At 46.1% G+C, this 72,089-nt stretch overlaps 1 protein-coding gene across 1 annotated transcript; it reads right to left on the bottom strand.

Annotated features, from left to right (window-relative positions):
• Positions 1-49,222: 49,222 nt before the first annotated feature.
• On the bottom strand, positions 49,223-50,347 carry LOC308493182 (poly(A) RNA polymerase GLD2-like). Its single transcript, XM_081039049.1, has one exon. The coding sequence runs from the start codon at positions 50,211-50,213 to the stop codon at positions 49,272-49,274; it is 942 nt and encodes a 313-aa protein (XP_080895175.1). The 5' UTR covers positions 50,214-50,347; the 3' UTR covers positions 49,223-49,271.
• Positions 50,348-72,089: the final 21,742 nt, after the last annotated feature.

Genomic DNA, 72,089 nt, shown 5'->3' with positions numbered 1-72,089 from the left:
CCTCCAAACGACCTCGGGGGGGGCTTTCTCCAGCCAAGGCAGTGCCGGTCCTTGGCACCTCGGGGTCCTTGTCACAGGGGTGACAATCTTACTGCCTGCACTAGGGCCCGGAGACAGAGGCCCCAGTTGTCCCCGGACCGCGGGCCAAGGGGACGCCCAGCCGCCCTACCCCAGCGGAGGCCTCCTTCTCTGCCGGCAGGCACCGCGGCCCCTCCCCCAGCGCCCTTCCTTCTTTCTCGAGAGCCCTGTGCTCTTGGTTTTCCCTGGCCGGCGGCGGCGGCCCCAGGCGCACAGCCAAAAAAGAGCCTGGACAAACCAGTGGAATGAGGGAGCGCTACTCTTGCGTGTGCGCGTGGCCCGCGCCCCGGGGCTCCAGGACAGAGCACCACAAGGGAAAAGCAGGCAGGCCGGCAGGCAGGTACACAACCCACAGGAGGAGGGTGCCTGGGCCTGAGCCTCTCCTCCCGCGTGCGGGACCCCGGGCGTGGCTCGGACCCCACCGGCACTCCGCAGACCCTGAAGGCCTGCCCGGGGGTCCCACGGTGACGGCCCACTCCCCGGGCACTGCCTGCTTAACGGAGTCCAGTCCTGGGCGCGACAGCACTCTGGTGGGGGAGCTGCCACTTCAACACAGCCTCAGTGCGTCTGTCCCAGTCCCTGATTCAGCCTGTGCGTCCCTCCTTCCTCCCCCCCCACTCCCAACCCCTGTCATTCTGGCTTCTGTCACTGCCAGGTAGTGGAAGAGGATGAGTAGACCAATGGGTAGCGCAAAGGGGCCTCGCTGTGGGTAAGGAGTCACCCGCTGCCCACGCCCACTACGTCCTGTGGAGGCGGAGAGCAGGCGGGAGGCGCGGTGCTGCTGGAGCTGGCAGGCGGGGAGAGGCGAGAGGCTCGCCGCAGGTGCTGCCCAACAACATGGCGCGCGCACACCACGCAGGCTGGGCGGCTGCTCTTGGGGCGCCAAGAGCCCGGTCCCAGCGTCTACGGCCATACCACCCTGCACGCGCCCGATCTCGCAGTCAAGCAGGGTCGAGCCTGGTTAGTACTTGGATGGGAGACCGCCTGGGAATACCGGGTGCTGTAAGCTTTTACCCGCCACTCCTTTTGTGGCCGCCACGCTCCTGGACCCTCTGCAGCCGCCAAACCTGCCGCAGGACCCCTGGCCAGCGGGGCTGGGCGTGGTGGGGGGGTGGGTAGTGGGAGTTTGGGTCCGGGCCGCCGCCTGGACCTACAGCCTCGCAGTCCCGGCCTCACGCCAGGCGCCTCGGCCCGGTCTGCGCCCCACAGCCCCTTCTAAATCCTCATTTTTCCCCCCCGCAAGCACAAGCGGTCAACCAGCCGCCCTTCACCGCGCCCACTTCGCCGCCCCCAAAGCACAAGCCCAAGGCTGCCTGCCGGCCCTGGCCTCCAAACGGCCTCGGGGGGGGCTTTCTCCAGCCAAGGCAGTGCCGGTCCTTGGCACCTCGGGGTCCTTGTCACAGGGGTGACAATCTCACTGCCTGCACTAGGGCCCGGAGACAGAGGCCCCAGTTGTCCCCGGACCATGGGCCAAGGGGACGCCCAGCCGCCCCCCACACCAGAGGCCTCCTTCTCTGCCAGCAGGCACCGCGGCCCCTCCCCCAGTGCCCTTCCTTCTTTCTCGAGAGCCCGGCGCTCTTGGTTCCCCCTGGCCAGCCGCGGGGGCCCCCGGCGCACAGCCAAGAAATAGCCCGGACAAACCAGTGGAATGAGGGAGCGCTACTCTTGCGTGTACGCGTGGCCCGCGCCCCGGGGCTCCAGGACAGAGCACCACAGGGGAAAAGCAGGCAGGCCGGCAGGCAGGTACACAACCCACAGGAGGAGGGTGCCTGGGCCTGAGCCTCTCCTCCCGCGTGCGGGACCCCGGGCGTGGCTCAAACCCCACCGGCAATCCGCAGACCCTGGAGGCCTGCCCGGGGGTCCCACGGTGACTGCCCACTCCCCGGGCACTGCCTGCTTAACGGAGTCCAGTCCTGGGCGCGACAGCACTCCGGTGGGGGAGCTGCCACTTCAACACAGCCTCAGTGCGTCTGTCCCAGTCCGTGATTCAGCCTGTGCGTCCCTCCTTCCTCCCCCCCAACTCCCAACCCCTGTCATTCTGGCTTCTGTCACCACCAGGGTAGTGGAAGAGGCTGAGTAGACCAATGGGTAGCGCAAAGGGGCCTCGCTGTGGGTAAGGAGTCACCCGCTGCCCACGCCCACTACGTCCTGTGGAGGCGGAGAGCAGGCGGGAGGCGCGGCGCTGCTGCAGCCGGCCAGCGGAAAGAGGGGAGAGGCTCGCCGCCGGTGCTGCCCATCAACCTGGCACGCGCTCACCAGGCAGGCTGGGCGGCTGCTCTTGGGGCGCCAGGAGCCCGGTCCCAGCGTCTAGGGCCATACCACCCTGCACGCGCCCGATCTCTCAGTCAAGCAGGGTCGAGCCTGGTTAGTACTTGGATGGGAGACCGCCTGGGAATACCGGGTGCTCTAAGCTTTTACCCGCCACTCCTTTTGTGGCCGCCACGCTCCTGGACCCTCTGCAGCCGCCAAACCTGCCGCAGGACCCCTGGCCAGCGGGGCTAAGCGTGGTGGCGGGGGTGGGTAGTGGGAGGATGGGGTCGGGGCCGCCGCCTGGACCTACAGCCTCGCAGTCCCGGCCTCACGCCAGGCGCCTCGGCCCGGTCTGCGCCCCATAGCCCCTTCTAAATCCTCATTTTCCCCCCCGCAAGCACAAGCGGTCAACCGGCAGCCCTTCACCGCGCCCACTTCGCCGCCCCCAAAGCCCAAGCCCAAGGCTTCCTGCCGGCGCCGGCCTCCAAACGACCTCGGGGGGGCTTTCTCCAGCCAAGGCAGTGCTGGTCCTTGGCACCTCGGGGTTTTTGTCACAGGGGTGACAATCTTACTGCCTGCACTAGGGCCCGGAGACAGAGGCCCCAGTTGTCCCCGGACCGCGGGCCAAGGGGACGCCCAGCCGCCCCACCCCACCTGAGGCCTCCGTCTCTGCCGGCAGGCACCGCAGCCCCTCCCCCAGCGCCCTTCCTTCTTTCTGGAGAGCCCTGAGCTCTTGGTTCCCCCTGGCCGGCCGCGGCGACCCCTGGCGCACAGCCAAAAAAGAGCCCGGAAAAACCAGTGGAATGAGGGAGCGCTACACTTGCGTGTGCGCGTGGCCCGCGCCCCGGGGCTCCAGGACAGAGCACCACAGGGGAAAAGCAGGCAGGCCGGCAGGCAGGTACACAACCCACAGGAGGAGGGTGCCTGGGCCTCAGGCTCTGCTCCTGCGTGCGAGACCCCGGGCGTGGCTCGGACCCCACCGGCACTCCGCAGACCCTGGAGACCTGCCCGGGGGTCCCACGGTGACTGCCCACTCCTCGGGCACTGCCTGCTTAACGGAGTCCAGTCCTGGGCGCGACAGCACTCCGGTGGGGGAGCTGCCACTTCAACACAGCCTCCGTGCGTCTGTCCCAGTCCGTGATTCAGCCTGTGCGTCCCTCCTTCCTCCCCCCCAACTCCCAACCCCTGTCATCTGGCTTCTGTCACTGCCAGGGTAGTGGAAGAGGCTGAGTAGACCAATGGGTAGCGCAAAGGGGCCTCGCTGTGGGTAAGGAGTCACCCGCTGCCCACGCCCACTACGTCCTGTGGAGGCGGAGAGCAGGCGGGAGGCGCGGCGCTGCTGGAGCCGGCCAGCGGAAAGAGGGGAGAGGCTCGCCGCCGGCGCTGCCCAACAACCTGGCACGCGCTCACCAGGCAGGCTGGGCGGCTGCTCTTGGGGCGCCAGGAGCCCGGTCCCAGCGTCTAGGGCCATACCACCCTGCACGCGCCCGATCTCTCAGTCAAGCAGGGTCGAGCCTGGTTAGTACTTGGATGGGAGACCGCCTGGGAATACCGGGTGCTCTAGGCTTTTGCCCGCCACTCCTTTTGTGGCCGCCACGCTCCTGGACCCTCTGCAGCCGCCAAACCTGCCGCAGGACCCCTGGCCAGCGTGGCTGGGCGTGGTGGGCGGGCGGGTAGTGGGAGTTTGGGTCCGGGCCGCTGCCTGGACCTACAGCCTCGCAGTCCCGGCCTCACGCCAGGCGCCTCGGCCCGGTCTGCGCCCCACAGCCCCTTCTAAATCCTCATTTTCCCCCCGGCAAGCACAAGCGGTCAACCGGCAGCCCTTCACCGCGCCCACTTCGCCGCCCCCAAAGCACAAGCCCAAGGCTGCCTGCAGGCGCCGGCCTCCAAACGGCCTCGGGGGTGCTTTCTCCAGCCAAGGCAGTGCCGGTCCTTGGCACGTCGGGGTCCTTGTCACAGGGGTGACAATCTTACTGCCTGCACTAGGGCCCGGAGACAGAGGTCCCAGTTGTCCCAGGACCGCGGGCCAAGGGGACGCCCAGCCGCCCCACCCCACCGGAGGCCTCCTTCTCTGCCTGCAGGCACCGCGGCCCCTCCCCCAGCGCCCTTCCTTCTTTCTCGAGAGCCCTGCGCTCTTGGTTTCCCTGGCCAGCGGCGGCGGCCCCAGGCGCACAGCCAAAAAAGAGCCCGGACAAACCAGTGGAATGAGGGAGCGCTACTCTTGCGTGTGCGCGTGGCCCGCGCCCCGGGGCTCCAGGACAGAGCACCACAGGGAAAAAGCAGGCAGGCCGGCAGGCAGGTACACAACCCACAGGAGGAGGGTGCCTGGGCCTGAGCCTCTCCTGCTGCGTGCGGGACCCCGGGCGTGGCTCGGACCCCACCTGCACTCCGCAGACCCTGGAGGCCTGCTCGGGGGTCCCACGGTGACTGCCCACTCCCCGGGCACTGCCTGCTTAACGGAGTCCAGTCCTGGGCGCGACAGCACTCCGGTGGGGGAGCTGCCACTTCAACACAGCCTCCGTGCGTCTGTCCCAGTCCGTGATTCAGCCTGTGCGTCCCTCCTTCCTCCCCCCCAACTCCCAACCCCTGTCATTCTGGCTTCTGTCACTGCCAGGTAGTGGAAGAGGCTGAGGAGACCAATGGGTAGCGCAAAGGGGCCTCGCTGTGGGTAAGGAGTCACCCGCTGCCCACGCCCACTACGTCCTGTGGAGGCGGAGAGCAGGCGGGAGGCGCGGTGCTGCTGGAGCCGGCAGGCGGGGAGAGGGGAGAGGCTCGCCGCCGGTGCTGCCCAACAACCTGGCGCGCGCACACCACGCAGGCTGGGCGGCTGCTCTTGGGGCGCCAGGAGCCCGGTCCCAGCGTCTATGGCCATACCACCCTGCACGCGCCCGATCTCGCAGTCAAGCAGGGTCGAGCCTGGTTAGCACTTGGATGGGAGTCCGCCTGGGAATACCGGGTGCTCTAAGCTTTTACCCGCCACTCCTTTTGTGGCCGCCACGCTCCTGGACCCTCTGCAGCCGCCAAACCTGCCGCAGGACCCCTGGCCAGCGGGGCTGGGCGTGGTGGGGCAGGGTGGGTAGTGGGTGGATGGGGTCGGGGCCGCCGCCTGGACCTACAGCCTCGCAGTCCCGGCCTCTCGCCAGGCGCCTCGGCCCGGTCTGCGCCCCACAGACCCTTCTAAATCCTCATTTTTCCCCCCCCGCAAGCACAAGCGGTCAACCAGCCGCCCTTCACCGCGCCCACTTCGCCGCCCCCAAAGCACAAGCCCAAGGCTGCCTGCCGGCCCTGGCCTCCAAACGGCCTCGGGGGGGGCTTTCTCCATCCAAGGCAGTGCCGGTCCTTGGCACCTCGGGGTCCTTGTCACAGGGGTGACAATCTTACTGCCTGCACTAGGGCCCGGAGACAGAGGCCCCAGTTGTCCCAGGACCGCGGGCCAAGGGGACGCCCAGCCGCCCCACCCCACCGGAGGCCTCCATCTCTGCCAGCAGGCACCGCGGCCCCTCCCCCAGCGCCCTTCCTTCTTTCTCGAGAGCCCTGCGCTCTTGGTTCCCCCTGGCCGGCCGCGGCGGCCCCCGGCGCACAGCCAAGAAATAGCCCGGACAAACCAGTGGAATGAGGGAGCGCTACTCTTGCGTGTGCGCGTGGCCCGCGCCCCGGGGCTCCAGGACAGAGCACCACAGGGGAAAAGCAGGCAGGCCGGCAGGCAGGTACACAACCCACAGGAGGAGGGTGCCTGGGCCTGAGCCTCTCCTCCTGCATGCGGGTCCCCGGGCGTGGCTCGGACCCTACCGGCACTCCGCAGACCCTGGAGACTTGCCCGGGGGTCCCACGGTAACTGCCCACTCCCCGGGCACTGCCTGCTTAACGGAGTCCAGTCCTGGGCGCGACAGCACTCCGTTGGGGGAGCTGCCACTTCAACACAGCCTCAGTGCGTCTGTCCCAGTCCGTGATTCAGCCTGTGCGTCCCTCCTTCCTCCCCCCCAACTCCCAACACCTGTCATTCTGGCTTCTGTCACCGCCAGGGTAGTGGAAGAGGCTGAGTAGACCAATGGGTAGCGCAAAGGGGCCTCGCTGTGGGTAAGGAGTCACCCGCTGCCCACGCCCACTACGTCCTGTGGAGGCGGAGAGCAGGCGGGAGGCGCGGCGCTGCTGGAGCCGGCCAGCGGAAAGAGGGGAGAGGCTCGCCGCCGGCGCTGCCCAACAACCTGGCGCGCGCTCACCAGGCAGGCTGGGCGGCTGCTTTGGGGCGCCAGGAGCCCGGTCCCAGCGTCAACGGCCATACCACCCTGCACGCGCCCGATCTCTCAGTCAAGCAGGGTCGAGCCTGGTTAGTACTTGGATGGGAGACCGCCTGGGAATACCGGGTGCTCTAGGCTTTTGCCCGCCACTCCTTTTGTGGCCGCCACGCTCCTGGACCCTCTGCAGCCGCCAAACCTGCCGCAGGACCCCTGGCCAGCGGGTCTGGGCGTGGTGGGGGGGGTGGGTAGTGGGAAGATGGGGTCGGGGCCGCCGCCTGGACCTACAGCCTCGCAGTCCTGGCCTCACGCCAGGCGCCTCGGCCCGGTCTGCGCCCCACAGCCCCTTCTAAATCCTCATTTTCCCCCCCGCAAGCACAAGCGGTCAACCGGCAGCCCTTCACCGCGCCCACTTCGCCGCCCCCAAAGCCCAAGCCCAAGGCTTCCTGCAGGCGCCGGCCTCCAAAGGACCTCGGGGGGCTTTCTCCAGCCAAGGCAGTGCTGGTCCTTGGCACCTCGGGGTTTTTGTCACAGGGGTGACAATCTTACTGCCTGCACTAGGGCCCGGAGACAGAGGCCCCAGTTGTCCCCGGACCGCGGGCCAAGGGGACGCCCAGCCGCCCCACCCCACCGGAGGCCTCCGTCTCTGCCAGCAGGCACCGCGGCCCCTCCCCCAGCGCCCTTCCTTCTTTCTCGAGAGCCCTGAGCTCTTGGTTCCCCCTGGCCAGCCGCGGTGACCCCCGGCGCACAGCCAAAAAAGAGCCCGGAAAAACCAGTGGAATGAGGGAGCGCTACTCTTGCGTGTGCGCGTGGCCCGCGCCCAGGGCTCCAGGACAGAGCACCACAGGGGAAAAGCAGGCAGGCCGGCAGGCAGGTACACAACCCACAGGAGGAGGGTGCCTGGGCCTGAGCCTCTCCTCCCGCGTGCGGGACCCCGGGCGTGGCTCGGACCCCACCGGCACTCCGCAGACCCTGGAGGCCTGCCCGGGGGTCACACGGTGACTGCCCACTCCCCGGGCACTGTCTGCTTAACGGAGTCCAGTCCTGGGCGCGACAGCACTCCGGTGGGGGAGCTGCCACTTCAACACAGCCTCCGTGCGTCTGTCCCAGTCCGTGATTCAGCCTGTTCGTCCCTCCTTCCTCCCCCACAACTCCCAACCCCTGTCATTCTGGCTTCTGTCACTGCCAGGGTAGTGGAAGAGGCTGAGTAGACCAATGGGTAGCGCAAAGAGGCCTCGCTGTGGGTAAGGAGTCACCCGCTGCCCACGCCCACTACGTCCTGTGGAGGCGGAGAGCAGGCGGGAGGCGCGGCGCTGCTGGAGCCGGCCAGCGGAAAGAGGGGAGAGGCTCGCCGCTGGCGCTGCCCAACAACCTGGCGCGCGCTCACCACGCAGGCTGGGCAGCTGCTCTTGGGGCGCCAGGAGCCCGGTCCCAGCGTCTACGGCCATACCACCCTGCACGCGCCCGATCTCTCAGTCAAGCAGGGTCAAGCCTGGTTAGTACTTGGATGGGAGACCGCCTGGGAATACCGGGTGCTCTAGGCTTTTGCCCGCCACTCCTTTTGTGGCCGCCACGCTCCTGGACCCTCTGCAGCCGCCAAACCTGCCGCAGGACCCCTGGCCAGCGGGGCTGGGCGTGGTGGGGGGGTGGGTAGTGGGAGTTTGGGTCCGGGCCGCCGCCTGGACCTACAGCCTCGCAGTCCCGGCCTCACGCCAGGCGCCTCGGCCCGGTCTGCGCCCCACAGCCCCTTCTAAATCCTCATTTTCCCCCCCGCAAGCACAAGCGGTCAACCGGCAGCCCTTCACCGCGCCCACTTCGCCGCCCCCAAAGCACAAGCCCAAGGCTGCCTGCAGGCGCCGGCCTCCAAACGGCCTCGGGGGTGCTTTCTCCAGCCAAGGCAGTGCCGGTCCTTGGCACGTCGGGGTCCTTGTCACAGGGGTGACAATCTTACTGCCTGCACTAGGGCCCGGAGACAGAGGCCCCAGTTGTCCCAGGACCGCGGGCCAAGGGGACGCCCAGCCGCCCCACCCCACCGGAGGCCTCCTTCTCTGCCTGCAGGCACCGCGGCCCCTCCCCCAGCGCCCTTCCTTCTTTCTCGAGAGCCCTGCGCTCTTGGTTTCCCTGGCCAGCGGCGGCGGCCCCAGGCGCACAGCCAAAAAAGAGCCCGGACAAACCAGTGGAATGAGGGAGCGCTACTCTTGCGTGTGCGCGTGGCCCGCGCCCCGGGGCTCCAGGACAGAGCACCACAGGGAAAAAGCAGGCAGGCCGGCAGGCAGGTACACAACCCACAGGAGGAGGGTGCCTGGGCCTGAGCCTCTCCTGCTGCGTGCGGGAACCCGGGCGTGGCTCGGACCCCACCTGCACTCCGCAGACCCTGGAGGCCTGCTCGGGGGTCCCACGGTGACTGCCCACTCCCCGGGCACTGCCTGCTTAACGGAGTCCAGTCCTGGGCGCGACAGCACTCCGGTGGGGGAGCTGCCACTTCAACACAGCCTCCGTGCGTCTGTCCCAGTCCGTGATTCAGCCTGTGCGTCCCTCCTTCCTCCCCCCCAACTCCCAACCCCTGTCATTCTGGCTTCTGTCACTGCCAGGTAGTGGAAGAGGCTGAGGAGACCAATGGGTAGCGCAAAGGGGCCTCGCTGTGGGTAAGGAGTCACCCGCTGCCCACGCCCACTACGTCCTGTGGAGGCGGAGAGCAGGCGGGAGGCGCGGTGCTGCTGGAGCCGGCAGGCGGGGAGAGGGGAGAGGCTCGCCGCCGGTGCTGCCCAACAACCTGGCGCGCGCACACCACGCAGGCTGGGCGGCTGCTCTTGGGGCGCCAGGAGCCCGGTCCCAGCGTCTATGGCCATACCACCCTGCACGCGCCCGATCTCGCAGTCAAGCAGGGTCGAGCCTGGTTAGCACTTGGATGGGAGTCCGCCTGGGAATACCGGGTGCTCTAAGCTTTTACCCGCCACTCCTTTTGTGGCCGCCACGCTCCTGGACCCTCTGCAGCCGCCAAACCTGCCGCAGGACCCCTGGCCAGCGGGGCTGGGCGTGGTGGGGCAGGGTGGGTAGTGGGTGGATGGGGTCGGGGCCGCCGCCTGGACCTACAGCCTCGCAGTCCCGGCCTCTCGCCAGGCGCCTCGGCCCGGTCTGCGCCCCACAGACCCTTCTAAATCCTCATTTTTCCCCCCCCGCAAGCACAAGCGGTCAACCAGCCGCCCTTCACCGCGCCCACTTCGCCGCCCCCAAAGCACAAGCCCAAGGCTGCCTGCCGGCCCTGGCCTCCAAACGGCCTCGGGGGGGGCTTTCTCCATCCAAGGCAGTGCCGGTCCTTGGCACCTCGGGGTCCTTGTCACAGGGGTGACAATCTTACTGCCTGCACTAGGGCCCGGAGACAGAGGCCCCAGTTGTCCCAGGACCGCGGGCCAAGGGGACGCCCAGCCGCCCCACCCCACCGGAGGCCTCCATCTCTGCCAGCAGGCACCGCGGCCCCTCCCCCAGCGCCCTTCCTTCTTTCTCGAGAGCCCTGCGCTCTTGGTTCCCCCTGGCCGGCCGCGGCGGCCCCCGGCGCACAGCCAAGAAATAGCCCGGACAAACCAGTGGAATGAGGGAGCGCTACTCTTGCGTGTGCGCGTGGCCCGCGCCCCGGGGCTCCAGGACAGAGCACCACAGGGGAAAAGCAGGCAGGCCGGCAGGCAGGTACACAACCCACAGGAGGAGGGTGCCTGGGCCTGAGCCTCTCCTCCTGCATGCGGGTCCCCGGGCGTGGCTCGGACCCTACCGGCACTCCGCAGACCCTGGAGACTTGCCCGGGGGTCCCACGGTAACTGCCCACTCCCCGGGCACTGCCTGCTTAACGGAGTCCAGTCCTGGGCGCGACAGCACTCCGTTGGGGGAGCTGCCACTTCAACACAGCCTCAGTGCGTCTGTCCCAGTCCGTGATTCAGCCTGTGCGTCCCTCCTTCCTCCCCCCCAACTCCCAACACCTGTCATTCTGGCTTCTGTCACCGCCAGGGTAGTGGAAGAGGCTGAGTAGACCAATGGGTAGCGCAAAGGGGCCTCGCTGTGGGTAAGGAGTCACCCGCTGCCCACGCCCACTACGTCCTGTGGAGGCGGAGAGCAGGCGGGAGGCGCGGCGCTGCTGGAGCCGGCCAGCGGAAAGAGGGGAGAGGCTCGCCGCCGGCGCTGCCCAACAACCTGGCGCGCGCTCACCAGGCAGGCTGGGCGGCTGCTTTGGGGCGCCAGGAGCCCGGTCCCAGCGTCAACGGCCATACCACCCTGCACGCGCCCGATCTCTCAGTCAAGCAGGGTCGAGCCTGGTTAGTACTTGGATGGGAGACCGCCTGGGAATACCGGGTGCTCTAGGCTTTTGCCCGCCACTCCTTTTGTGGCCGCCACGCTCCTGGACCCTCTGCAGCCGCCAAACCTGCCGCAGGACCCCTGGCCAGCGGGTCTGGGCGTGGTGGGGGGGGTGGGTAGTGGGAAGATGGGGTCGGGGCCGCCGCCTGGACCTACAGCCTCGCAGTCCTGGCCTCACGCCAGGCGCCTCGGCCCGGTCTGCGCCCCACAGCCCCTTCTAAATCCTCATTTTCCCCCCCGCAAGCACAAGCGGTCAACCGGCAGCCCTTCACCGCGCCCACTTCGCCGCCCCCAAAGCCCAAGCCCAAGGCTTCCTGCAGGCGCCGGCCTCCAAAGGACCTCGGGGGGCTTTCTCCAGCCAAGGCAGTGCTGGTCCTTGGCACCTCGGGGTTTTTGTCACAGGGGTGACAATCTTACTGCCTGCACTAGGGCCCGGAGACAGAGGCCCCAGTTGTCCCCGGACCGCGGGCCAAGGGGACGCCCAGCCGCCCCACCCCACCGGAGGCCTCCGTCTCTGCCAGCAGGCACCGCGGCCCCTCCCCCAGCGCCCTTCCTTCTTTCTCGAGAGCCCTGAGCTCTTGGTTCCCCCTGGCCAGCCGCGGTGACCCCCGGCGCACAGCCAAAAAAGAGCCCGGAAAAACCAGTGGAATGAGGGAGCGCTACTCTTGCGTGTGCGCGTGGCCCGCGCCCAGGGCTCCAGGACAGAGCACCACAGGGGAAAAGCAGGCAGGCCGGCAGGCAGGTACACAACCCACAGGAGGAGGGTGCCTGGGCCTGAGCCTCTCCTCCCGCGTGCGGGACCCCGGGCGTGGCTCGGACCCCACCGGCACTCCGCAGACCCTGGAGGCCTGCCCGGGGGTCACACGGTGACTGCCCACTCCCCGGGCACTGTCTGCTTAACGGAGTCCAGTCCTGGGCGCGACAGCACTCCGGTGGGGGAGCTGCCACTTCAACACAGCCTCCGTGCGTCTGTCCCAGTCCGTGATTCAGCCTGTTCGTCCCTCCTTCCTCCCCCACAACTCCCAACCCCTGTCATTCTGGCTTCTGTCACTGCCAGGGTAGTGGAAGAGGCTGAGTAGACCAATGGGTAGCGCAAAGAGGCCTCGCTGTGGGTAAGGAGTCACCCGCTGCCCACGCCCACTACGTCCTGTGGAGGCGGAGAGCAGGCGGGAGGCGCGGCGCTGCTGGAGCCGGCCAGCGGAAAGAGGGGAGAGGCTCGCCGCTGGCGCTGCCCAACAACCTGGCGCGCGCTCACCACGCAGGCTGGGCAGCTGCTCTTGGGGCGCCAGGAGCCCGGTCCCAGCGTCTACGGCCATACCACCCTGCACGCGCCCGATCTCTCAGTCAAGCAGGGTCAAGCCTGGTTAGTACTTGGATGGGAGACCGCCTGGGAATACCGGGTGCTCTAGGCTTTTGCCCGCCACTCCTTTTGTGGCCGCCACGCTCCTGGACCCTCTGCAGCCGCCAAACCTGCCGCAGGACCCCTGGCCAGCGGGGCTGGGCGTGGTGGGGGGGTGGGTAGTGGGAGTTTGGGTCCGGGCCGCCGCCTGGACCTACAGCCTCGCAGTCCCGGCCTCACGCCAGGCGCCTCGGCCCGGTCTGCGCCCCACAGCCCCTTCTAAATCCTCATTTTCCCCCCCGCAAGCACAAGCGGTCAACCGGCAGCCCTTCACCGCGCCCACTTCGCCGCCCCCAAAGCACAAGCCCAAGGCTGCCTGCAGGCGCCGGCCTCCAAACGGCCTCGGGGGTGCTTTCTCCAGCCAAGGCAGTGCCGGTCCTTGGCACGTCGGGGTCCTTGTCACAGGGGTGACAATCTTACTGCCTGCACTAGGGCCCGGAGACAGAGGCCCCAGTTGTCCCAGGACCGCGGGCCAAGGGGACGCCCAGCCGCCCCACCCCACCGGAGGCCTCCTTCTCTGCCTGCAGGCACCGCGGCCCCTCCCCCAGCGCCCTTCCTTCTTTCTCGAGAGCCCTGCGCTCTTGGTTTCCCTGGCCAGCGGCGGCGGCCCCAGGCGCACAGCCAAAAAAGAGCCCGGACAAACCAGTGGAATGAGGGAGCGCTACTCTTGCGTGTGCGCGTGGCCCGCGCCCCGGGGCTCCAGGACAGAGCACCACAGGGAAAAAGCAGGCAGGCCTGCAGGCAGGTACACAACCCACAGGAGGAGGGTGCCTGGGCCTGAGCCTCTCCTGCTGCGTGCGGGAACCCGGGCGTGGCTCGGACCCCACCTGCACTCCGCAGACCCTGGAGGCCTGCTCGGGGGTCCCACGGTGACTGCCCACTCCCCGGGCACTGCCTGCTTAACGGAGTCCAGTCCTGGGCGCGACAGCACTCCGGTGGGGGAGCTGCCACTTCAACACAGCCTCCGTGCGTCTGTCCCAGTCCGTGATTCAGCCTGTGCGTCCCTCCTTCCTCCCCCCCAACTCCCAACCCCTGTCATTCTGGCTTCTGTCACTGCCAGGTAGTGGAAGAGGCTGAGGAGACCAATGGGTAGCGCAAAGGGGCCTCGCTGTGGGTAAGGAGTCACCCGCTGCCCACGCCCACTACGTCCTGTGGAGGCGGAGAGCAGGCGGGAGGCGCGGTGCTGCTGGAGCCGGCAGGCGGGGAGAGGGGAGAGGCTCGCCGCCGGTGCTGCCCAACAACCTGGCGCGCGCACACCACGCAGGCTGGGCGGCTGCTCTTGGGGCGCCAGGAGCCCGGTCCCAGCGTCTATGGCCATACCACCCTGCACGCGCCCGATCTCGCAGTCAAGCAGGGTCGAGCCTGGTTAGTACTTGGATGGGAGACCGCCTGGGAATACCGGGTGCTCTAGGCTTTTGCCCGCCACTCCTTTTGTGGCCGCCACGCTCCTGGACCCTCTGCAGCCGCCAAACCTGCCGCAGGACCCCTGGCCAGCGGGGCTGGGCGTGGTGGGGGGGGTGGGTAGTGGGAAGATGGGGTCGGGGCCGCCGCCTGGACCTACAGCCTCGCAGTCCTGGCCTCACGCCAGGCGCCTCGGCCCGGTCTGCGCCCCACAGCCCCTTCTAAATCCTCATTTTCCCCCCCGCAAGCACAAGCGGTCAACCGGCAGCCCTTCACCGTGCCCACTTCGCCGCCCCCAAAGCCCAAGCCCAAGGCTTCCTGCAGGCGCCGGCCTCCAAACGACCTCGGGGGGGCTTTCTCCAGCCAAGGCAGTGCTGGTCCTTGGCACCTCGGGGTTTTTGTCACAGGGGTGACAATCTTACTGCCTGCACTAGGGCCTGGAGACAGAGGCCCCAGTTGTCCCAGGACCGCGGGCCAAGGGGACGCCCAGCCGCCCCACCCCACCGGAGGCCTCCGTCTCTGCCGGCAGGCACCGCGGCCCCTCCCCCAGCGCCCTTCCTTCTTTCTCGAGAGCCCTGAGCTCTTGGTTCCCCCTGGCCGGCCGCGGCGACCCCCGGCGCACAGCCAAAAAAGAGCCCGGAAAAACCAGTGGAATGAGGGAGCGCTACTCTTGCGTGTGCGCGTGGCCCGCGCCCCGGGGCTCCAGGACAGAGCACCACAGGGGAAAAGCAGGCAGGCCGGCAGGCAGGTACACAACCCACAGGAGGAGGGTGCCTGGGCCTGAGCCTCTCCTCCTGCGTGCGGGACCCCGGGCGTGGCTCGGATCCCACCGGCACTCCGCAGACCCTGGAGGCCTGCCCGGGGGTCCCACGGTGACTGCCCACTCCCCGGGCACTGCCTGCTTAACGGAGTCCAGTCCTGGGCGCGACAGCACTCTGGTGGGGGAGCTGCCACTTCAACACAGCCTCAGTGCGTCTGTCCCAGTCCGTGATTCAGCCTGTGCGTCCCTCCTTCCTCCCCCCCAACTCCCAACCCCTGTCATTCTGGCTTCTGTCACTGCCAGGGTAGTGGAAGAGGCTGAGTAGACCAATGGGTAGCGCAAAGGGGCCTCGCTGTGGGTAAGGAGTCACCCGCTGCCCACGCCCACTACGTCCTGTGGAAGCGGAGAGCAGGCGAGAGGCTCGGCGCTGCTGGAGCCGGCCAGCGGAAAGAGGGGAGAGGCTCGCCGCCGGAGCTGCCCAATAACCTGGCGCGCGCTCACCAGGCAGGCTGGGCGGCTGCTCTTGGGGCGCCAGGAGCCCGGTCCAAGCGTCTATGGCCATACCACCCTGCACGCGCCCGATCTCGCAGTCAAGCAGGGTCGAGCCTGGTTAGTACTTGGATGGGAGACCGCCTGGGAATACCGGGTGCTCTAGGCTTTTGCCCGCCACTCGTTTTGTGGCCGCCACGCTCCTGGACCCTCTGCAGCCGCCAAACCTGCCGCAGGACCCCTGGCCAGCGGGGCTGGGCGTGGTGGGGGGGGTGGGTAGTGGGAAGATGGGGTCGGGGCCGCCGCCTGGACCTACAGCCTCGCAGTCCTGGCCTCACGCCAGGCGCCTCGGCCCGGTCTGCGCCCCACAGCCCCTTCTAAATCCTCATTTTCCCCCCCGCAAGCACAAGCGGTCAACCGGCAGCCCTTCACCGCGCCCACTTCGCCGCCCCCAAAGCCCAAGCCCAAGGCTTCCTGCAGGCGCCGGCCTCCAAACGACCTCGGGGGGGCTTTCTCCAGCCAAGGCAGTGCTGGTCCTTGGCACCTCGGGGTTTTTGTCACAGGGGTGACAATCTTACTGCCTGCACTAGGGCCCGGAGACAGAGGCCCCAGTTGTCCCAGGACCGCGGGCCAAGGGGACGCCCAGCCGCCCCACCCCACCGGAGGCCTCCGTCTCTGCCGGCAGGCACCGCGGCCCCTCCCCCAGCGCCCTTCCTTCTTTCTCAAGAGCCCTGAGCTCTTGGTTCCCCCTGGCCGGCCGCGGCGACCCCCGGCGCACAGCCAAAAAAGAGCCCGGAAAAACCAGTGGAATGAGGGAGCGCTACTCTTGCGTGTGCGCGTGGCCCGCGCCCCGGGGCTCCAGGACAGAGCACCACAGGGGAAAAGCAGGCAGGCCGGCAGGCAGGTACACAACCCACAGGAGGAGGGTGCCTGGGCCTGAGCCTCTCCTCCCGCGTGCGGGACCCCGGGCGTGGCTCGGATCCCACCGGCACTCCGCAGACCCTGGAGGCCTGCCCGGGGGTCCCACGGTGACTGCCCACTCCCCGGGCACTGCCTGCTTAACGGAGTCCAGTCCTGGGCGCGACAGCACTCTGGTGGGGGAGCTGCCACTTCAACACAGCCTCAGTGCGTCTGTCCCAGTCCGTGATTCAGCCTGTGCGTCCCTCCTTCCTCCCCCCCAACTCCCAACCCCTGTCATTCTGGCTTCTGTCACTGCCAGGGTAGTGGACGAGGCTGAGTAGACCAATGGGTAGCGCAAAGGGGCCTCGCTGTGGGTAAGGAGTCACCCGCTGCCCACGCCCACTACGTCCTGTGGAGGCGGAGAGCAGGCGGGAGGCTCGGCGCTGCTGGAGCCGCCCAGCGGAAAGAGGGGAGAGGCTCGCCGCCTGAGCTGCCTAACAACCTGGCGCGCGCTCACCAGGCAGGCTGGGCGGCTGCTCTTGGGGCGCCAGGAGCCTGGTCCAAGCGTCTATGGCCATACCACCCTGCATGCGCCCGATCTCGCAGTCAAGCAGGGTCGAGCCTGGTTAGTACTTGGATGGGAGACCGCCTGGGAATACCGGGTGCTCTAGGCTTTTGCCCGCCACTCCTTTTGTGGCCGCCACGCTCCTGGACCCTCTGCAGCCGCCAAACCTGCTGCAGGACCCCTGGCCAGCGGGGCTGGGCGTGGTGGGGGGGGTGGGTAGTGGGAAGATGGGGTCGGGGCCGCCGCCTGGACCTACAGCCTCGCAGTCCTGGCCTCACGCCAGGCGCCTCGGCCCGGTCTGCGCCCCACAGACCCTTCTAAATCCTCATTTTCCCCCCTGCAAGCACAAGCGGTCAACCGGCAGCCCTTCACCGCGCCCACTTCGCCGCCCCCAAAGCACAAGCCCAAGGCTGCCTGCAGGCGCCGGCCTCCAAACGGTCTCTGGGGGGCTTTCTCCAGCCAAGGCAGTGCTGGTCCTTGGCACCTCGGGGTCCTTGTCACAGGGGTGACAATCTTACTGCCTGCACTAGGGCCCGGAGACAGAGGCCCCAGTTGTCCCCGGACCGCGGGCCAAGGGGACGCCCAGCCGCCCCACCCCACCGGAGGCCTCCGTCTCTGCCGGCAGGCACCGCAGCCCCTCCCCCAGCGCCCTTCCTTCTTTCTGGAGAGCCCTGCCCTCTTGGTTCCCCCTGGCCGGCCGCGGGGGACCCAGGCGCACAGCCAAAAACGAACCCTGACAAACCAGTGGAATGAGAGAGCGCTACTCTTGCGTGTGCGCGTGGCCCGCGCCCCGGGGCTCCAGGACAGAGCAACACAGGGGCAAAGCAGGCAGGCCGGCAGGCAGGTACACAACCCACAGGAGGAGGGTGCCTGGGCCTGAGCCTCTCCTCCCGCTTGCGGACCCCGGGCGTGGCTCGGACCCCACCGGCACTCCGCAGACCCTGGAGGCCTGCCCGGGGGTCCCACGGTGACTGCCCACTCCCCGGGCACTGTCTGCTTAACGGAGTCCAGTCCTGGGCGCGACAGCACTCCGGTGGGGGAGCTGCCACTTCAACACAGCCTCCGTGCGTCTGTCCCAGTCCGTGATTCAGCCTGTTCGTCCCTCCTTCCTCCCCCCCCAACTCCCAACCCCTGTCATTCTGGCTTCTGTCACTGCCAGGGTAGTGGAAGAGGCTGAGTAGACCAATGGGTAGCGCAAAGGGGCCTCGCTGTGGGTAAGGAGTCACCCGCTGCCCACGCCCACTACGTCCTGTGGAGGCGGAGAGCAGGCGGGAGGCGCGGCGCTGCTGGAGCCGGCCAGCGGAAAGAGGGGAGAGGCTCGCCGCTGGCGCTGCCCAACAACCTGGCGCGCGCTCACCACGCAGGCTGGGCAGCTGCTCTTGGGGCGCCAGGAGCCCGGTCCCAGCGTCTACGGCCATACCACCCTGCACGCGCCCGATCTCTCAGTCAAGCAGGGTCGAGCCTGGTTAGTACTTGGATGGGATACCGCCTGGGAATACCGGGTGCTCTAGGCTTTTGCCTGCCACTCCTTTTGTGGCCGCCACGCTCCTGGACCCTCTGCAGCTGCCAAACCTGCCGCAGGACCCCTGGCCAGCGGGGCTGGGCGTGGTGGGGGGGGTGGGTAGTGGGAGGATGGGGTCGGGGCCGCCGCCTGGACCTACAGCCTCGCAGTCCCGGCCTCACGCCAGGCACCTCGGCCCGGTCTGCCCCCCACAGCCTCTTCTAAATCCTCATTTCCCCCCCCCCCCCCCCGCAAGCACAAGCGGTCAACCGGCAGCCCTTCACCACGCCCACTTCGCCGCCCCCAAAGCACAAGCCCAAGGCTGCCTGCTGGCGCCGGCCTCCAAATGGCCTCGGGGGGGCTTTCTCCAGCCAAGGCAGTGCCGGTCCTTGGCACCTCGGTTTCCTTACTCTTGAACCAACCCGTACCCCTGATTTTAATTCTACCCCTACCCCGGACCCTACCCCTACCCCTACCCCTGACCCTGCCCCTACCACTGCACCTATTCCTACCCCTCCCCCTGATCCTAACCCTACCCCTCCCCTTACCCCTGACCCTACGCCTACCTTACAACTGACCCAAACCCTACCCCTGAACCTACCCTATTCCTACCCCTTACCCAACACTTACCCTGGCCAGACCCTACCCCTGACCCTACTTCTAACCCTGACCCTACTACTACCCGTATCCCTACTCTACCCCTACCTATACTCTGACCCTACCCCTAACCGTACCCCTGACCCTATCCCTACCTCTACCCTGACCCTACCCCTACCCCTGACCCAACCCCTACCCCTGACCCAACCGCTACACCTGACCCTAACTCTAGCCCTAAACCTGATCCACACCCTACCCCTGACCCTACCCCTACCCCTACCTGACCCTACCCCTATCCCTACACCTGAGCCAACACTTACCCCTGAACCTAACCCTACCCCTACACCTGACCCTACCCCTACCCCTACCCCTGACTGAACCCCTACCCCTACCCCTGACCCAAACACTAACCCACACCTGACGCAACCCCTAACCCGGATTCTAACCCTACCCGTCCCCTTGACCCTACCCCTACCCCTATCCCTGACCAAACCCCTACCCTTGACCATACCCTTACCCCTAATCCCTGACCCTTCCCCTACCCCTGAACCAATCCCTATTCCTACCCCTGATTTTACCCCTACACCTACCCCTCACCATTACCCTACCCATAGCCTTGACCCTACCCCTACTCCTGACCCAAACCTACCCCTGACCCTACCCTTACCCATATCCACCCATCCCCTACCCCAGACCCTATCCATACCCTCGAGCCTACTCCTACACCTGAACCTACCCCTAACACTACAACTAACCCTACCCCTACCTCTGACTCTAACCCTACCCCTACCTCTAACCCTACCACTAGCCCTTACCCTACCCCTACCACAAACCCTACCCCTACCCCTGACCCTACCCCTACACCTGACCCTGCCCATTCCCCTGACCCTATCCCTTCTCCTACCCCTGAACCTACCCCTACCCTGACGATACACTTCACACTACTCCTGACCCAACCCCTACCCCAGACTTACCCCTACCCCTACTTCTGACCCTACCCCTATACCTACCCCTGATCATTCCCCTACCCCTACCCCTACCCCTGACCCTACCCCTACCCCTGACGAAAACCCTAACCCTGACCCTACCCTTACCCGTACACTTGACCCATCCCCTACCCCTGACCCTATCCGTACCCTTGATCCTACCCCTACACCTGACCCTACCCCTACCCCTACCTCTGACCCTACCCCTGCACCTGACCCTAACCCTACACCTATCCCTGACCCTACCCCTACCACAGACTCTAACTCTACCCCTACCCCTGACCCTATCTCTACGCCTGACCAAACCCCTGTCCTTGACCCTACCCCTTCCGCTTACCCTGACCCTACACTTATACCTGACCCAACCCCTCCCACTACCCCTGACCATACCCCTAACCCTGACGCAACCACTACCCTTAACCCTTCCCCTACCCCTGACCCTACCCCTACCCCTACCCCTGACCCAACCCCTAACCCTGAATCTACACCTACCGCTACCTCTGGCCCAACACCTAGCCCTGACCCTACCCTTACCCCGACCCCTGAACCTACCCCACTCCTGACCCTATCGCTACCCCTGACCTTACCACTACCACTGACCCTACACCTAGCCATACCCCTGACCCTACCCCTAACCCTGACCCAACCACTACACCTACCCCTTCTCTTATCCCTGAAACTACCCCTACACCTACCCCTGACTGTAACCCGACTCTTAACCCTGACCTTACCTGACACTATCCCTACACCTGACTCTAACTTTAACCCTACCCCTGAACCTACACCTACCCCTACCCCTGACCCAAACCCTACTCCTGACCCTACCTGTACCCCTAACCCTGACCTTACCCCTACCCCTACCACTGAATTTACCCCTACCCCTACCCCTGACCCAAACCCTACCCCTACCCCTGACCCAACCTCTACCCTGACCCTAACCCTACCCCTACCCCTGACCCAAACACTTCATCTTACCCTACCCCTTTCCCTACCCCTACCCCTGACCCTAGCCATACCACTAACCCTGACCCTAACCCTATCCCTACTCCTGATCCAACCCCTACCCCTTACCTTACCCCTACCACTACTCCTGACTCTACCTTTACCCCTACCTCTGACCCTACCCCTACCCCTACCCCTGACCCTACCCCTACCCCTGACCTAACCCCTAAGTCTGACCCTACCCGTACACCTGACCTAACCCCTACCCCTAACCCTATCCCTAACCCTGAACCTACCCGTACCCCTGACGCTTCCGCTACCTCTGACCCTACCCCTACCCCTGACCCAACCCCTACCCCTACCCCTGACCCTAACCCTATCCCTGACCCTACCCCTACCCCTGATTCTACCCCTACCCCTGACCCTACCACTAGTCCTACACCTGACCCTACCCCTACCCCTGACCCAACCCCTACCCCTGACCCTACCCCTACCCCTGACCCAACCCCTACCCCTGACCCTACCCCTACCCCTGACCCTGACCCTAACCCTACCCCTACCCTGACCCTACCCCTCTCCCTGACCCTACCCCTACCCCTGATTCTACCCCTACCCCTGACCCTACATATACATATATACATATATGATAATAATAGACATTATATGTTAGGATATGTTCTCATGGAAATATATGTATACATACCATATAACATATATAGGAAATATAAACATGCATATACATTGTAATATACTATGTGTACTATAGATAATATAAAAATATATCTTATGTTTGCATAATAATGTATAATCTATAACATACAATACTCAAATAGATGCAGTATATAAAAACATATTTAGAATATTCAAAAAGCAACAGTGAATATACTTTGGCCAGAAACATATAAGAAGCCATTAATATTGTTAATCGTTAGATAAACATAAAACTAAAGCAAAAGTTTCAATTTTTGTATTTACCAGAATGGCAGATATTGAGAGTCTGGGAAAACCAAGTTTTATTGAAAATGTGGAGCCATGATAACTCCTAGTCAGTGCTGGTGGTAATGTGGATTGGTACAACCACTTTGGAAAACAATTTGCATTATTTTAAAAGTCTTTACATTTATAAATAAGAACACAGTGCATCCACTCATCACTGTACATATTCTGGGGTAACTTGATCATAGGTTTACCTGGGGACATTTACAAAACCAGGTCCCTGCCATATTGTTCTTTAAAATAAACACGAAACAACTCAAATGATCATCAATAGGATAACGGATTTTAAAAGTCGCAGTCAGAGTGAAATCAAATATGGTAATTAAAAATAATGCCATTTCATAAAAAGCTAGTAATATAAAAAAGGCATTGAGTATGTCACCATATTGATAATGTCCCCGTACTATATACATAATACATGTAATAACTATTGGTTATATATGAAGAAAACAATGATATGCCTAAACAAATTCAGGTAGTATTTAACTTTAAATGACGGGAAACAAGAGGATTAAAAATGAGGAATAACACACAGAATATATCCTATATGATATATTTTTTAAATTTATATTAAGTTAATAAATAGATCTCAGATATTCCTGTACTGAATAGTTGGATCAGGATCCTTGTCTTATTATATTGCTAACTTATTTACTTATTTCTAATGTATATGTTGCTACTTTTTTTTTAATTTTTTTTATGTTGCTACTTTTAAAAAATAATATATGTGACATAAAATATACAATTTTAATAGACATAACATGTTAGGATATGTGCTTATATAAGTAGATGTATACATACCATATAAAATATATAGAAAATGTGAACATGCATATACATTGTAATATACTATGTGTACTATAGAAAATATAAAATACATGTTATGTATGCATAATAATGTATAATATATGACATGCAATACTCACATAGATGCAGTATAGAAAAATACGTACCTTATTACTCCATATACAAGAATAAACTAAAAATAAATTAGATTTAAATGTATGAGAATGAAACCATCAATTCGTAGAACAAAATATAAGCAGTAAAGATTTTGACATTGCTCTGAATAACATATATCTCCTGGGCTAAGGAAATAAACACAAACACACACACACACACACACACACACACACACATACACACACACACACACAAACCGGAGACCATCAAATTAAAAACTTTTGCATGGCAAAGGAAACCATCCACAAAATGTAAAGACAACAACTGAATTTCAGAAGATAGTCACCATAATATCCAATAAGAGATTATCATTCAAATAGATAAAGAGCTCATATAACTCAACACCCAAACAACAAAGAATCCAATTAAGAAATGGGCCAAAGAACTTAACAGCTATACAAAGAACTTAACAGACATACAGGTGGATAATAGACATATGAAAGATGCTCCAAGTCACGAATCATGAGAAAAACTGCAAATCAAAATCACAATGTAAAATCAACTCACACCTGTCAGAATGGCTGCAGCACAGAATGATTCAACAACCAGGAAATGTTGGCCAGGATGTGAAGAAAAGGGAATCCTGCTGTGCTGTAGCTGAGGTGGGAAACTGGTGTAGGCGCTATGGAAAACAATTCTGAGGTTCCTCAAAACATTAAAAATAGAACTGGCTTATTACCCAGCAATTCCCCTTCTGGGTATTTATCGGAAGAAATCCAAAACATGAATATCAAAGACATATGCACCCATATGTCTACTGCAGCTCTATTTACAACAGGCCCGATATGGTAGCAACGTAGTTCCCATTCAATAGACAACTGGATCAAAACAAGAAAAACATCGTCAACAACAACAACAAACAACCACAGGTGGCACATATATAAAATGGAACACAACTCAGCCAGAAAAAAAATGTTACCATTTGTGACAACATGGATGGACTTAGAGGGTATTATTCTAAGGAATATAGGTCAAACAGAGAAAGACAAATACCATGTGATCTCACTTGTATGTGGACTCTCAAGAAACAATAATAAAATGGAAACAGATGGATAGGTACAGAGAACAAAATGATGGTTGCCAGAAGGGAGGGGGCTGGGGCCTGGGTGAATCAGGTAAAGTTTTAAGATGTACAAAATGCTGATTACAAAACAGTCACGAGGATGTGAAGTACAGCATAGGGAATCTACTCAATAATGCTCTAACAACTACGTATAGTGCCAGGCAGGTACTAGTGAAAACAGGGTGATCACATCATAAATTATATAAAGGTTTCACACTATGTAGTTCACCTGAAACTAATATAAAATAATGCTGAATGTCAGCTGTAAATGAAACATGACAAAAAACCATGCTCTGAGATTTGGCTGGTTCTGCGGGAAAGATAATTTTTACATAGCAAAGCAGAAAATGTTGATGTCAGCCGCAGCACACTCAGAGCCCACGGACACAATTCCTTTTTCTAAGACATCATTCATATAGCAAAGGAACAAATCAGACTTCCACACATTTCCTTTTCGTCTCTGATTCCATATGTGCCTTCGTCAGTCTTCAAGCATCAAGTACCACCTAACCACTCGCAGGGACCCTCTCCCATTAGATCCAACCCGAGTCTTTGTAGTAATGCGTAGAGTCTTCTTCCTCACTGCTAGAGTCCGAGAAGTTCTCCACCGGCCAGTCTTTGCAAACAGAAAGATGAGCAATACATTTATTAGAAAGAGTGTCTGTCTCCCCCATTCGGCCTCCTCCAATTGAGGATATGAGAAGACACAGAGCATCACCCTCATCTTCCCTGCAGGTTCTCAGACCATCCCGGGACTCTGTGAGGTCAGAGCCCTTCAACGAGGCATTGGTCAGAGATGCCAACCTTCCAATCAGTGATACGTGGAAGGAATCACCTTCTTGTTCCCACTGGCCCACAATTGCTCTCCCCTCCAAACTCATCAACCTGCAATTGCAGCTGTTATATACAAACTTGAGTGTGGCTCCTGTGACTGCACAACTCGATATTTATCTTCTTTTAATTCATTAAGTTAATAAATGATCAAGTGAAATAAATTGAAAGTGGCACCGCTGGCCACTGGCTCCCCAAACAGATTGGCCAAAGCAAGAACTGAAAGATGTGGAAGGTGTCTTCTCCCCTCCCCAGATTGTTCCTGCAGAGTTGTTCACAGATCTGAACTGATCATTCACTCATAAGAATTCAAGGACTCATGTGAATGTGCCAGGTGCTTCTGCAGACTCTGGAAACACTCAAACAGTAAGGTGACCACCAGCTATTAAAGGATTCGCAGCAGGGGGCCCGACTGCAAGCTGAGAAGACCAGCAGGGCTGGTACCCCTCTGCTAGGTGGAATCAGAGTAATGGTCTGAGTAGGGGCCACTTTGCTGTCCTCAGGAATCCCCTCTTCATCGACCTGAACACTGGATTAGAGCTGCAGGAAGTTAGTGGCAAAGACCCCTAAGAGGGTGAATGACTTGTACTGTGAAAACTACACAGAATTGCTGCAACAGTTAAAAAGGACACAAAATTTGAATGATGCGCTGTGTTCCTGGCTTGGAAGGCTTAGCATCGTTACCATTCCCATACAACTCAAAGGGATCTGCGAGTCAGTGCAACTCCTATGAAAAGCTCAATGCCATTTCTACAGAGACAGAAAAAACAAATCAAAAAATGGTTATGGAACTACAAAGAACCCCTGTAGCCAAAAGCATCTTGAGAAGGAAGAACAAAGATAGAAGCTCCATACTTTCTGGCTTCAAAACACATGGCAATGCTACAGGAATCTACAGAAAACAGTATGCTGCTGGTATAAAGGCAGACACATTGTTCTGTGGAACAGAAGACAAAATTCTCAAACACACATATATGACCAAATGATTTTCAAGAACGGTGCCAATATCACTCCATGGAAGAAGGGAAATCTCTTCAGGAATCAAGACAATGGAAAAGCACCCACAGAATAGGAGAAAACGCTTGGAAACCTCATCTATGAAAAGAAGCTAATATCCAAATATGTATGACACGCCAAAACTTCATTATAAAGAAAAAAAAGAAAGGACCCGATTGAAGAAGGGGAAAACACTGAAAAAAAAGAAATTTATACACAGAAGACATATAAGTGACCAACAGACCTTTGAAAACATGCTCGACAGCACAAAGCACCAATGAAATAAGAATCAAAAGGACAGTGGACTACTGCCCACCCGCGTTACACTGTATTAGTCAGAAGAAAACACTTCAGTACCTAGAGGCCAGTTTCTATCATCGTATCCCCAGCTCTCATGGCCACCAAAGAGCTGACATTACAGTGTCTCAGCATATTAAAGCCAGCAAGAAAGCCCCTATTTTGTCATGTTCTCCACTTTTTGTCACCAAATGAGGAATTCTAGAATACGTACCACAGGCTGTGTCCACTGGACTGTCCTGAAATGATAGAAAATATGACAAGGATCAGATCATGTGGGTTGTGTTTGCACAGGTCTTTGGTTTTCTTAATGACAATAGAAAACCAATGGGAACACCGGTGGCTCAAGGAAACCTAAAACAAGAAATCAAGCAAAAGTACTCATGTCAAAAGCCACGAACTTTTGCTGCAGGAAGTATCTCACACAGGCATATTTGGTTGCCAATTACACAGTTGTATTCCAAAAGAAACAAACAAACAAACAAAAAATGCTGCATAGGGAAAAGATCATTCCCATATATTCTGTTACTAATGCTGCCATCGTTGAGTGCATATTCAAAACAAGTATCAGTTGGTAACAAATTCACACTCAACATTCTCCTCAGCCAGAAGATTTGTCTGTATTATTGGGAATGGACTTGCTAACATTTTCAATCTTCATTTGACTGAGTGTATTAAAGGGGATTTATGTCTCAGAGGATGGAAAACAAGCTTACGGTGATAGGTTTGATGTCCTCATTGCAATTATCCGTGAAAATGTCTTCCTCTGGGATGACGGGTAGAGCTACAAGAGTGAACAAAGAGTGAATGTGTCATGGGTGATACTACTCAAACCTACTCAGGGAGATTAGCTTGATGTGGACGTGAGAGAGACTGTGTGGCTATGGGTTTTTCATATCTATGAGCTGAACATGTGCCGTGCTGAACTCCTTGGTGGAGGAAGCAAGGCCAAGGAGAGGCGAGGAAAGAAGTGAGACATGGGGCCTTTGGTGTCTAGCTAAATAGAATGTAATTAATTTGAAATACTCTTAAAACAGGTAGACAAATAAATGCATGTTGTGTTTCAGTGAGAGATTTTCATGAATTTCTCTGCCCATTTTAAAACACAACACAGTCATCCTTTTTCCTGAAATGTTACAAGACCATTTCAGTTTTCCATGAATTCATATACGCTGTCCTCTCTTCATCATCTCTATTATTGGATTTTCTTAACTTTTTGACAGTGATGAGAAAGAAATGCTATTTACGCTGCTTTTCATAATTTGTGACTATATAGGTCTGGAGCATGGATGTTATCTACAACGCTACAGACTCGTCACTACTATCTAGATCCAATCTTTTTCATCATATCCACCTCAGTTCCCTTTAACAAATCACTCTACGTTCTCCCTCCTTCCAACCATTGTTATCTCTACTTGTCTCTCAACTGTGAATCTGCCTGTAGCAGGGACCTCATGTAAGTGGAATCACACATTATTTGTCTCTCTGTGTCTGCCTGGTGTTACTAAGCACGATATTTTTTCAATGTCCTTTCATGTTGCAGCATATTTCAAAGTTCAATTCCCGTTCACGACTGAACGACAGTCCACTCTGGGTATATATCAGACTGTATTTATCCACTCATCACTTGATGGACTTTGGAAAAGTTTGCAACTGTTGGCTGTTGTGAAGCATTTCGCTATGACATCCGTGTGCTGATATCCTGGGATCCTCCCACAGTGACACCTTCTCTTATGATCTTCGCCCAACTTATAGAATGTCACCGCAGCAGACGTGAACCTTAACCTGAACTGTGCACATTTTAATCAATAAAACATTGGTGTCATTGCAATGACTGTAACAAACGTATCACAGGAAGGTAAGGTATTATGAATCGGGGGCACTGGCTTGGTGGGCTGTGGGAACGTTGTGTATCGTCTTGTCAACTCCTTTGTGAATCCCAACCTGTTCTCAACAAGGTGTATCCATGTTTACAAATCCGGAGACATTGTATTCCAGAGGGATCATTCAGCAAAAGGTAAACACTCAGCTAATGTGAGCATTAGCTCAGGACATTGTTTACTATTCAACGTGAACGATATTTTGAGTTGTCAATGCATCTTGACTTCATAGTTACAGCAGTACTAATTTCGTGAAGATACTTAAATTTGCAGGCATAAAAGAAGAACGTGGCTTAGCATTTTTATAGTTTTCTGTTAAAACTGGGACACAAAATTCTTAATTCTGAATTAACCTAATGAGCATAGATCCGCAATACCTTCTGCAGGGTCCCTGTGAGGGTAGAACTTGAGGCGTGGCCGCTCACGCACTCTTCTTTCCCATCTCTGGCTGGAAACTGATGAGTGGGTTCTGTTTATGGGAAGACATCTTCCCTCATCATCGCTGCTACTTCCTGAGAAAGACACAACAATAGATAGACCCTGTGACATCTTAGTGGCAGGAGACCATAGGTACATTAGGAATAATTTATTCACACTTCCAACTATTGTTCCCTTAATTCACCAGCTAGCTGAGCAGATGACCCAGTAGACTTAAAGATGGACCTAGATATATCTTGTAGTTTGCTGAGCAACCAAATCCCCAACACACAGCTTTTGTAGGAAAAATCTTGAATGAGCTGAGGCATTATAGAAACGTAACAAAACACAGAGACTATGCCTAGTACACTGAGTTCCAATCGTTTACAAAGTTGCAGGTATCTGAAAGATATGGAGACCGCACTTGGACTCAGTGCCCCATTTTGAAGTGAGAAAATGTGAAGAGGACCTCCTTGTTAGTATTATGTGATGAGTCTAAACAAAATTAAATACCGGTGAAGCCTCCAGGCAAATAAAAGACTGGTGTTGTGTAATTGCTCTGACTTTCCAATCATTGAATGGCTGCAAGAATGAGCTAGACACTTGTAGAGGTTAAGTTCAGATAGGATACTTGGATGGCTCCACTAAAAGGGCACATGGGAGGTGACTTTTCACCCTCTATCTGGGTGTGATGCTTACAGCTCATGGAGAGTATCTGTTGTCATCTCTTGCGATGCCCACACCAGCGCCACCTCAAGGGAGGCAAGTTAGGGTCGTGACCCATATTTTACACTGGAGGGCGTAGAAACCTAGCGTGAAGTATGCAACTGTCCCTGACTCACAACACTGCTATGGGATAGATCGGGTACCACTATTTGGTTGATGTCCTGGGCATAGAGATCAGAGACCCTGAGACAACTGAGATCATGCCTGGGACCCCTGAACAACATCAACCTTCAAGTCTCCATGCCCCAAGGTTTCTGCAAGGGAGAGATGATGCCCGGGAGCAGGTGGTGCAGCCATGAGGAGTCCAAATCCACAACACAGCCCCGCCTTCCACGTTTCAGTGCATGACCCAAATACAACAATTTTCTCCACACCAAGACCCTCTGAAAGTCAAGGGGAGAACACAATGGTGGCTCTCTGCCCCTAATGACGTCACACACTCAGCTATTTTTCACCATGTGTCCCCTCACCAGAAAACCACCCTGAGTGACGAGCAGTCTGAGGGCCACCCACGCCAATAAAGAACATTCTGCCATATGAGAACCAACTCCCATATGACGGCTTTGCCAAAAATAGCTTCCGTTTAATTCACCTACTCTGATGAGCAATTCATGTACCTGACCCGGGAAAGCGGCCTTCTGCCCTGGTGCATTGGTAATTCATAATTCAATGTATTAAGGCCAAACCTCCACTGTCTGCTGACGACTGATGTGAGCACCCTTCTGCACGTGCAGTGACTGCATGGGTTCTGAGTGTCCACATCCCTGCCGAAGACTTCCCTCACCTCAACACAGGATCCAACTGCCCCTTCATCCCTCCAGAGCTAAGAGGCAAGAAACAATTCCCCATGTCCTCTGAGAGAGACACTTCATTAGTCACAGCTTGTGACCTGACCCCAGACCCTCCTAATCTTTCATCCATGTTCATCCCACCCACTCATCGACGGGGTCGCGGCTACCACTCTCCAGGCCAGAAGGCACCCGGAGACACAGGGACCCTGTGTACCTCAACCCATGCCTTCCCACTATGAAAGTCAAATGGGAATATTAAATGTGAACCCACTGTGGAAACAGTATTGAAGTTCCTCAAAATATTGCAAATAGATGCACTAATCGCACTTCTGTTTATCGATCCCAAGCAATTGAAATCAGGATCTCCAGGAGGTAACTACATGGACCTGATCACTGCTGCTTTGCTCATAAAAACCCATATCAAGAACCAGCCCTACTGTCAATGGACAGAGGAAAGCATAATGAAAATACATTTAATGCAATATTATTCACCTTGAGAAAGAAGGGAATCCTGCCATTTGAAGCATCTTGAGTCAACCTATTCTATGTGAGACAAGCCATTCTCAGAAATAAACAAAGTGAAATACTTTATGATTCCATTGAAATGAGTATGTGAACTAGTCCAACTCATAGAAACAGAAAGTACAATGTCCTTGCCGTGAGTGGGGTGGGTATATGGAGTTACTGTGAAATGGTGTACAGTTTCGGCAATGAGAGATGAAGAACATGTAGAGATGGCCTGTGCAACTATGTACATATAGGGAACTCTACTGTACTATATACTTAGAAACGTTCAGAGGTTGGACTTCATGTTGAGTATGTAAAGCACATTAAAAAAAATAAGTGAAAACGGATAAAAAGGAAACAAACTAAAGAAAGAATAAAAAGAGTGAGAGTGAGAGAGTGGGGTAGGGAAAGTGAGGTAGAAGGAATCACATAGAATGAAAGAAGCAATCAAAACAGAAAGTCATGAAAGAAGGAGTCAGTAAAGTACAAAGGGTCTGGTTGTGCCACAGGCAGATAATGAAGACCACAGAACAGGAGGGAGCTCCACTCTCCGGGTTGTAAAGAAGATGTTGATAAAGTGTTTGCTCCAGCAACATGATAGTGTCCTATCGAATCCCCATCCAAGAAACAGCAAAACAACATCTCAAGTGTGGGCAAGGCTGGACACAGGGATACATGTCATACTCCTTCTCCTGACCTTGAAACCTCCACCTGAGCACCACGTGACCTGGGTGCCTTGCTGTGTCCTCCTCTGCTACTCTGAATTGTTGTCATAGTTATGTCCTGGAAAAGCTCTCAGAGCTTACTAACACATCTATCCCACTCGGTGGCACTTGATTAACTCTTGAAGCCCAGCTGTTGGTGATAATCGTTTTAACATGTCATCCTACACATCAGGGATCCCTGCAGCACAAGGGGTAAGCTATCATGGAGATTGAAGGACTGCTAGGATAAACTTTTCCCTAGTAGAAAGTTCCAGGGGTAAACAAGTGACATTTTATATTCAAGCTGTCTCATTCTTTTCGGCTTGTAGGCAAAAGACTGAAACCTAAATGATAATCAAATTTTCCTAAAATACATCTTAATCAGAGTAGTCCTGCTACAAACAACATTCAAACTTAGTTTGTCTCAACATATATGTATATTTATATATATATATATATATATGTACGTATCCTTAAAATTCATCTGTCGACTTGATTTTTCCCAAAGCACTTCCAAAGAAACCATGACCAATTTTCTCCCTGAGTGTTCTAGAGGGATACGAGTGGCCGTGCCCCGTCACTTCAATGATTTTCTCTTTTCCTGCCTTACAATGCACATCCTCTCTTGTCCTCACAGGAAGGGGATTCGGTGCCACCCAGGTGCTTCGTCCTAATGATGACCTCTTGGTTCTTTTTCAATGTACAATGTTTCTTGCCTACATGTGATAATCATAGATGGCATGAGTAATGGGAGGTAGATTTTCGACATGAAAATGGCATTGTGTATTCTTAGCAAGAGTCTGGCAAGTGAAATGTTAGATATCTATCAGAAAGTCACAGTGAATTGTCCCCAACACTAACTGGAGGCAACACTTAACTCACATTCCTCCAGAAGTGGTTGTGGTGTGGAGCTACACTAGGGGCCACCTGCAATAGGACGGAGTCCTGCCCAGTAAATCAAATTTTGAGTTGTCAATGCATCTATACTTTTAGAGTTACAAACGTACCGATTAAATCACAGCATCTCAATTTGCACACAGAAAAAATAATGCGAATTAACATCTGTATAGTTTCCTCATAAAAAATGGGACACTGAATAATTCCTCTTGAATTCACTTAATAAGCATATTTTTACAGTACCTTCCTCTGGGTCCTCTAAGGCATGGGCCCTTCGGGCTGGACGGATGTGACGTCTCCCAGACCTCATCCTCCTGAAGGCACCTGATATTTTCCTCTTCAGGGGACGCCTGTCCTCATCCTGGCCGCAACATCCTGGGAAATGCATGACAAGAGAGAGAATCACTGACTTCTTTCTGGCCACAGACGATAGGGACATTAGAAATAATTTACTCACACTTCCAACTATTGGTGTCTTATTCACCAGCTTCCCAGATGACCCTCCTGAAGCAAAGTTGGACCTAGGAACATTGTGCAGTTTGGGGTACGCCTCATATCACCAACAGGTAGATTATGTTGGCAAACACCTTTGTTTAGATGAGACATTCTAGACACACAGCAAAGCCCAGTGAACAGTCTTGTAGCTTGGGCTCCAATCCCATTTAGAAGCCGCATCATTCAAGGAAAGTTACGGAGACCCCTCTGGCCATCAGGGTCTGTTCTGAGATGCAGGAATGTGAGGACGACCTCCTTATTGGTATTCTGTAATGATGCTAAACACAATACTGGCAAATCCTCCAGAAAAACAAATAGCTGGTGGAATGTAAGTACTCAGAGTGTGTACTCATTGAATGCCAGCAAGTCTGAGCTAGATAGACCCATGGTGTGGTTAAATGGAGAGAGGGGATACGGATGGCTCCACAGCAAGGGAGGGAGGGAGGTGACTTCTCTTCCTTTACAAGGGCGTGATGCTTCATAGCTCACAGACAGTATCCATTATCATCTCCTGTGATGACCACAGCTGCCCTACGTCAGGAGAGGCAGGCAGGGCTTTGACCCATATTTTACGGCAAACGGCACAAGCATTTAGAGATTCAGTGGGTCACCCAGACTCGCAACACTGCTGTGTGTGGGATCTGGAAGTAGTGGTTGGTGTCCAGAGCACAGAAATCACACCCCCTGAGTCACCTGGGATCCTGGACCCCTGAACCACACCAACCCTCCCTTCCTCCTGCCTAAAGTTTCAGTGGGAGGCAGCTGATGTCCTGGACGAGGTGACAGAACTACGCACAGTCCACATTCATCACACAGCCCTGCCTTCCCCATTTGAGCCCTGACACAGATACAGCAGTTTCCCTGAAACAAAGCCCCTCTGAAGGACCAGGGAAAGTCCGCACGTTGGGCCATCCTTCCTCAGTGTCTTCACACTATCAGTGTTCCACACTAAGCTTTCCCCATGATCAGTGACCACGCTGAGGGGCCAGAGGTCTGTGAGCCTCCCAAGCCAGCTCAGAACATTCTGGGTCGACGGCCATGTGACCACTTGGCCAAAAACTAGCTTCCCTTTAAGTGACCTACTCTGGATGAGCAGTTCATGCACATGACCCAGGAAAGTAGCCGTCTGTGCTGGTGCTTTGGTAGATAGTTCAATGAATTACGGCTCAGACCTCCACTGTGTGCGGACTACTGATGTGAGCACTCGTCTGCGCAGCCTGAACTCGGGCCTGACTTAGAGCGAGAAGAGGCAGCACCAGCTCTGAGTGTCCCCTTCCCGCCCAGGGACCCCCTCACTACATCACAGCCTCTACAACCACCTCATCCCACCCGACCCGGAAGAAGCAGGGGGCAGAGTCCCGTTCCTCTGAGAGGGACTCTTACTTCGTCATAGCCAGTGACCCTCCCTGAGAACTACCCAGACCCTCGTAATCCTAGTTCTTTGCACCCACTAGAGGCAAGGGCATGTCGCACTGACCTCCCAGGAAGAACCCACACAGACACGTCCCCTGTGCACTTCAACCCATGGATTCCCACCATGTTGTGTCCTTCTATTCTTAAAACCTCTGGACTAAGACTGCTGATGTCAGGTGTTGGATTTTACAACTACAGTCAGAGGAGTTGCCCTGACCCCGACCCAGTGAAAGGGGCATGTCTGTGCCTGCGCTTGATCTATTCCCTTGAAGAACGAGTGCAAAACTGGCACTAGGAAATGCTCCACTTTTCTAAGTTTAGGAAAATAAATGTCAGCCCTCTGGTTGGAAGAATCAGAAATGCAAATTAAGTGATACAAGTAAACTACAGATGAATTTATCACTCCACACAAATTGGGAATGGTGGAAAGGACTTAAAAAAATGAGGAAAATATTTGCAGTCAAAGGTGAGCAGCCTGCTGAAGGAGCAGCATTCAGGCGATCAGTGGGAACGTACCTCCACAGCAGTTGAGATTTCCCATCGCTAGGATCTGAGGTGTGAGAGCCTAAGAAGGTCTCACCTCTTTCCTCTCAGTACACAGAGTGACAGTTGGAAGGGAAGGCAGTTGGGCATCATCATGTTACCATGGTGACCCGTCCTCATAGAACTTTCAGGGAGACCACTGTCTACACGACCACAGGGGCCCAACTTCTGCTTTCTAGACTAGTGTGTGTTGACATGGGCACATGTGGCATTTAAGAGTGCATGTTTGGTTTCAAACACTGAATCCCCTCATTATTATACATGTCATGGAAATAGGTTACACGAGAAAAATGACCTGCCCACCTAAAATATTTGATAGTGGAAATTACAGGGTGAACACGAACAAGGCCAACATGTTGATAATCACAATTAATTCCATTCATGTTTGATATATGACTCTCAACCATTTTCACTATTCCTGAGACTCCAGACTTTCTAGAAAGAACAGCTTGAAATCAGTTCCACATAAAAAGCAGAAGTGATAGAAACTCAGTTTTAAAGTCATCTTTCTGTCTAAGCATATAATTATCAAATTATATAAATCCTTGCCTCATTCTTTATGCATATTCCTTATTTTTCTCTGCATGCAACTAAATCTATATACTTATTCATGTCTCCATCTCTGCCAATTCTCTGAACAGTTTCCTGACATTCTGCGTTTTCAAGAGTGGCTATTCACAGAGTAATTCAGAAAAACGAATCACTATATTTTACCAGTGGGTTGGGTGAATATATATAATTGATGCCTTTCCAAATGAATTTTACCTAACTCAAAACTCTAGAGGTCAAGTTGTGTTTTGTCTCTTAATGCAACACCTAATCACAATCTTACAATGTGGCCATGCACACTTGCTACAGCAAGGTATGTATCAGACCCCCAAATTTGGAACAAGTGACAATTTCAGGATAAGGATGAAAGTATTGCATATTTCAAACAAAGTGGATACCCTTCACGGTGTGAAAGGCTGTAGTCCAAATCATTGCTGATTCAGGGCTAATTTCTAGAAATAAAAAATAAAATGGGTGGCAACGGGTCACTAATGAGGTATAAAACCTGCATTAACATACACGGTGCCATAGTTTCTCTAGGGATTACCCAACTGAGCAGAGGGTGGAAAAAAGTAATATGGTGTTGTTCTAAAGAAAGAATTTTAATAGTCTCTGCTTGAAAACAACGAGTGCCTGTATGTATGCGCACCCACAGACAGAAACCGGAGGAGGAAACGAAGACTTGGACTTGCTGATGACGGGGCATATGCCCCTGCAATTATTGGGCTTTCAAGACAGAAATGCTTGTTGGTCATGTAGCGGGGAAAAAGCCAGTGACCTGTAAGGGAAATAAAATTAGAATCTCATCCACCATCTTGTACTAATTGGTACAAGAAGACAATGGAACGTTATAGCTAGTGAAGAACAGTGAGCCGCGATCTTGTACTCAGTTAGAGGAGCTCATGGGTATGGAAGGCACTGACGACCACGCCTGCATGAACGACCCCAGATAATATTATTGTTCGCAGGAACCCCCTTCCAGGAGAATGAAAAACGTCAGAAAATAAAATTCCTAGAAAGATAATGGCATAAGGACATGTGGTAAGTATTAAATTTGAGGTTACTTTTTTGAAGGAACACTAAGTGAGGCTGATGGGAGAGATGGCGTGACTTGCTTAGGGTCACTGAAGTGACCGGGTATATTGATTCATTAAGTTCTAACAGGTTTGGTATGCTTTTCTATGGATGTGTTTTATTTATATAAAATATTTGAAAGGAAATCGTAGTAAATAAATACATTCATGTAAAAGTCTCTAGATGTAAACATAAAACATAGACCTAAATCTATACATTCAGGGATGAATTAACCACCACTATATGTGCTGGGCTGGGAGAAGAGAATCAGGAAGGAGTCTCCTGTTCCTTGGCCTCATGGAATCCCCTGACGTTGTGCCAACTCCACCCCTCTGAGACTCAGGCCGAGGCCCCAGGTCTCGGCCTGCACAGGTATTGATGCCAGCTATGCAAGGAGAACACGGCTACTGGACTGCTGGGGAGTCACAGAGACGGAGGAGGGAACCTGGTGAGGGTGTGTGGGACCCAGGAGGATCCACACACCCTGGAGAAGTGCCCATGGGCCCTGATTTCCCCAGGGGTCAGGTTCACGGGGCACTGAGGCCTGTGTGCTGCTCTCGGCTGAGGGTGAGGTCTCTGGCCTGGACTGTCTATAAATGTCTGACAGGAGTGAACTGAACCTGGATATTTAGCCAGGCCGGCTTCAGGTGACTGGTCCCCTGCTCAGTCAGACTGATGAAGAAGAAAGAGGGGGACTCCAGGTCTCCGGGAAGGAAAGACCAAGTACAGCCCCTCCCATGCTCTGTGAAGAGCAGGAGGCCCAATGACAGGTGGGAGTGGTGACCCTGCCCCTCCACCCACACTCAAAGCCACCCATCATGAGAGCAGCACAGTAAATGTGGACAGGCTCCTGGAATACTTCCCTTTTCCTTTTTTAAATATGAGTCTTTTTAGACTGGCTATCATCAGCAAGACAAATAATAACAAGTGGAGAAAAAGGAACCCTCCTACACTGTTGGTGGGAATGGGAATCTTTTTTTGTGTCTTTTAACATCCTGAAGCTTTCTCTGTGCCTTGCAATATAAATACAATGATGCTGTGGTAATAATAATATTAATAATTATTTTATTAGAAAAGAAATTTTGGCTTAGTGTCGTCTGGAGTGAAAAGATCACAGATGACACAGCTGTTTTAAATGTGATGAAACCAATTGTACTCGTTATACAGACTTAAAAATTGGAAAAGAAAAAAAGAACATAGGTAGATTGTAATCAAACCCTTACCACATCCTAACAGAGCACTGCCTGAGTTTTCAATGTTTTTGTCTTTTGATTGATTTGTTACATATATGTAAAAATCCGATAGACACTCAACCTGAAAAATGGTCCCGTGAGGCGACCCTGGCTCTCCACAGGCCTTTACAGAGGCTGAGAGGTCCCCACTGGTTGGCCTCATGTATATTTGCACATACAGTTACAATGAACCTACCCCACAATGAACAACCAGTTTAGATTTTCACATGCAGAGTCTCCCTCCTCCTACCGGAAGTGGTCTTTGATGACTTGCTGTTTCAATATACCAAGTCCGGCATCAGCAGGATCAAAACATATAAAGGAATTAATCTTTGGCCAATTATCTAACTGCACCTCCCACTCTCATACTTGATTTTCCCAGAGCCGTCACCTTACCTGCTTGACAACCCGATTGCTCCTTCTCCTTCACCTGCACTGTGCATTCCTGTGACTCAGATCCTTCGTGTTGACATTTGGTCAGGGCTAACTCCATCCCTGCTCCCAGTTCCGTTTCCTAGGGCCCCATGCTTGCGCTTTAATGCTCTGCCCTTGGCATCTTGAAATTTGAATTTGTGTTTGTTAAGTGAAGTCAGGAGGGAGCCAGATGGGACAATGGAACATGAACTGGAAATGTGGACACTTGGCTGACATGCCGTCTCTCTGCCATGACTCCAGAGTACCTTCGCCGCAGCCCGACTCCCATTCCCTGGTGCCCGCACCCTGCTTGGCCTTCTCTCTCGTTCTTTACACACACAATGATAGCTGCTGCTCTCCACCCCTGACAGAGTCCTGGATACGAGTGTGGGGAGGGCTGAGTTAGGTACCAGCATTACACAGCATCTCACTGCAAGGACTGGTGTTCCCTCCACATAGGCTGGAAGCACCACCCTGCATCTGGTGGGCAACCATCCAGAGGTAGCTTCTTGAATGCCATGAGCCTCTCACCCACCCCCACTCAAATAACTAGTGTGCCCCGGTGCAGAGGTTCAAATCCTTAGGAGCCATCCATCCACCATGGGTAGAGACAATGGGCTCGTGAGAAAACTCCTGGCTCACATTCCTCACACCCCTCCCCTAGCTGGGGTGAGGAACGTCATTTTGGTGGCTGGAAGGACTAATGCGTTTGTGAGGGTTCGCACTGGCCTTGAAATTACCTTTCTACCTGGATCTTTCAGTCAACTTCTTGCCTGGAGGGATCCTTTGTTCTCCTTCCAACGCTCTTGATTCTGACCTGTGATTTTTCTCTTCTGTCCTGCCGGGTGCACCCTTCAAGATCAGACACAAGATATAAATTGTTTAATTTTGCTGGTTCTGCATAAAAGTTAAATGCTCTGATATTTGCATTTAAAACCGGCATGATTTTAGATGAACCAGGAGCAATAAAAATTCATCCTAGTAGTTTAAAATGTGAATCTTTATTCACTCAGAACAACATTAAATAGCAAACATAAAACACTATACGTCAAGATAGCGAGGCCATAGAAGAAAGACAAAGATTCATGCATACTTTTAATGACACTATTTTTTATGGGTTTTAGAGAAGTAACTCCACAATTTATATTTGTTCTCGACCCTGTAAATTACATAGTTGGTCCTTATGGTGTTCAATCCTGAAGTTACATTTTTAATGTTATGTGCTGCTTTGATATCTAGTAAAACTGGGAGGGACTCAATTGTTTTAACTTAAACGAGTTCTCTTCCCTATTCTGCTCCAATGGATAAGGTCCCAAACAACCCCGTCAATGCACGGGGCCCGACACCGTTCCTGCTTATCCCTGAGTAGATTTCCCTGCCAGTCTGTGGACTTATTCACACAAGCCAATCACATCTTCCTGCAGGAACCAGGGAGCGTTCTTCCTCTAGTACTGCAAAGCCTGCCCTCCACAGCCCCTGTTCATTCCGTTCCCAAGTACATGGGAACCTGCATGGCACGCAATATCTTCTACCCAGCTGTGCATGCGACTCTTAAACTGTTGTTATCTCATGTTTCTAGTGTCCACTGTCATGCGCTCATTCATGCTTATAACGTTAGTCTGGAAATCTCTCCCTCACGAATGGAGCGAAGAAGTGCCAAGCACAACTGCCTGCTTTTGGTGTACAACAGAAATCATCTTTCAGCTTAGCTTCTAGTCACTGACCGTGTTAGTTTTCTATTGCAGTCTAACAAATTAGCTCCAAATCTAGTGGTTTGAAACAACAAAAGTTTTTTAACTCCCAGGGCCTGTGCTCAAGAACCTGGGTGTGGATTAGTTGTGTAACTCTGGTTGAAGATTTTTCAAAAGTTTGTAGTCAAACTACTGTCCAGTACTGAGGATTCATCTGGGGTTCCGCATGGGTGGATCCACTTCCAAATCCTCTCACACGGCTAGGGACTGGCTTTATCCCCCGCAGCACGTCTCTCAGTGCCTCTCCCTCCCCAGGGCTGCCTCAGGTAAGGGCAGCCTGATTCTCCTAGGGCAAGAAATCTGAGAGAACAAGAGAGAGGGGGAAAAATCCGAGATTGAAGGTGAAGTCCTTTAAAATCGAACCTCAGAAGTGACATCCTATCATCTGTACAGTATTTTTGTTAGAAGCAAGTTGCTAAATCCAGCTCACACTCACATGGTGGGAACTGTGTATATTAGGAGGTTAGGATCACTGCGGGCCATGTTAGTGGCTACTTACCACAGTCACCTCCCCGGTTCCCAATGATTCACGTCTCTCCTACAGGCAAAATATACTCTCTCCCTTCTAAGGTTTCTGGGCTAGTTTCCTACGGCTGCTGTAACAAAATGCTACAAAATGGATGCCTTAAAACAACAGAAATGCATTATTTTGTAGTTAGGGAGGCTAGAAGTCTGAATCAATGTGTTGGCAGGACCATGTTCCCTCTAATGCTTCTAGAGGAATATCCCTCCTTTCCTCTCCTACTTTCCGGTAGCCTGAGATGTTCCTTGGTTATGACAGCATAACTCTTACTGCCCCCATGGCTGTCTTCTCTTTGTGTGTCTCCTTGTTTTCACATGCATTTTCCTCTCAGTGTTTCTTTTCTTCTTATAAAGACGCCACTCAGACCGGACCAAGGGCCCACCCTGTCCCAGCCTAACCTCATCTTAACTAATTACGTTTATAATAAGATCACATTCTGAGGTACTAGGGGTACAACATACCTCTAGGAAATACATTCAACCAATAAGATATCCAAATATACTTTAATATTATGAAAAAAGTTTTCTTATTTTAAAAGCTTTTTTTAATTTGTCTTATATAAATTAACACATTTTACTAAATCCAACAGATAAAAATAAGGAAATATATAATAAATGTATAACTTACGAACAAACTAATAATGTAACGCCAATCAATGACAAATACATTCCAGAAGAGTTCTTGAAACTTACATGTAGATGTATCCTATATCAATATCTGGCAATCCATAATAGAAGGGAGGAATACTAACATAAACATATTCATAGTTGATTGAGAGAGAGTGGATGTTGATTCTAAACACAAATTCACACTTGACTTTTATTGAGAAGCTTTTAAAAGATAGAAATAAACATTTACATATGCAGATCTAATAAGCGAATTTATTTAGGCTTTGGTTCAGCTAACAATGTGTTCCGATTTAAGTAACAGAAAATCTAACTTGCAATAGCTTAAAAAAACAAGTATTCTTTTTCCTCACATAACACAAAATCTAGGAGTTAACGTAATTTGCATAAATTCAGCCTATCAAAGATGCCAGACTGGGTCTCGCAGGGCATTGTCCCATACAAAGCTTTTAGGAATACACGGCTTTATTCTGCACGCTTGTTACTTTTGTTCACAAGACAACTTTTCTGCTGCAAAATATACATTCATTTTCAAGACAGAATGACAGAGAAAAGAGAGCAGTGCCATCTATGTCTGCCTTGTTTTTGGAGGACAAGCAAAAGAAAGACACACTTTCTAAAAAGCTCTCACTGAAAAATAGGTATGTCTCAGGGGCCAGAGTGAGTCACATGGTCACTAGACTCACGGAACTGAAGTGGCAAATGGCCACCGTCTTCACGGTAGAGATCAGTATTCAGTGAAAGTGTTGATTTCACTAACTCTATTCTCCAATATTTAAAACAAATTTATTTCAGTACAAATGAAATGAAGAATAAAAAAACAAACCAAAAAATCTCTAATTCAAAAAAGTGACTTTTTGACATATTAAGCAATTCGTACTAATGCAAATGTCACCAGTGGTTAACCTTGCATGATAGAAAGAAGTCACTGTTTCCTGCCTCAATGTCTTGTACAACACTTTCCTGTAAGGAATATGTAGGTACTATTACATTCCTAGAAAAATCTCAGACATTAGCTCTGAGGAGAACCTCAATGAGAGACAAAAGATGTTCAAATAAAGCTCCGACCTCTTTGGCAAAGGAGAAAAGTTGAGAATCTATTTTTGGCATATCATTGGGTCCAGGAAGAAAGTGGTGTCATGGAACACTAAGTCCCCATGAGGCCGAGAACCCATCAATATTTCAAGTTTAGAATGTGACTGAAGTTCAACAAGACAGAGTGACTGAGGATGATTTAGTCTCTCTCTCTCTTTTTCTTTTTTTTTTTTTGAGAGAGAGATTAAGCATGTTTTCTTTTGGAATAGCAAGGTTTAAATTATATTACGCAGGATGATGTTATTGCTGTATTTTTTTTAAGATTTGAGTTCCTGAATAGTTTAATTGGTTAGAGTGGCTACGATTGATTGGTACTCTGTCCCCTGTCCATCTTGCATCTAGTGAACTCCCGGTCACATACAGGATGGAAATCTGAAAACTTCAGATTGGGTTCTTTGCAATTGGCATCCTTGATACTAAATTGTGTTTTATCTCTAAGAAGCAGCGACTAAAGTTTGAGATGACAGAACTCTCAATTTTCTGTTGCTTTTTTCTATGTCTGCAGGCCATTGGATGGATTCACTTATTCCATATTCATACATGTCCAGGGGTAATTGCAGTCGTGGTGGTGGTGACATGTTATACAATGACATTCTCATTGTTGGAGAGCAACTACACAATGGTATGAATTATTTTCACAAGATTTCTGGTGACAGCCTCTGGAGAATATTCCTCCAATGCTTTCAATAATTTTATAACCACTGAGTTCTTACATTAGATGTCTTTTGCTCCTTAATATTCTTTGGATGGTTTAGGTTTCAGTCACTGAATCCTGACGGATCCAGTTTAAGTATGCGTGTTGACATCATGGTCATAACAACTGCAGAATATAAACAGAATGTATATGATTCGAGGCAATGAATGTGAGAAAACAAAATGAGAAAAACCGCTCAATTGAAAAGAAGACAAGAAAAGAAAGGAAATATAAGAAACAGTACAAATAAGTTCAAAATTTGAGTATACAGAAAGGTCTAAATGCAATGCTATTTAAAATAATGGTAAATACACAGAATTCTAGATTTACTAAATTTACATTAACAGAATAGAGTAAGGAAAATCCAACTACATGCTGTTTACAAAAGAACTAAATATAATTAAGAATATGTGTCATTAAAATATGAGCAAAATATGTCACATAAACACCAACCAAGTGAAAATTTTTCTAGCTGATCCTTTATGCTGCCACACATATTTAATATATATATAAATCAAAAGTTGATAGAAATACATGAATAAATTAAGAAATACATAAATATATCGAGTGATTTGAAGATAACTTTCATACCTCATTAACTCCTTGGACATACATATTAGCATATGCACAAAAACATCCACAAGTGGCATTTACAATCAAAGAACATAATTGACACAATAAATTTAATGGACTCCTAAAAATACATTTTAATACACATTTGATAAAGTTAAAAAATGAATGAATCGTTCATAAAAGTAGTCAAAAAGCTCCCTGCCTCCCCACAAACAGACAACAAAACTCCAAACCCATCAGTATCAGGGAGAAAGCAGTTTGATTAAGTTAGAGGTAAGATCTGTCTTCATTCTGTTAACATAGTATCCCCTATGGAGGCCTAGCACCATTTGTTGAAGACACTATTCTTTTTCCATCGCATGATCTCACCACTCTTATCATATTATAGTTGACATAGATGTTTAGGTTTATTTCTGTACTGTCAATTATATTCCATTAATCTATATTTATATCCTTGTGCCAGTATCAAACTGTCAGTCCAAGTTGATGCCTGAAACTTCGGATAATGCCAAACCCTAAATGTACAATGTTTTTTCTTACACATATTATATATACCTATGATAAAATTTAATTTAGAAAGTAGGCACAGTAAGGGATGAACAACAACTGATAATAAATTACAATTATAACAATATACTGTAATAAAGTTATGTGAATGTGGTCTCTATCTCAAATTATCTTATTTCACAAATTTTTTTTTAATACCGTAGATCTTACTTACCTGAGTATATGGCTTTTATTCCCCTTATGAAATCAAGAACTTGCACCTTTTCACTTAAAGGAAGCATTTTACCACTTTTCTTTGGCCTATCTGAATTGCCAGCATTACTAATCTTGCACTTTGGGGGCATTCAGTAAAACAAGGGTGACTTGAACACAAGCACTGCCATACCATGGTGGTCCATCTAATAATTGAGGTGGCTAAGTGAGTAATGGGGGGTGTGGGAAACCGTGCTGACGTGCTAGCAGGTGTTGTTTTGTGAAATGCTGAACCTTTGACTTCCTTGAGTGGCCTGTGCTCCCAGCAAGGCAAAACTTGCTACTTTGAGAACACAGAACCAGACAAGGTCAGGAAGTGCGGAGCTGGCCGAAAAACAGGCCCTTGTGTATCCAAACATTGTAACTATTAGATTGCAGACAGTTCTGTTACTTTTTGATGCCCAGAGTATATAAGCTGCCAAAATAAACTTGGGGTGAGGCATTCTACTTAGAACTGCGGCAGTCTACTTAGAATTGCCTGCCCTCCCGATCCCATCTTTGTCTCTCTTCTTTTTTCTCAATCCTCACTCCCCACTTCAGGGACTATTCCTCGCCTTGGCAGGCACCGACAGGGGGGTATTGTATACAGTGTGATGAACAAAGGGGTGGTTCACATCCTGGGCAGCATGTGTTGGAGTGGGACAGCATGAGATTTAATCACACTACTCAGAATGGCCTGCAATTTAGAACTTATGAATTGTTAATTTCTGGGATTTTCCATTTAATGTTTTGCTACCAGGGTTTACTGCAGGTAACTGAACCTGTGGAAAGTGAAACTGTGTGTGTGTGTGGGGGGGGGGCATGCTACCATTGTTTTATAGTAAATTTTGAAATTGGGGAGTTTGAGTCCTCCTACTTTATTCTTCTTTTTCAGGATTGATTTGGCTATGCTGGGTCCCTTGCAATTCCGAATGGATTTTAGAATCAGCTTGTCAATTTCCGCCAAAAGAATTAGCTGGGATTCTTAGAAAGATTCCTGTTGAATTTGTTGATTAGGTTGTGTAAGGCTTGCTGCGCGATAGTGAAGCTAAGAGAGTCAGGCAGGTGGAGAAAAGTGAGGGCTTTATTCTGCGCTCCCGGGCGAGGTGCAGCGGTCCGCAGACGGGGCCGCTGAAGTGGCTCCCAGGGCAGAGGAGGGAGGCAGATACGCGATTTGGGGGAGGGGGTTGGCTGAGTGAGGTAGCAGATGAGCAGGCCCCCACCCCCAGCGCAGATAGGGCCCCAGGGGCTGTGTCTGGAGTTGTTTATTGCACCAAGGTCTGCTGCCTCTTCTGGGAAATGCCAGGGGCCCCAGTTTCCGTCATGAGAGGAGGGGTCTGACTTGGCAGAGGGGTATGACTTTGCTCCCGGCCGCTTTGACCATGCTCCTAGCTGACCTCACAGGTTGAGGAATATGGCCATGTTAACAGTGTTCAGACCAAAATCGTGGAATATTTTCCCTATTAGATTGTCTTTAATTTGTTTCCACCAGTTTTGCAGTTTTTAGAGAATAAGTTTGGCTCTTATTTTGTTAAATATATTCCTAAGTATTCTATTATTTTTGATGCTGTTGCAAATTGAGTTGAAGTATGCAGAAATGCAATTGATTTTTATATATTGATCTCGAATACTGCAAATCTGCTGACTTATACATGCAAATACAGCTGGGCCTTGGTCAGAGTTGTTTCCTTATAACTTGGGTGACTTGTGGTAGGAAGGCACCTCTTGTTTATACCAGTCAGCCTGTGGTAGAATTGGTTTCCTTACATGTGGTTTCACTTAAAGTCGTAAAACCTACCCATGATGTTAAGTGAGGACTTACTGTAGTTCTTAAGCGGAATTCTTATAATGTCGTATACTGCAAGGTTATGTAATCTGTGAATAGAGGGCATATTGCTTTTGTCTTTCCAATATGAATGGCTTTTATTTCCATGTCTTACCTAATTGCTCTGGATAAAATATTCAGTACAATATTGAATAGAACTGGCCACAGTTGTCATCCTTTCGGGTTCACTGTCTTAGGAAGAAAGTATCCAGGCTTTCACTCATAAATATCATGCTAGTTATGGCTGTTCTATAGATGCTCTTTTCATCTAGCTGACCATGCCCCTAGCTGATAATTTAGAGAATTATCTTACATGCTTAGTTGGTTTAGGTATTTTTGTTGTTGTTGTTGTTGTTTGATTGTTTTTGGTTTTTGTTTGTTTTTGTTTTTCATGAAAAGGCATTGAATTTTATGAAATGCTTTTACTGAAGTTGTAGCAATGATCATGATAGTGTATTTTACTCAATTAATATGATCAATTACATTAATTGATGTTTGAGTTTTAAATCAACTTTGTATTTCTGGGATATCTCACATGGCCATGGAATATGCTTTTTTCTGGATTTTGCTGAATATGATTTGCTAGTATTTTGCTGAGGATTTTTACATCCACATTCATAAGAAATATTAGCCTTTAGGTATATTTTCTTTTGATGTGTTTTGTTTTGGAATCAGTGTAACACTGGCCTCATAAGATGAGTTGAGATATGTTTCCTCTTCTACCTTTTGGAATAGTATGTGAAGAATTGGCATTAATTCTTTAACCTTTGGTAGAATTCAGTAGTGAGAACTTCTGGGCATTTCTTTCTTTATGAGTCATTTTTTGTTACCTATTCATATCTTTACTTAATCGGTTTGTTTATTTCTTCTTGAGTCAACTTTGTTAGTTTGTGTCTGTCTAGAAATTATTATTTCATCTAAGTTACCTTATTTGTTAGTGTACACTTTTTCATAGCATTCCTTTATTATCTTTGTATTTCTGTAAGTTCAGTAGTAATGCCCCCTTTTATATTTATGATTCTAGAATTGAGTCTTCTCTCTTTTTCTCTTGATCAATATAGCTAAATGTTTATCAATTTTGCTGACATTTTTAAAGAATCAACTTTGGTTTTATTGATTTTTCTCTATTATTTTTCTCTTCTCTCTTACACTAATTTCTGCCCTAATATATGTTACTTTCTTCACAATTTCTTTAGGTTTAGTTTGTTCCTCTCTTTTCAGCATTTGAGGTTGAAAGTTTAGATTATTGACTCGAGATATTTCTTTTTCTTAATATAGATATTTTATAGCTGTATATTTTCCTCTAAGTACTGCTTTAGATGCATCAAAAAACTTTCTTTATTTTGTCTTTAGTTTTATTCCTTTCAAAATATTTTTGGATTTCCTTTTTGGTTTATTTTTTGACCCATTAGTATTTATGTGTGTTGTTCTGCTGCTAGTTCTGCTTTTATTCCATATTGTCAGAAAACATACTTTGTTTCATTTCTTTTCTTTTAAATTTATTTTCATTTGTTTTATGGCCTAGCGCATGGTGTATCCTAGAGAATGTGCCTTGGGTACCTGAAACGAATGTCTAACCTGCTATTGATGTATTGTTAGATCTATAGATGTCTGTTGGTTCTGGTTGGTTTACAATGTTGTTTATGTCTTCAATTTTCTTGTTGCTCTTCAGTCTCATAAATCTATCCATTACTGAATGTGAGGTATTGAAGTTCCCAACTATGATTATTGAACTGTTTAGTTCTCTCTCCTTTCTGTCAGTTATTGCTTCATGTATTTTGGTGTTCTACTATTAGATCTCATATATATAATTATATAATTGTAATTCTTCTATCTTCCTGATGGATTGATTCTTTTATTATTATGAAATGTTCGTTGCTTTCTCTGGTAACCTTTTTTTTTTGTTTTAAAGTCTATATTGTCTGATATTAATATTGTCTGATATTAATATCAGACAATACTCCAGTTTTCTTGTAGGTGCTATTTCCATGATTTTATCTCCTTTCGTCCTTTAATTTTAAATTTATTTGTATCTGATATTAATATCAGACAAAACTCCAGTTTTCTTGTAGGTGCTATTTCCATGATTTATCTCCTTTCGTCCTTTAATTTTAAATTTATTTGTATCTTTGAATCTAAATTGTGTCCCCTATAAAGAGCACATAGAGCATGCTTTTTTCATTTTAATTCAATATGACAATCTCTGTCTTATGACAGTGATTGCCTAATGTACTCACATGTAATGTTTTCATTGAAATAGCTGGAAACATCTTCCATTCTATTTTAGGTTTCTATGTTTCATGTCTTACTCTATTCCTCATTAATGGATTTTTTTGCATTAACTGAATATTTTTATTGTAGTATTTTAATTTATTTAATGATTATTCACTATACTTTTCTAATTTTTTTCTCCAGTGGTTGCTTTAGGGATTACCACATACATCTTAACTTATCAGAATCAGTTTCAGATTTATACTAGCCAAATTCCAGGAGATTCACAGATGTGATTCTATATAACGTCATTCCCTTCTCTCTCTCTCTCTGTCTCTCTCTCTCTCTCTCTCTTTCTCTCTCTCTCTCTCTCTCTCTGTCTCTCTCTCTTATTGTTTTTATAAGTTATACCTGTTAATGTTACATATTTTTAAATAATACAATGTTATATTTGCTACTTTACCATTTATATTGATTTTCCTAGCCAATACAGCCTTGCTCCCACTCATGTTGTTTGTGCTATTACTGCAAATATATTATACATGTTACATTTGTATATGTTACAGGCCAAACAATACGTTATGGACGTACTATTTCTTTTTTTTTTTCCATATATAAACTTTATTCCATTTGACATCATACAAAAATTTAAACTTAAAGAAGAAAATGAAAATATGCACCTTTTATAAGTCAAAGATAAGCAAAAGTCTTAGCTTTTGAATTGATCTGCAAAAAAAAAAACACCCAAATACATTAGAGGTACAAACTGTGCTACAGCAGGTCTAAAAGAAATTGTACACAGTCCTTTTGAAAAAGTTAAAACTGTTTCCAAGATTACTTTTCATATTTAAATGTACAGACACTGACCAATTTACAAATATTTACATAACCTCCAAACAATCTTAATAAACACTGTAGATTTTTCAGCAGCCACCACTACTTCTTCATGTGGGAAAAAAAACGCTAAAAAAGGTATCTTTCCAAACAGCTTTTATTTATAATAATTTTATGGCTTACCCTAAAACATTTTATAGTGGCTTACTGCCTAAAAATTCCAGTTTAGATTACAATCCTGTACTTATACACAGAAAAAAAATCTGATACTATCAATGGGTTATAATTTTAACTTTGATCTTTCAGTTTCTGTTGCTTCACGTCACAGGGAAAATAAAAGCATGAAAATGGAAAGTAAAGCTAAAGTGCATATTGCACCAAGCTATCATAAAGCACAGGGGACTTAATCTTTTCAAAATTTCTACATTGAAATGATTCGTTAAAACAATTCACTAACTGCTGTACAATCCAGTTAGTGCTATTACTACAGTGCAAGATGTACTGCTGTTCCAACAAAAAAATTAAAGCAATTTCAAGAGTACATCAAAAGCATGTGAGGTGCTAATGAAATGCTAATATAGACCCATCTACCCAAAGACTTAGTCTATCCTGGTGAGTCAAGTAAAGACGTAAGGCAATTAATTGTCCAGTATTTCATGCCCCTGCAGTAATTCCATTGAAATAAAAGATTTCATTTTGTTTCAAGTAACTGAGTAACTGACTTGAGTCTTCATTTTACTAGAATAGACAAGCAACAAACTATCTTCTGTAGGTTATACTTTAAGTATGTATGAATCAGATCTTTTCCAAAACTCCACACATCTCTTCCGTATTAGCATGTGGTAAAATTAATTGAAGTTATATCAAAACCTTTTATTTGTTCAGATAATTCCCCAAAATATATTTTATCTAATTGTCTGAAAATTCATGCCATAATATTACTAGTCATCAATGTAAACATTTTAAAAAATACATCTTTAAATCAAATCGTTTTATTAGGAAATGTAATAAAATATGCAATCTTTATATAAGTATGTCCTCTTAAAAATAAAACACGAAAACAAGAACAATTAAAAAGAAACCATAATGGAGATTAAACAAAATGCATTATGATGTTACTATTGTTCTTTATTTCTCAGAAGAATTTATTAAGAAAGAGAGGCCAGTCATCTTTGCAGGATAGCAGCTCTTAAAGGTAGTATACTGTTCAAATCTCTTTTGTTTTTCAATCTGTGCCATGACTTTAAAAATTGATCCTTGATCATGTCAAACTTTTGTTTTTCATGCACAGCTCTGGCAGTATTTGTTCCATCGAAAGGTTCTTCTACACAGATGTATTTATTTCTCCATTCAATACCATCAGGCCTGGGAATGGCTTTGGCTTCACGAACTGAAATCATTTGACTGTTCCAGTCAAATTCTGTAGCATAATATTTAAGAAAGCCCAGTAAGAGGTCCCCAAGATTTGATTCATTCTTTGAGAGGTAAGGAGGAACATTACATGGAGCTTGATGTACAAGGTGCAGATGTATGGCAGGACTAAAAGATTCTGGGTAAATTTTTTGGATGGATGGAAGGATGGGTTCAGGTAGGGTTTGTAAATAGTGCAAAACCATCAATACAAGACTATAGCTGCTTAAAGTACCACGACTGGCATCATTTATCTCATGGTGACTTGCCCACTTCTTAATCACCAGTACTAACGGACGAACTCGATTTTCAAGGTATGCATAAGTTCTGAGAAGGAATGTGTTTCTTATTCCAACAATATTATTTACATTCAAGTCGAATTCCACACAACTGACTTTATCCCTGAACTTCACAATTGGCACTTTCCCTCGAATCAGCTGAGGTCTCTCAATGTAGCCAGAAAGTCTAGTACAGAAGTGTTTATGGACTAAGGTGAGTATATGCCGTGCTTCAGTCTTCTGATTTACTGGTTCTTCTTTAACAACTAGGCATAAATCACCATCACTGCTCCGGGTACCAAATCCATTTAAAGAGGACCCAACCAAAAAAAGTCTGCTTTGTGGAAATAACAGCTGAATTTCTCTCTGCAGCTGTGTTCGACAGAGTTCTTTCTTCTTTAAATCACTTGCTGCTGACATGCTTCAAATAACTCCAGTATCTGCTGACTCAACTTATCTTTGGCCTCAGGCAGTGTGATTTCTCTAGGTTCTAAAATTGGTATTTCTCGAAAAGGTGGAACACATCTGACTATATCTGGTACATAGTGTGTATGAAACAATGGTGGCATTGAGTATCTTCTTTCACCTGATAAAGGCACTATGTGGTTAACTATAGTTGGCTCTTGGTGGGGTGAATGGAAACGTTGCCGTTTACCATCAAGAGGAAGGTTTTTTTCATCACTTAATCTCTTCCTTCCTCGAAATAATGGGGAAGTTGAGGTCTGTATTGGACTGACATTTCCATACGTCAACTGCTGTAATGACACAGCTCTAGACAAGTCTGCATTCTGAAAGTTGAACTGCGCATCTATAAGCTGCTGGTGTGAATAAAGAGTTGGTGACAGTGCGAAGAAATTATTATGTTGTTGATGGTTTGGAGTAAAAGGCGGGCGACCCAAAATTGAGTTTGGGAACATGCTCTTGTTCACTAAAAGTGAACATGTATTCTTCCACCTTAGTGCTCCGCTACCCTTCGAAACACCACGCGGGGGTCCCAAGACAATCTTCCTCTTTTGGAGGGCGGGGCACGGGGGAACAAAGTAAACAGTCCCGATTCTTCAAAAAGTCCAGCAGCCTGGGGGCCCGCCGCAAAGTCCGCACCGCCCGCCGGGGAGCTCCAAGGCCGGAGCAGCGCCGGCCCCGCGCGCTCGGGACGTAGTGGCGCGCGGAGCCACGAGGCCCCGCTCCGGATGCGAATTGCGATGTAAACCTCGGACTCCGCGGTGAGGGAGGAACGCTCCGAGAAAAGGCAGGGCCAGCAAAGGTGTAGGAGGTTGGGGGCGGTGGCAAGAGGCGGAAGACCAACAAGTCGCCGCAAAAGCGGCCTGGACTTACTATTTCATACAATCGCTTTTCAAATCTATTAGAAGAAGAAAAGAGAAAATATGCATGCCTTTAAATTGTTTTATATAGTTATATTATTACCTTGACAGGTGCCCTTTGTCTTTTTCCTGTGGATTTTAACATCTGGGGTTACTTGCTTTTAACCTAAAGAACTTCTTTCAATATTTGTTGTATGGAAGGTCTACTAGCAAAAATCCTCTCAGCTTTTGTTTATCTTGGAAAGAAAGCCTTTATTCTATCTTCATTTTTGGAACACAGTTTTGCTCCATTTATGATTTTGGGTTGACAGTTTTTTCTTTGAGCACTTAAAATTTGTTATCTCACTGTTTTCTGGCTGCCAATGTTCACACTGAGGATTCTGTCGTTAATTTTACTGTGCTTCCCCTGTAAGTGATGAGCCAGTTTTTTCATGGCTTGTAAGATATTCCTTTCATTTGATTTTTAGCATTTTTACTATGATGTGCCTGTTTGTGAACTTCTTTGTGTTTATTCTATTTGAAGTTCATTGAGCTTTCTGGATATGTAATTTATTGTTTTTCCATAAATTAGAGAAGTTTTCAGACATCATTTCTTTGAATACTTGTGTTGTTTCTTTCTCTTCTCTCACATTGGTGCTCTCAGTATGCAGATGTTGGTGGGTTTAATAGTGTTTTACATTTTTCTGAAGCTCTTCAGTTTTCTCCATTTTTTTCCTGCTCTTTGACTTGCATAATCTATATTGATCAGTCTCCAGGACTGCAATATTCTTTCTGCTTCAAGTTCAGCTCTCCTGTTGAGGTCCTTGAGTGAATTTTTAAAATTTCAGTTATTGTATTTTTTAACTCCAGAATTTACATCTGTAATAGTTTTAAATAATTTCTATCTTTTTACTGATATACTTTAGTTGATGCAACTTGTCATCATACCTTCCTTTACTTGCTTAATTTTGATTTTCCTTATAAACGTTATGACCATGTTTACAATGGCTATTTTTAAGTACTTTTCTGATAAATCTGACATCTGGTAATTCTCATGGGCAATTTTTGTTTTGTCTGATTTTTTTCCCAGTGTTTGGGTTATACTTTCCTATTTGTTTGTAGTAATTTTTGTTGGAAGCTGAAAACTTTACATATTACAGCAAGTTTAGGTAAGTGTCCTCCCTTCCAGGGCTTGTTGTTGTTATTGGCTTACTTGCGTGTTCAGTACATGTTTGCATTACTTTCGTGAAGCCTATTTTTCCTCCCCCACTGTTAAGCCTCTGTTGTTACTCCCCAAGGAGGTGCAGCTTTGCATGTACCTACAGTCGCCATAGGATGACAATGGTTTTGGTAGGGAATTTCTGATCTCTTTTTTTTTTTTTAGTTTTATTTTATTTTATTTTATTTTATTTTTACATCCCTCACACCATGAACCCCCCTCCCCCCATCCACCACCACCCCGACCTCACACCGAGCCATCACATTATACAACATTATGTTAAGTGAAATAAGTCAGAAAGAGAAAGACAAGTACCATATGATCTGATCTTTTTGTTATTCTATGAACACACGGAGCTCTTAAACTTCGCCAATTGACTGTTAATTGCACAATTGTTTTAAACAATGTACTGAGGACACAAATATTTTTTACAACCAATCCTATAATATTATGACTCTTGTGAAAGAATAGTTTTGGAGGGCAGTGTTTAATACTTGTTCTGATCCCAGGAGGGTTCCCCCACGAGCAGCCTTATTTCTCAATTCTCTTCTGCAAACTAGACTACCGGCAATTCAGCCTGTGTATTAAGCTCTTTCATCACAACCTCCACTGCTCATGAGGCTTCATTTTATTCAGACTCAATTTCAAATGAAGTCAGGTGTTGGGAAGAGATTAGGAGCTGTTTATTGACTTGCTTCTCCCCCAAGAAAAATCCCTTAAGCCCTTGCTCTGGATCTGTGGTTGGGCACAACTGCAAGATTTTCTCTGAGTGAAGAAAGAGTGAAACCCTGCTCTCGGTGCTTAACATTCAATGGAGGGTGGGGTAGCATCTGGAAGACCTATTAGCTTGCATCTTCTGGATTTGAAGCAGAAGCTAAGACCGGGGTGACCAGGGCCCCAGTCTCCTTAGCTCACTGCACAGTAGAATTCAATGGAATAGGGGACTCCGTTTGTCACCCACACTTGGCTAAGACATCCTGAGCCACAGATGGGGGCCAGAATGAGAAAAGCTGGTGTCCTGCTCCTTTAGAAAGAAATCCCTTCACCTGCGAACTGTGGTAGGGGAGGGGCCCTGTGTCCTGTCAGCAGCAGTCTGCTGTGGAGGACATGTCTCACCCAGCTGGGAGTGGGGAGGCGGGGACATTCGTGATTCAAACAGCACAGGCTCTTAACTTTCACATCTAATTTATGTACATTTTATTTTATTTTATTTTATTAATTAATTATTTTAATTTATTTATTGGGGTGACAATTGTTAATGAAATTACATAATTTCAGGTGTACAATTCTGTATTACATCATCAATATATCCCATTGTGGGTTCACCACCCAGAGTCAGTTCTCCTTCCATCACCATATATTTCATCCCCCTTACCCTCATCTCCCTCCCCCCACCCCCCTTACCCTCTGGTAACCACTAAACTATTGTCTGTGTCTATGAGTTCTTGTTTCTCATTTGTTTGTCTTGTTTTTGGTTTATATACCACATATCAGTGAAATCATAGGGTTCTCTGCTTTTTCTGTCTGACTTATTTCGCTTAGCATTATATTCTCAAGATCCATCCATGTTGTCACAAATGTTCCTATATCATCTTTCCTTAACGCTGAATAGTATTCCATTGTGTATATATACCACAACTTCTTTATCCAGTCATGTATCGAAGGACATTTTGGTTGTTTCCATGTCTTGGCCACCGTAAACAAAGCTGCAATGAACATTGGAGCACACGTGTCTTTATGTATAAATGATTTCAGATTCTTTGGGTAGATACCCAGGAGAGGGATTGCTGGGTCATATGGTAATTCTATTCGTAATTTTTTAAGGAACCTCCACACTGCCTTCCATAGTGGCTGCACCAGTCTGCATTCCCACCAACAGTGTATGAGGGTTCCTTTTTCTCCACAGCCTGTCCAACACTTGTTGCTATTTGTCTTTTTGATGATAGCCATTCTGACTGGGGTGAGGTGATATCTCATTGTGGTTTTTATTTGCATTTCTCTGATGATTACTGATGTTGAGCGTTTTTTCATATGTCTATTTGCCATTTGTAAGTCCTCTTTAGAGAAATGTCTCTTCAGGTCCTCTGCCCATTTTTCAATTGGGTGGTTTGTTTTTTTGTTGTTGAGTTTCATGAGTTCCTTGTATATTTTGGATATTAGACCCTTATCGGAGGAACTGTTTGCAAAAATCTTCTCCCATTCCGTCGGTTGCCTCTTTATTTTGTCGATGGTTTCTTTTGCTGTGCAGAAACTTTTAAGTTTCATATAGTCCCATTTGTTTATTTTAGCTTTTACTTCCGTTGCCTTTGGAGTCAAATTCATAAAATGCTCTTTGAACCCAAGGTCTATAAGTTTGGTACCTATGTTTTCTTCTATGCAGTTTATTGTGTCAGGTCTTATGCTTAAATCTTTGATCCATTTTGAATTAATTTTGGTACATGGTGACAGATAACAATCCAGTTTCATTCTTTTGCATGTGGCTATCCAGTTCTCCCAGCACCATTTATTGAAGAGGCTATCTTTTCTCCATTGTATGTTTTTAGCTTCTTTGTCAAAAATTATCTGTCCATATTTATGTGGTTTTATTTCTGGGTTCTCAATTCTATTCCATTGGTCCATGTGTCTGTTTTTCTGCCAATACCATGCTGTTTTGATTATTGTAGCTCTGTAGTACAAGCTAAAGTCAGGCAGTGCGATACCTCCAGCACTGTTCTTTTTTCTTCAGATTGCTTTGGCTATTCGGGGTCTTTTGTGGTTCCAAACAAATCTGATGATTTTTTGTTCTATTTCTTTAAAAAATGCCATTGGGATTTTGATGGGGATTGCATTAAATCTGTATATTGCTTTGGGTAATATGGCCATTTTAACTATGTTGATTCTTCCAAGCCATGAGCACGGAATGTCTTTCCATTTCTTTGTGTCTTCTTCAATTTCTTTCAAAAATGTCTTATAGTTTTCAGCATATAAATCCTTCACATCCTTGGTTAAATTTATTCCTCAGTATTTTATTCTTTTTCTGCAATTGCAAAGGGAATTGTTTTTTGTATTTCTTTTTCTGAGATTTCATTGTTAGTATATAGGAATGCAATGGACTTTTGTACGTTGATTTTGTAGCCAGCAACTTTACTGTATTCGTTGATTGTTTCTAACAGCTTTTTGGTGGAGTCTTTAGGGTTTTCTATGTATAGCATCATGTCATCTGCAAAGAGTGATATTTTAACTTCTTCATTCCCAATTTGGACACCTTTTATTTCTTTCTCTTGCCTGATGGCTCTGGCAAAGATAATTCATGTACATTTTCGTCAGTTTTTTTGGGATGTTTCTTCATGGCTATTTCTCTTTAGGATAATGTCTATATGCTTTAAACGATTGGTCTTTTTATTCCCCCGATAGTGTTTTTCTCTATTAATTTTACTAATGTAGGAGCAGGTTAGTGGAATTCCTTACACTTCAGGCCAGAAGTCAATCTCCCTTTATAGTGTTTCTTGATATTCATCAGTAACAGAGATCAAAACGGAATTTAAAGCAAAACACTTGTAATTTCCACAAAAGTGTTATGTATGTAGAAATGCAACTAGTAAAAGATGAACAAGCCATTTGTGGAGGCATTATAATAAAAGTTTATTTTAAGACATTATAAAGACCTATGTAAATAAATATAGTTATAGAAAATTAATGAATTAAAACTTAGATTTCAGTTCTCCCCAGATTGGCCTTCAGATTTTAATTTCTTTTTCCATTCTAACCAACTGAGCCAACTGGTCACGCCTGATCTTCTGATTTCAATGAGATCCCAATCTGAAATTATTTTTGACACTTGAAAATCTGATTCTAAAAAAGTTACATAGAAAAGCAAAGAAGCACAATACCGAAGAAAAATAAGAAATTTTAAGGAAGTTATATAACATGATGGTAAAGTGCACACACAAACACACACGCGCACACACATAGCACACATCACATGAAATGATGAGGAAGACAAGAATCTACCGAAAAACTCCCAAAGACCATAACTGGAATAAGTTAAGCAGGAAAATGAATACAGCAGTGTTAGATTTAACCTAAAGTATAAAATAAATATTTACGAAGCCATTCTAATATAAATGAATGAAAAATAGATGACTGGGAGAATAACAAATTTCCCATGCAGAGACATTGCAAATAATGCATGTAAATAGTTTATCCTGAAGGTGATGGGGAATAACTTTATTATTCTTTGGTGTTGACTACACATAATGCTTTTTTTCCCAAAGAAACCAATATGGAAAGCGGAGAAGATTAACTTCACGGGGGAACAACTTTGTGGTCGTTGTCCAAATACTAGTGTCCTTTGTATAATCATGTAGCTAATATCAGACAGATCTTAGTGATGTGATTCTACTAAACACATAACCAGACTCCCAGATCCCAGATCGGTGAAGGTCGTTTAAAATTAGAAAAATGCGAGAATCTGTAACTGTCAAGAAGAGCTTAAGAACTATATTATTAAATGTACTGCATCTTGGGTAGGATCTTGGAATGGAAAAAGAACATTTGGTAAAAATAAAGGAAATCTAAATACTGTATGGAATATACTTAATGCATCAATATTTATTCATTAATTGTGACATGTGTACCATAAAGTACTATAACAATGATAGAGGAATTTATCTGTGGGGTATATGGGAACTCCATGCTATCTTCACAACTTGTCTATAATTCTAAAACTATTTTAAAATAATGTATATACACTCGCAAAAGAGATAAGTGTTTCATAAATAAAACTCAAAGGGCACTATATAAAAGTGATTCAAATGAAAAATTCAAATGTATCAAAACTAATAATATCACTTCATAAAAAGACAACAAAAAGAAGCAAAAAAGTTATAAATTGAGAGATAATTTTAATCACGTAAATAAATGGCAATTGGTATATTTCAAATGTAAAGTAGTTAAAATATCAATATATCAATGAGAAAGATATCATCCAATAATATATGTGGCATGTATATGTATATCTATACATATATAATTTTAATAGACATAATATGTTAGGATATGTGCTGATATAATTATATGTATACATACCACATGAATATATAGAAAATATGAACATGCATATACATTGTAATATACTATGTGTAGTATAGAAAATATAAACATACATACAATACTCAAATAGATGCAGTATATAAAGATACATGTTTTATATATTCGTAAAGCAAAAGTGAATATACTTTGGCCAGAAACATATAAGAAGCCCTTAATATTGTTAATAATTAAATAAGCATAAAACTAAACCTTAATTTTAAATTTTTGTATGTACCAGAATGGCAGGTACTGAGAGTCTGGAAAAACCAAGTTCTATTGAAGACGTGGAGCCATTATAACTCCTAGTCAGTGCTGGTGGAAATGTGGATTGGTACAACCACTTTGGAAAACAATCTGCATTATTTTTACAGTCTTTTCATTTATGAATAAGAACACAGAGCATCCACTCATCACTGTACATATCCTGGGTAACTCGATCATAGGTTTACCTGGGGACACTTACAAAACAAGGTCAATGCCGTATTGTTCTTTAAAATAAACACGAAACAACTCAAATGATCATCAATAGGATAACGGATTTTAAAAGTCGCAGTCAGAGTGAAATCAAATATGGTAATTAAAAATAATGCCATTTTATAGAAAGCTAGTAATATAAAAACGGCATTGAGTATGTCACCATATTGATAATGTCCCCGTACTATATATATATATATATAACATATGTAATAACCATTGGTTATAATATGAAAAAAAAGCAATGATAAGCTTAAACAAATTCAGGTAGCATTTAACTTTTAATGAAGGGAAACAAGAGGATTAAAAATGAGGAATAAAACACAGAAAATATCCTATATGATACATTTTTCAATTTTATACTTAATTAATAAATAATCTCAGATATTCCTATACTGAACAGTTGGATCGGGATCCTTGTCTTATTATATTGCTTACTTATTTACTTATTTCTAATGTATATGTTGCTATTTTAAAAAAAAATACACTGCATGATTAAATTTAAAATTGAATTTGAAACATACTAAATTAAGGATTGTTGTTCAGATTTTTTTGTTTTATATACTATGAAAAATTTTATAGCACTTTACCTTACTCACAATTAAATTAGAACTGGAGTCCCTTTAAAATTCTTTCATCTGATGATCAGATGAAAATGTCCTTTTATTTTCAAACATTTCAAGAAAATTACTTCTGATGTAATTCAAATATTAAAATATTTATTTAATGAGGTACTTATGTGAAAACAACTTTTAATGTCCATAAAGGGGTTGGGGCCATTTATGAGGAAAAAAAAATGTTACTTACTTAAAAAAGACAATAAGTCCATTTAATTACTATTCTATTATAATAAAGTAGCAAAGAATTACTTTCAAAGAAGCAAATATCATTTTTTAATAGTATCACTTGCCCTCTTTCTCCTACAACCAATTAAATAGAACTATTAGATTTTACAAAGATAAGATTTCACTTTATTGTAGATAAATGGAAAATACAATTTAGATTTACCTAAAGAGACATGAGTGATCTACTAGTAAATAGATACTATTTCCACATAAATTCTTTATTTTTTTAAATTTTAACAGCTGCAGTTTGCAATTAGTTTCACAACATTTTCTTTGAAGTATTACAGAATAATTATTAAAATTATTAAAAGAGGAAAAAAATAACCTCTGGATTAGATTGAATTTATTATGTTGGATAGAAAGGTTTTAAGTCAGCTAAGCTAAGATAGATTTAACCAATTGTGTTTATGGTTTTTACCCACATTTAATTAAAATAAAAAATTAAACTTGGTTTATTTCACCCCCCCCCCTTTTTTTGACATCTTTAATTCTTTCTGACTGTAGTGTTCCTTTTGGCCCTGTGGCTATACTAAGTATTATCACATAACCAGAATTATTACAAATCAGATTCTTTCTTTTTAAAAAACAGCTTTGAAGAATAAGCAATATACAAAGTATTGCACATATTTAACGTACGCATCTTTATGAGTTTGGATATATCCATACACCCCGGTACCATCGCCACCACCGTGGTGCTGCTAACAAACATCCATCACCTACAAAAATGTCCTGGTGTTCTTTTGGGTTTTTGCTGCTGTTAAATTCTTTCGTTTTTAATATTTTACACTATGAATGAAACCTTCTGGTTTTGCACTTCTAATTCCATTTCTTAATTTCAACTCAAACAACTGAAACTTAACTTCCATTTCACTAAACCATCCAAACAGTAGGAGCAAACCCATTCCTGCTATTCATTTCCCTTTTTCTCTTACTGTTTGCGTATTTCTATATTTAATGTGGGCCTCACAGTTTACCATTTTTATGGCCCTTAGGTCATTTCCCATAATATCTTTAGAGAAATATCACATTGTTGAGAGAAATCTGTTTTCTACTTGCATTGATAAAAAACTGAATATAATTCCATAAATATTTGGATTTATGCCATATAGATTATTAAGTCTTTGTTTATTTCTTTATGTGGATTTTCCCACTAGCTTAAAAACAATATCTAAGCAGGGAGAATGACTATCTCTTTCACTGTTGAAATTTGAGTATTTACCCAAGTGACTAGCGTATAGGCTGGTCTTCATGAAGCTATTCATAAATGTGTTTTAAATCTTATAAATGTGAGGCTGGATATATTTTATACCTATTATTTGTCTTTTATTTATTCCTTTTGAAATTATATTTCTTATCATAAAATATGAAAGGAGACTTGGTGTTTTGTCATGTGTATTTACATATTGTGAAACTTAAAATAAAGACTATAATGTTAATATCATATTATTTTCTTATTGTATGATATCCAGGTTTCTCTTAGTCAAATATGTTTATCCTTTTTTTGTGATTTAATATTATTTATATAATAAAAAGCCCATTCCTATATAAGTACAACATAAATATTCCATATTATTTTCTTAATTTATATTTATTCTTTATAAATAAAACAATCCAGTCAATTTGAATAATATTCGATGCAACCCGTGAGTTAAAAATATAATTTTTGCCCCAAAAGTTACTTTCCAAACAATATTGATTGAGAAATATTTCCTTCAGCATTGATCGGGCTACTTTGTGTACATTACATTACTTCATAATATTACCTATCATTCCTCTCTCAGGACTCTGTTTGGATATTGTCCCCTTTCTACAGTCTTTCTGTACTCTCTCCATTCGTCCTTTTCAGGCATATTTGGCATAGAAACTCTTTTAAAAATATATGTCTATCAGTGCACTTAGCCCAACGTGTAACATTCGTATACTTGTGTTTCAATAAGTTCTTGGTGAATGTATGACAATGAATAATATATTTATAATTGATAACCAACTAAATTATAATCCATTATAAATACATTATTCATAACATTTAAATTGTCATAATGGAATTCATATTTTACTGAAAGACATTTCTACCCTAAAATCTTTATTCTAGTAAACAATACCACAGATTATCTTGTCACTTTTCTAAACCTGAGGACTGTGGGCTCATCCTTGTTTCCCCGTTTTCCTTTACTTCTCACTTCCATTTTTCAAATATTACCTATCCTACCTCTGTTTTTTACTGTCTAATTCACCCCCATGCTCTCCATCTCCATAATCAATATTTTATTTCAACTATCATATTTTCTTGCTTGGATTATAGCAACATATTTTAAAAGTACATTTTCTTCCCCTAATCCCACTATTGTTCTGTGCTGACACAGAATTCATTTTCGAAATTGTCATCCTGCCATTTCTCTCTGAAGTACTACTATCTACCATATGCATTCCTGTATCTTTACAGTGCTTAACACACTGAAAATAAACCAAATATTTAGTTTACTACTACATTTTAAATTAAAACTCACTTGAAGCAGAGAAAATAAATTATTTATCTTTGTAACACCATGTTCTAATACAGTGACCAGAACATACTACCTATTTTGTATATACATTTGAAATGAATTAACACATAAGAAATTTCACGGATTGTAAATATACATATGCACTGTTTATATGTTTTATTTCTAATTCATTCAAATAACACGTTGCTCCTCTTTGATATTTGAAGGTGTCAAAGGCATAGTGTAGACAAACATTAATGATACAGTTGAGAAACATGCATCTAGTGAGAGATATGAAAAAAAATGGTAAGATGAATACAGTGTGATGAGATCTAAGTTATGAAATGTATAGAATGCTAATGTGTCGCGTCCCGCGCAACAAGGGCAGTGAGGGTGCAAGAAGGGGCAGTTTGGGTTAAGTTTTTAAGAAAGAAACAGAGACTTAATGTAGTTACATCTCTCAGAAGGCCAGGGGTCTCTCAGTCTCAGAGGACTGGAGCCCCGAATAAAGCCAACTGGAGGCTTTTATTGATGAGTATGCAAGGGAGTAACAGTGTTTTTGGCGCGGTCTGTAAGACTCACTTATCATGTTATAGAAATATCCCAAACCAATTATTTTAACCTTCAAACAGCCGAAGTACAAGGTCCCATGATATCTTACCTAAGGTATGTACCTTCTCAATGTCAAGTCTCTCATATAGTAACAGCTCCTTAGAGATAACTGATCTTTGTTCTCCTCATTATTTCTCTAACAAATAGCTGCGAGTGAAAAGCCAGAGCCAGCAACAGACTTTCCCAGGCAGGGGGAAAGGGAGGCAAAGCCCTTTCCCATATTTGTCTAAGGCAACTCATTGGGTGTCCCCACTCGGTTCCGCCTGGCTTAGGTTGTATCTCCCGTGAGATATCTTACCCGTCTTTGGCTGCAAACCATCTTTTGGGGACAGACAGAGAGACATAAGGTGTAAACGCAAGGATGGAACAGAGTCCCAGAAAGGCACAATCTCACAGACTCTTCTTTCCTTAAGGAAAGACACGAAGGGACAGTTGGCTAGGCTGTTGTGCGACTACACTAATGGGATGTAAAAGAGAAATAGCAAGTCTTTAGGTTCAAAAAGACTTCAGAGAATAAGAAATGATCTAAGCTGAGACTTGAATCCTAAACTGCAATTATCTACCCAGTGGCCAATGGGGGAAAGGGAAGGGATGAAGAGTCAAGAAAGGATTGTAAAATGTGCAAAGGCTTGGTTTGAGAAAATAGAGAAAAGTTGTTGTGCTCAAAGGAATGTAGAAATACGAGCATAGTCAGAGAATGCAGTGCAGTGTGGTCAGTGTGGAGAGCTAGTTGGAGTTTATATAATTTACAGCCGTGTATGCCATTGTTAAGGGTTGTGACCTTTACCTATAACATCAATGGAGAGACACTGAAGGACAGTCATTTAAGTAGAGCAGCAATGGCTCACTGAATTGTGAGTTTTTAAAAGTGGTTTCCCCAAGAAATAGGCTCCGGCATGGAGAGATGTCTCCAGAAAGTTGTGGAGAGAGTATGTGAGGGAATGAGAGTTCACACAGTGACGTCTTTATCCCATTAGAAGTCTAGAGGTGGTCGATCCTTCAGCATTATCTGAGCTGAGGGATTTGTCCTTCTTACTTCTCCAATAAGATGCGGGTTGATCCCGAAGAACACATCTAATTTGGGAGAAGGGACTCAGCTTTGAGCTATCAGCAAACACCATCCTGGAAGCTGTGGAATGAGTACCTCTGTATTTAGCGAGGGGTGCAGGAGAGGAGATCTGGGTGGTGAACTATGGAATTTCTTCCAGTACATCCCTTGTGATGCTCAGATCCATTCACTTAATATAACACAAAAAGGACCAACAAAACCAAGAGGAGCTTTAGAGCTCGATGGCTCTTCACAGTCATCCTCACTTGAGGCAAGGGAGTCAGGAGCATGAATAGTTGCATCAGTTAGTCAGTTGGATGTAAGTGTCTTCCAACAAGGTCAATACTGAGCAAAGCAGTCCCCCTGTCAGAGGAAGGCACTCAACTGTAAGGGTCTGCAGGAGTCTCCCACCAGCAGGGAGGCTTAGTTCTTTGGTTCTGCAGGGGAACTGGGCAGAGTGCTGTAGCCTCCACTATAGAGTTGATGAATTCATCGCTCAAGTCCCTCCCAAAATGAGGAAACAAAAACTGGAGAGTCAAGATATCAAATACAGACAGTTCTTTCATGAAATGTTGATATAAAGGAAGATAAATATTTTTCGAGAATAGTAAAAGAGAAGGTGGACAGAATTATTGGCCCTTTAAATCCACTTTTGGCTGTAGGAATGGAGGCATTCAGATGTGTAGGAACTTGTTGTGAATGGCTCAGAAAAGTAGAAACTGTGGATATTTTTTGAGAAGAAAGTGGTAGTAATAATTAATATAGTCCCAAAGAGTTACTCTAGGAACAAAGAGGTGATTCCGGAATTGATTTGTAGTTAGCTTTTAGGTATAATTAATTTTGAAGACTGTGTGCCATGACATAAAACGTGCTGCTGTAATAATTTTTTCTTCCACAGCTTTGGGTAATACTGACCAAAAAGCACAGGACCAAATGATTGGCTTGATTCAGTACAAGATTTTACAAATCACGTGAGATTGTCCAAAAAAGAGCTACGGTGATGAGATAGTGGAGACAATATAGTTAGATCCTCACTTGACTAGGAAGGGGGGAAAAATCGGGAAAACACTGATAAATTAAGAGAAAACATAGAATATTAAGGGGTGAGCATTCAATGAGATCAAAGAAAACAGCACACGCTGTTTTTTATTGATTTATTTGATCACATCTAGATTATGTTGACTGTCTTATTGATTATGTTGGTGATAACTAGGGCAGGCCATGTAAAATGCTTAAACAAAACTAAATATAAGTAAAACAACTCCTTGTACATATAGGGACAAACGGCTATGATTCAGTTATGCATAATGCTGGCAGAAATAGTGAAAAATGAAGAACTAGAATTCTGAAAGGAAACACATTGCCTATGTGCTCGAGCTACCCAGGTGAGCTAAAAGTTAAACAGGACTTAGACACCATAAAGAACTTCACAGGGATTACAACTTTTATTACTATGTATTCTTCATTTTCATAGCTCAAGGTACAATAACTTGTCTCATAAGAGTATCATGTAGGATAATGCTAGCTGATTTATGTAAGAAAATGCAAATGCAACTGCATTTCAGTCTTCAATATCTACCTGATTTTTTCTGGGAAAAGATGTTAAGGATAGAAAATTCAACCTTATCATCTCTGAATAAAGTATCATGGGAATAGACTCAGTAGCTGAATTTGAAAAAAAAGAAAAGAAAACAAAGCTGAGTTGAATTGATCTTCGTGTAAGTCCTTTCTAGGTAGTAATGTTTAGTTCATTTACTGGATACTAGTGCTGTCTATGAAATAATCCTGTCGTATAAGTCAGTGTTAGTGACATTAAGGCAATATAATGGAATTTGACATTGTATAAATGATATAGATGAACATAAAATGGGGAGTTTATGATAATTTAGATTTCCAACCAATGATTTACAATTACATATCCACAGTTAGCTCCACAATGCTGATCAGTTCTATATTGTATGATGATAAGGAAAAAATGATTGGTTTTGGAGAATTTCCAGGTACACAGGGTGCATATAGCACTTGTCACACGATTTTGAATTTACTTATCGTTCTTCCAGAATTTTATTAAGCGTCGCTTTATCTATTAAGTAAAATCAATAGTAACTGCTCTTTGTTTCTCACAATTGTATTTGGGCAATTGCTTCTCTCTAGGAACTAATTGGAATTTTAACCTAGGTTTAATTCAATATCTGTTTCTTCTCTCATTGTACTAGTTCTGCTTCACCTCTACTCCAATTCTAAAATGATAGGGAGTTCATATTTCCCCCAAAATGACTGTAGTCCCTTAAAGTCTATCAATACACTACATATGTCATAAATTCAGGCATAGGTTATGGTGGAGTGGGCTTAGAGAATTTCTTGGCTTGTTATACAAAAGTTAATCATAAAGTAGAACACTGTCAGTCATTCCCCAAGTGGATTTCCCATGAAATCACCTAATGTTTTGCTCTATCCTTTACATTGTACTATTCCATTTAGTCATGTATTTATCAAACACTACTGAAAATCTAAAATATGTCAGGCACTTTATAACAAAATGGCAAATGAAGACAGATGGTGCCTGCCTTATGAAGTTTATGCTCTAGATGAAAATAAACATAAGTAGAATTTTCAACATCAGCAAATGCTATAAAAGAGAGGTGTATGATGCTATTAGATGACAATTTACAAGTAGGACCCAATCTTGTAGACTCAGGGAAGGACTGGGAGAAGAAGGAGGAGTCAGACTGTGGGAAAACACCATGATGGGCATAACATGATTTGTACAGAGTGCAGAAGGTGAGTGTGAAATAAACATATAAAAATATAGGTAGCACGATGTGATAAGGATAAAAAATGGAAAATATGAGTAAAGTGTGCCGCAGATCATCCTCCACCATGACAATGCTCTGTCATACATCACTCTGGTACCGTTATATGGCAATTTCTGGCAAATAAAAACATTAGTCTGTTCTTATCCACCTTATTCACTGTATCTGGCACCCTGCGACTTCTGGCTCTTTCCCAAAGTCAAAATGACCATCAAAGGAGAATGTTTTGAATTTATTCAGTACGTCAAAGCAGCCAAGAGAGTGCAAGTAAAGACACTCATGAAAGAGGACTTCCAGAACTGCTTCAGAAAGTGGCAAGAGCAATGGGATAAGTATGTTCAAAACAAGGAGAAGTATTTTGAGTGGGATTAATGGCAATATGTCTTTTAATGTAATGTTTTTTTAAAAAAAATAAACATTCATCATATTGTTTGATCACACTTTCTACATATGTCTAGTAATAGGGGGACGTAGTGTGAAAGGCAGATATTACCTTATAGGACTTGATAAGAAATGTAATAACTATGTTAAAAAATAATGGGAAGCATTTATTTTATTTTATTATTTTTTTTGATATGGCTGAGAAAATCATTTTTCTTTATGGGTAAACTGTTGTGGCTGCATGTGAAGAGTAGAGGAGAACCAGAAAAAATGGAGGGAATTTAACTAAATCATTACTGCAGTTGTCAACAGCAGAAAAAAAAAAAAAAAAAAAATATATATATATATATATATATATGTGTATGTGTGTGTATAAAGAGAGAGAGAGAGAGAGAGAGAGAGAGAGAGAGAGAGGGAGAGAGAGAGATTAAGTGAAAGTGATGAAATGGCGAGAAAAGGAAGATTTTCACAAATATTCAGGAGATACAAAGGACAAAATTGATTATATACTGGAGTAATGGAGTGATGGTAATGGAGGATTTTAAGGATGACTCCCATGTTTTGGAGGGATAATGGTGAACTCATTAAAAAAATTAAAAAAGGCAATCAGCCAGGGAAACACATTTGCTAATAGGTGTGGTTGTTATATGCCATAAAGCCATGGAAGGACAGAATCAAGGTTAGAAATGTAGATTTCTGTAGGTCAAATAGTGTCATGACCCATTGCATTCAATGACTGTTCACCTTACCAGAGTTGTTTGTTGAAATGAAGAGACTGAAACCCAAACAGAATAGGATGAAAGTGTTTGAACGTTCTTTTCCCACTAACAACAATATGCTACATTACTAACTTGTCTGGTAGAATATAAGAATAAGTAGGCAGGTTGTAACTAATATATGTCACATTCCAAAATCGTAGTTACCTGATGAGGAAAAGATACTCCATAATATGATATTACAGATAAGGATTCTGAAGTTCAGAGAATTAGTTATTTATTTTCTTTTTCAAAATCTTAGATAATAAGTAACAAAGTTAGAATTTGTTAATAAGTAACAAATCAATCCTCTTGATTACTAGTAATATGCAGATGAGTCAATGAAATATGTTTATCATTTCATATAACTAAATTTTGCATTTCTGCTGCTTGTGTGATTGTAATTTGGTTATCAAGAAGATTAGCATAATTTACCAGTATGAATTTTCATAATAAGCCTTTTCCTATTTGAGGCACCATGTCATCTTTAGTTTTGAAAGATTACAATACCACTTGGCAATTGACTGGTAATTCAAAACTTTCCTATTACTTATCTATTTGATTCTCAATGTGGAGACACAGGAAGCAGGAATAAATTTCTTTACAGATGTGGTAGAAGAGATTCAGAAAGTGTAAATTGACCTGTTTTACTCCAGTGAATGATTCTTAAGAAATTAAGAGAACAGAATGATTAGTTTATGTAGGAATTTTATTTTATCCCATCGTTATTTTTCTCCAATTTAATATTGTGAAGTGATTTTTATTGTTATTGTTTTGTTTTGTTTTGTTTTCCCTCATTTTGTGAGTGTGTGTATGGGGTAGAAGGTATAATTATCCTTTTTAAAAGATGGAATTAAATTTAATCAAGAAAGTGAAAGATTTGTGTTGAAAGTTATGAGAGTTTGAATAAATTGAAGACACAAATAAATGGAAAGATAGTTTCTGACCATGGATCAGAAAAATTAATATTGTTAAAATGTCCACACTACCCAAAGTCACCTATATAGTCAATGCAATCCCCATCAAAATTCTAATGTCATTGTTCACAAAAATAGGGAAAACAATCCTAAACTTTGTGATGAATCACAAAAGACCCCTAATGGCCAAAGCAATCCCGAGGAAGAACAAAGACAGAGGCATCACACTTACTGATTTGAAACTATACAACAAAACTAATCAAAAGAGTATGGTACTGTGATAAAAATAGACACATAGACCAATGTAAACCCACACATAAACAGTCAAATATTAATTTCACAAGATAGCCAACAATGTACCATGGGGAAAGGATAGTCTCTTCCATAAATGGTGTTGGGAAAACTGCATAATCATTTGCAGAAGAATGAAATTGGACTCCTATCTTACACCACTTACAAAAATTAACTCAAAATGGATTAAAGGCTTGAATATAAGAAATGAAACCATAAAACTCCTAGAAGAAAACATAGGGGGAAAAGGTCCTTGATATAAGTCTTGGCAGTGATTTTTTGAAATGACACCAAAAGCTCAAGCAACAACAGTAAAAAAAAAATAATAATAATAAATTATGTCAATCTAAAAAGCTTCAGTACAGCAAACGGAACAATAAACTAAATGAAAAGGCTACCCACAGCACGTGCGAAGGTATTTGAAAATCATATATCTGATAAGGAATTAATATCCAAAACGTATGAAGAACTCAGACAACTCAATTACAAGAAACCAAATAATGCAGTTTAAAATGGACGGAGTTATCTGGACAGATTCCCCCCCTCAGAAAACACACACAGATGATGAACAGGTTGATGAAAAATACTAAACATCACTAATCAGCAGCAGAACGCAAATCAAAGCCACAAGGAAACATCGCCTCAAAGCTGTTTGACCATCATAGAGAAGATAAGAGATAAGTGCTGGGAAGGATGTGGAGAAGCGGGAAACTTGAGGCAGTGTTGGTGGGAATGTAAATTGGTATAGATCTGCCATATCATCTAGTAATCTGATTTGTGAGAATATATACAAAGTAAATTAAAACAGGATATTGAAGAATGATCTGTTCTCCCATGTCTGTTGCAGCATTATTGACAACAGCCTGGCTATGGAAACCACCTAAGCACCCATCATTGGCATTGAAGGCATTCTGCTAAGTGAGATAAGTCAGACAGAGAAAGACAAATACCGTATCATATCACTTATACATAGAATCTGAAAATAAACAAACAAACAAAAACTCATAGAAACAGAGTAGAATGGTGGAAGAAATGGGGAGATGTTGGTCAGAATATACAGATGTTCAGTTATACATTTAATAAGAGTAATAAGCATGGTGGGTATAGTTAACAATATAGTATTATATACCAGAGAGTTGTTAAGAGAATAAATATTAAATGTTCTCATTACATGAAAGAAATTGTAATTATGTGAGGTGTTGGAGGTGTTAGCTAATGCGACAGTAGTAATCATTTCACAATATATCAGTGTATCAAATCAACATGGGATTTATAGACGATGTAATACAGAATTGTACACCTGAAATCTATGTAAATTTACTAACAATTGTCACCCCAATAAATTTAATTAAAAAAAATCAACATGTTGCTTACCTTAAACTGATACAATGTTGTATCTCAATTATATCTCAATAAAAATTAAATTATGATTTGTAGAGCAAGGATGAACTAGTCTGCTTTTCTAAGGGAAAAAATGAGCAGAAGATATTAGTTTCATTTTTACTTTTAGCATTACCCATTCAAAAAAAGTTTTCCCTTACTATTGGTTTATGTGATTTTCATGCCTACAAAGTGTTAATCATGTTTTTCTCCAAGATTTTCATGACCAAATCCACGTGAGAAATTGAGTTCAGAGATCCTGGAAATGATTGGTTTACCTCTAACTAACTAATTCACATGGGATTCTAAATACTAAGATTGGCTACTTGAAACTAATCTGATCGAAAGCCAATTTGATGGTTTTCTAGACTGAACTTTGAATCTTCATAAATTAGCTAAGGTTTTAAAGTATTAAAACACACTATGCCATAATCTACTAAACACTTTCCTATGTCTTTATGAAGATCTTAGATCCAAATATAATTGTTGTTCTCTAAAAGAAGGATTTGCTTTTTTTTTTTTTTTTGGAAATGCTGATTTACAATGTAGTATTGACAGCATGTTTCATTTTAGGAAGAGTCTTAGAAATACTCTTTGCATAACTATAATAATGATAATTCATATTTTTTTCTTAAAAACATTAACTTTGCAAACATGCACACACATTTTAACTACTTCAGCGGAAAAAAACAGTGTAACTATGGCAAGTCTGTGAAGACACTATTATAAAAATATCATTGTGCCTTACTAATTCAAACACATCACTGTCTTTTGACCTACTCATCACATACAGGAGAAGTGTTTATATGTGCCATAGTTCTGAAAAGCAGTGAAGACTACAAAATACCACAATGCTCTCAATGTTTTTAACTGTCAAGATTGCATAAGAAACAGGGAAACATTGGTTATCTGTCTCTGAGTGTGTGAAGTGAAATATGTTTGTTGGTAAAAACAAGATAATGTTATAGCAATATCATTAGTCATCCTACAACCTTACCTACACTAGTTGTATATTATTTACAAGACACTAAATCAATGGTTCGTGTAGCTAGGAAGTAAGGGCAGTGTTTTTGACTTTAATAACACTGAGAAATAGTACGTACGTAAAGGCAAATGTCATGAAATTGAATAGCACTTTGAAACCACTGGGAAAAAAGGATACCCCCCTTCAAATATACAATGAATAGAGATCCTATTACAATATGATTTCAAAAAATACACATTTAACAACAGTTATTAAAACACACATCATAATTCTGACCAAAATTGGCAGAGAAGAAATTATTTTTCTGTTTTTTTTTCCTCTTTATTGAATGCGTTGGGGTGACATTAGTTAGTAAAATTATGTAGGTTTCAAGTGTACAATTCTACAATGCATCAGCTATATATTGCATTGTGTGCTTACCACCCAGTTAAATCTCCTTCCATCACCATACATTTGACCCCCTTTACCCTCATCTACCAATCCCCCTTACCCTCTGATAAGCACTAAACTGTTGTATGTGTCTATGATTTTTGTTTGTTTGTCTTGTTTATTTGTTGCTTTCAGTTGTATATCCCACATATGAGTGCAGTTATATGGTCCTCACCATTTTCTGTGTGTCTTATTCACTTAGCCTGATAATCTCAAGATCCATCCATGTTGTCGCAAATGGTAATATTTCCTCTTCTCTTATGACTGAGTAATATTCCACTCTATCTATATATCTATATTTATAGATATGTAGGTAGATACATAGATATGTCTATCTATATCTATCTATCTCTATGTATACATATACATACATATAAATATATGCATATACATAATAATACATATACATAGATAAATCTATACATATACATAGATAGAATCTACATATGTAGATACATAGATATATAGATATAGATATCACATCTTCTTTATCCAATTATATATCGAAGGACAGTTTGATTGTTTGCATGTCTTGGCCACAGTGAATAATACTGCAATGAACTTAGGGATAACGGATATCTTTATGGATAAATGTTTTCTGATTTTGGGGGTAGATACCTAGAAGAGCAATTGCTGAGTCGTATGGAAATTCTATTCTTAATTGTTTGAGGAACCTCCATATTGCTTTCCATAGTGGCTGTACCAATTTGTATTCCCTTCAGCAGTATATGAGGATTTTTTTCTGCACAACCTCTCTAACATTTATTATTATTTGTCTTGTCGATAATAGCCATTCTAACAAAGGTGAGGTGGTTTTGATTTGAAAAATAAATTTTTAATGAAAAAATACATTCTTGAATTAATTTTGATAGCTGGAAAATTCTGTCATAGAATATTCACCTTGTGACTCCCCCCCAATAAAAGCAAAAGTAAGAATATCTGCATTTGGAACAAAATACCTGTTAAATTTTAAATTCCTGTAGTTTTGATTCATCAGTTTAAAGAAAGTTAGATGGGTAAAGTACATGAGTTTTCTGAAAGTCTTTAGGGAATTTTCATATCAGCCATAAAAATATTTCTCATAAAGTAGAATTTCTCAAAATTTCCTTGGTACTACTATTGTGAGTGTGGGAGTACTATCAATCTCTCCTTTAGAACATGCAGTGAAATACCCTAGAGTCTTAGAATAAAGGAACAACAATGATTTCAGTAAAGGAATAAACAGGAGCTAGATGAGAGAAAATGGCCTCTTCAATTCTAATAAAAGAAAAAAAACTGTATGTTCTAGAAGTG

This window comes from Rhinolophus hipposideros (assembly GCF_964194185.1).
Source record: "Rhinolophus hipposideros genome assembly, chromosome: 26".
Taxonomy (NCBI): Eukaryota; Metazoa; Chordata; class Mammalia; order Chiroptera; family Rhinolophidae; genus Rhinolophus; species Rhinolophus hipposideros.
Note: the sequence above shows the minus strand (reverse complement) of the source record. Positions and strands in the feature narration are given on the sequence as shown.

Bases quoted from the DNA above. Each gene is read 5' to 3' on its own strand.
- LOC308493182 (XM_081039049.1), bottom strand. From the start codon at position 50,213: ATGTCAGCAGCAAGTGATTTAAAGAAGAAAGAACTCTGTCGAACACAG.